Raw genomic sequence first — 72,089 nt, forward strand, 5'->3', positions numbered from 1 at the left:
GGCTTCAGTATTCTTGGACATAAAGGGGGCCTTTGATTCTGTTTCAATAGAGGTTTTGTCAGACAAATTACACTCTCGGGGTCTGCCGCCTCTGTTGAATAATATGTTATATAACTTGCTTTGTGAGAAACAGTTGAACTTTTCTCACGGGGATTCGACAGTAAATCGGGTCTCCTACATGGGCCTCCCCCAGGGCTCATGTTTAAGCCCCCTTTTGTACAACTTCTATGTAAGCGACATCGACAATTGTCTTACACAAAATTGCAGCCTAAGACAACTTGCAGATGACGGAGTGGTGTCTGTCGTAGGATCAAACGAATCCAACCTGCAAGGACCCTTACAAGATACTTTGAACAATTTTTCAACCTGGGCCATTGGGCTAGGGATCGAATTCTCCACGGAGAAAACAGAGATGGTGGTTTTTTCTAGGAAGCATAGACCAGCAAAACCAAAGCTTCAACTTTTGGGTAAACCGATCACTCATGCTATGTCATTCAAGTATCTTGGGGTCTGGTTCGACTCCAAATGTACTTGGGGGGCCCATATTAGGTATCTGAGTAAAAAATGCCAACAAAGAATAAACTTTCTCCGTACAATTACCGGCACCTGGTGGGGAGCCCATCCCGAAGATCTTATAATGTTGTATCGAACAACTATTCTCTCAGTGATGGAGTATGGCAGTTTCTGTTTTCAATCAGCTGCCAAAACACATCTCATTAAACTCGAGCGAATTCAGTATCTTTGTCTCCGTATTGCGTTGGGATGTATGCCCTCAACGCATACCATGAGTCTCGAGGTTATGGCAGGCCTACTCCCACTAAAAGATCGCTTCAATTTATTATCGCTTCGGTTCCTCATCCGGTGTAAGGTTATGAACCCATTGGTGATCGGAAATTTTGAGCAGCTTATCGAGCTAAATTTTCATTCAGGATTCATGAGCTCATATCATGAATTCATCTCCATGCAGGTTGATCCTTCTTCGTATACTCCCAACCGTGTTTGTTTTCCTGACTACATCAATTCCTCTGTACATTTTGATCTGTTCATGAAGGAGAAAATCCATGGAATTCCAGATTATCATCGATCGGGGATCGTTCCTACGATCTTCAATGCAAAGTATGGGCGTGTCAATTGTGATAATATGTACTTTACTGATGGGTCCTCTATGAATGAGTCCACAGGATTTGGAGTGTTCAACGAAATTTTTAGCACCTCCCACAGTCTTCAGAATCCTTGCTCTGTGTATATTGCTGAATTGGCAGCAATACATTGGGCGCTGGACAGCGTCGCCTCACGACCTGTTGAACACTATTACATTGTAACGGATAGTCTTAGCTCTGTCGAAGCTATCCGTTCAGTGAGGGCGGAAAAGCACTCGCCGTACTTCCTTGAGAGAATACGAGAAATTTTGAGTGCTTTAACCAGACGCTGTTATGTCATTACCTTTGTCTGGGTCCCTTCACATTGCTCAATTCCGGGTAACGAGAGGGCTGACTCATTGGCAAAGGTAGGTGCAATTGAAGGCGATATTTATCAGCGTCAAATCGCCTTCAATGAATTTTATTCTTTAGTCCGTAAAAATACCGTCGTTAACTGGCAACGTAAGTGGAACGAAGATGAATTGGGTCGGTGGCTTCACTCGATTATCCCTAAGGTTAGCCTCAAACCATGGTTCAAAAGTCTGGACTTAAGTCGGGACTTTATTCGCACCTTCTCTCGACTCATGTCCAATCACTGTTCGTTAGACGCGCTACTCTTTCGTTTTAATCTTGCCGATGGCAATATCTGTGCTTGTGGCCAAGGTTACCACGACATCGAACACGTTGTTTGGTCGTGCGAGGAGTATCTTGTTGCCAGACTGAATTTAGAAAACTCTCTTCGGGCTAGAGGAAGGCAGCCCAATGTGCCGGTGAGAGATGTGTTGGCTCGGTTAGACCTTGATTACATGTCCCAAATATATGTCTTCCTAAAAGCTATCGATCTTCGTGTGTGATTGTCCTTATATCCTTATATTCTCCTTTTCCTTTTCCTTCGCGAGAAATCAAATCCCTTCTTACTAACAATAGAATAAGGTGAAATGTAAATACATGTTAGATATAAGATAGGCTTAAGAATTGAGTATGATGAATGTGAGTGCGAATGTGAGTGTGAACATTGTCAACATATCCTTATATCCCATCCTTTTCCTGAAACAAAATGTCACCCTTCTAAACTCGAGCAAGCCGCGAGTAATCGGTTCTCTACCTCATTAACATTAGAATTAATAAAAAATGTTTATGTATACTTGTAACTATACAGATAGGAGTTTGGCTCCTTTAAACTTATGTAACTGAGCCTGTAAAAATAAACGATTTAATAAAAAAATGTCTCAGATAGCGTGATTCAATTCGGAGACTATAACCAATCCAATCTGGTTTGGTCAAGCTTACCGCACCACCTTCCGGTCATCGATATTCTGCAATCACGATTCTCACCATCTTGCTCAATTTTGCTGGACGGACTCAGCCTAAATGGCCTTACTCAAATCAATCCCATTGCTAATCAAAACTCCCGTATTCTTGATTTTGCGTTGGTTAATGATAACATCATAAATAGAAGTACCGTTTGCAATGCAGCTGAGCCACTGATCGAGCTCGATCGTATTCATCTCGCCCTGGAACTAACTGTTGAAATGCAACTCCCCACAGTATTCGTGGATGTCATTGATCTACAAACCCTGGACTTCAATCGTGCTGACTACAACCTATTGCGTGAGAGACTTCTTGAGATTGACTGGCAAACCCTCGAAATCACAACCAGTATAGATGACGCAGTTGATTACTTCAACGAAAAAGTAAATCAAGCTATTGCTAATTGTGTTCCTCTTCGTCGACATCCCCCAAAACCACCGTGGTCCAATCATCAATTACGGCAGCTAAAACGAATGAGATCATATGCTCTGCGAACTTATTGTAGTTCCCGCTGTCCAATGTTGAAAGTCGCCTTCACGCAAGCCAGTAATCGTTATCGACTGTACAACCGTTCTCTTTACAAGCGTTACGTGACTCGTACCCAGCGCAACCTTCGTAGGAACCCGAAGCAATTTTGGTCTTTCGTGAATACCAAAAGAAAGGAAAATGGTTTGCCCGTGGAGATGCATCTCGATGACAGGCACACCAGCACGCTGCCGAGAAAATCTAACCTTTTCGCGGAACACTTCCAGACTGCATTCAACAATTCAGTTGCATCGAGTTCTCAAATAATTGCCGCACTTGATGAAACTCCTAGGGATGTAATCGAGCTCAATACTTTTGAAATCTCAGTGCACCGCGTAAAATCAGCCATAGACAAATTGAAGGCTTCCAACTCTGTTGGCCCTGATGGAATTCCGGCCTGTGTATTGAAAAACTGTGCTGACGCTCTTGTATATCCTCTGGCTGTTTTATATAGAGCTTCTCTGGACCAAGGCAATTTTCCCACTTGTTGGAAATTTTCTATCATGTTCCCAGTGCACAGAAAAGGTGATAAGGCTGACATTGGAAGTTACCGTGGTATCACATCACTTTGTGCTACTTCGAAAGTATTCGAGATCATCGTATATGACCAGCTATCAACGCTACATCTCCACTGAACAACACGGATTCTTTCCAAAGCGATCTGTATCAACGAATCTTGTTCAATTCATCACCACATGCTTACGTGGCATGAATTCTGGTGCTCAAATCGACGCTATTTATACGGATCTCAAAGCAGCGTTCGATCATGTTGATCATGGGATATTATTAGCAAGGCTGGCGAAAATTGGAATGTCTCCCGCTTTCGTCACATGGTTCAGATCCTACCTGTGTGATCGCATGCTGTGTGTCAAAATCGGATCTGAATTATCTGAAACATTTTCCAACTCATCCGGAGTACCACAGGACCACTGCTATTCGTATTATACATAAACGAAATCGACATAATCCTTCCACCTGGATGCCGGACATTTTATGTAGACGACGTTAAGATATATATGATTATTAGGAGCCTGCACGATTGTTTGGAACTTCAAAGAATGGTAGATCGTTTTGAAATGTGGTGCACTCACAATTTCATGACAGTCAGCATCTCAAAATGTAGCATCATTTCCTTCCATCGAAAGACCAAACCAATTGTATTTGACTACTCCATCGCAGGACAACCTCTGTCAATAGTAGCTCAAGTACCAGACTTGGGCGTTATACTGGATAGTGGCCTGACATTTCGAATACACTATAGTGACGTTATCTCTAGAGTAAATAGGCAACTTGGGTTCATTTTCAAAATCTCAACAGAGTTCCGGGATCCATTATGCCTACGATCTCTATATTGTTCATTGGTGAGATCTATTTTGGAGGCAAGTGTGGTTGCTTGGTGTCCATACCACGCTCATTGGATTGCCAGGATAGAAGCAGTGCAGCGGAAATTCGTTCGATACGCTCTCCGCTCTCTCCCGTGGATAGATTCGCTTAACTTGCCGCCGTACGAGGATCGGTGCCAGCTCCTCGGTCTTCACACCCTTGAAAAACGACGATCTGTAGCTCAAGCAGTTTTTATGGCGAAAGTGCTGAAAGGAGAAATTGATGCTCCGGATATCCTCGCCGAAATCAATTTCTATGTACCAGAGAGAAGACTGCGACAGCGAAATTTCTTTCAGCTTGGTACACGAAATGTAGAATATGCACAACATGAACCAATTCGATATATGTGCAGTATTTTTAACAATTTTGAGCTATTCGATTTTTACTGGACTACTAAGACGTTTCAACAACGACTTTATTCAAGACGATAACTGTTTGTATTGTTTATTGTGTGAAATTTTGTTCGTAGAGTATAAGAATTGAAATGTTCAATAAGACAAAAAAAGTCAGTTGAAGAAATATTAAAAATAAAATAAAATAAAATAAAAATCTATACCTGTTCCTCAAAAACGTCGATGTCAACGTTTAATGATGTTTCCTCCGTTGGCGCAAAATTAAGTTCACGTTTCGAAGATGGAACTTTGCAGGAACATTTTTTATGTTTTGGTCGTCTCGTCAGAGAATACCGGAACACAGGAGCTGAAATGGAGGAAATCGACATAATTTGTCATTTGTTGTTGACGTTGGGTCCATGATTTTCGACGATTGTAACCGCTCTGAACACAATGCTGGAGGATAACCTCAATCTGTCAAGTGTCGATTGTTAGACGAAGAGGTTAAGCGTCGTGGAAGTGCTACGTGTGTAATAAAGAAGGACACAAACAGGTGGATTATCCTGAAAAGGAAAAGAAAAAACAAAAACCACAACATAGTGCGAAATTTTCGGGAAACCAGCGATAAAGGTGTTAGTTTTGTCGGTGTTAGAGGTGATGTGGAACCGCAGGTAGATAATCATGTCAGGTGGTATCTAGACTCTGGTGCATCGGATCTAGTGAGAGATCGAAAGCTTTTCACAGAGCTTCGGCCACTGAATGTGCCGGTTGAAATAGCCGTGGCCAAGGATGGTGAAACAATTGATGCGAAGCATAGTGGTACGGTGAAGGTCGTGTCGTTGGTGGATGGCAAGCAGATTGATTGTACGATCAATGATGTGTTAGAGCCCCCGCAGACTGCAGACTGACTTGTCGACCGATAGTTCGGTCGGCTTCTTAATCAGTACGGAGAGGTATGCATGTGCGCACATTACACCGATTCAGTTGGGTCGGTTTTTGCACCAGTAGGCCGATCCGACCAAACTGTCGGCTGAAAAAAAGTCTGTAGTGTGGGGGGGTTCTTATACGTTGGCGAACCGGCGGTCATCTGAGGGATAACAATCTCGAAGTGCTAGTTCGGAACGATATGGTGTTCGCGGTCGGCTCGAGGTTAGTATTACAAGTGTTCTCGTAATTGGGATGTTGCTGTCTCCAATGCTCTGTACGTGTGCCCGACACGGGATACTTCCTATTGGGATGCAGCTGACCATTAATCAGCAACGCCCCCTAGTATGTACCCCATATCTAGCGTGGTGCGTCTTCTCGACTCGAGGAATCCAGGATAGAATGGTCACTAGCCGGCGCAATCATCAGCTCGTGTAGAGTTGTCATGAGCGGTACAACCTTTGGCTCTTGTTGAATCATCAGTGGACTGCACAACCTTTGGCCCGTGTATCTGTAAAGAGTGTGGATATGTATTGCCGCGACTAAGTAAAAGTTTATAGATCGGATAGGAGGGATATGAAACAGGGACACAACGAAGGAAACATCATTAAACGTTGACATCGGCGTTTCTGAGGAACAGGTATAGATGAAGCAGAAGATCAGGATCACGGCTACCTAAGATATCCCGGACGGGGATATCCGATTGTCTGCCTTGTGCTCTCAGTGCTCTAGAGAGCTGAGAGCGAGCAGCATGGAACCGGATACACGACCAGACAACATGCTCGATGTCGTGGTAGCCATCGCCACAATCACAAAGATTGTTTGCTGCGAGCCCAATGCGATAGAGATGCGCGTTTAGGTTGTAGTGATTGGACATGAGCCGAGATATCACGCGAATGAAATCACGACCTACATTCAATCCCTTAAACCAAGCACTCGTCGAAACCTTAGGGATAATCGTGTGTAACAAACGACCGAACTCATCTTCACTCCACATGCGCTGCCAACTAACGAGTGTGTCCTGACGAGGAATGTGAAAAAATTCATTATAGGCAATTTGCCTTTCAAAAAGTGTACCTTCTGAAGCGCCCACCTTAGCTAGCGAGTCCGCTTTCTCATTCCCCGGAATCGAGCAATGAGAGGGAACCCATGCTAAGGTAATCTTGAATAAGTGTTAGGACTTCCGTCAAGTTTAAATTTTTAAAAAGACAATGTTGTCGTGTGCGAACCGTATATTGCTGGTAAGCAAACTAGAAAACCTTTTTCGGTCGGTGAGAGTAGGCGTTCCTCCCGTGTTCTAGAGCGAGTGCATACGGATGTGTACGGGCCTGTGTCGCCAATAGGGTTATACGGTATGAAGTATTTCGTGACGTTTGTGGATGATTGGAGATCTAATTGAATCCAAAGACGAGGTGATGGAATATTTTTGGCAGTATGAAGCCCTAGTGACCCCTAGCCCTAGTTGCAACATTGAGGTGTGATTGAGGTGAATATCGCAGTAAAGAATTCGAGCTATTTTGCAAGCAGAAAGAGATTCAGGTTGAGTGGACAGTGCCGTATACTCCTCACCAAAACCGTTCGAGTGAAAGAATGAAACGCACGCTTGTCGAAAAAACCAGGTCGATGCTGGAGGATTGCGCTTCTGGGTCAGGCTGTACAAACGGCGGCATACTTAGTGAATCGAAGTCCAACGAATGCAGTTGATGTTAATAAAACACCTTTTGAAGTTTGGGAATTCAGGAAATCTTATGTATCGGGCTTTTGGGAGCAAAGTGTTTGTACATGTACCCAAAAACCAAAAGAAGAAATTGGATGCAAAAGCGTGGAAGGAGTCTTGGTTGGATACTCGCATAATGGGTACCGTGTCTGGGATCCAAAAAAGAAGCGGATCATTGTTGCTCGTGATGTCGATATTGTTGAAAGTGGTGTGACTGCTGAACGAGAAATTGATAGCGGTACTGCTGATCAGTATTTTCGAGTGAAGAAAACCGGTGAAGATTTCGATAAAGAAGATGAAGTTTTAGAAGAAAATTTAGATCAATCGTCTTCTGAAGATGAGTATTAAGAGCCATCAGCTGAGGAAGAAGAATTTACCGATTTTATCAGAGAAGCTCTGAGGTCGAGAATGCACATGATAGGCCTCGATGTAGTCGAACTGCACCCATGTGGCATAAGGATTTTGACATGGAGTTTGCTGGATTTGCTTTAAGTGCAATGAGTTTTGTCGACAACATACCAAATACTATTGCTGACTTGAAAAAGCGCCATGATTGGACTCTGTGGAAGGTTTCGATTGATGACGAAAGTAAAATATACGTGATTTGTTTTTGAGTTTTAGGTTACATTGACATAATTTTCTTAGTTCAATAACAAAATCCAGATGTCTCACCGATCGTTTACGTTTTGCGTTAGATTGCGTATATTTTACTTCCGGTATTTCCAAGGTAGTTCTCACATGCAGGAACCATGCATTTTTCAACTTGTTTTTGATTGTACTCTCGAATTTCCTTTTTGATTCAACCATTGGCAACATTTATACAGTTTTCACTACTGAAAGAGGTAATGAAATAACATGTTATATATAGAATTAAATTTCTTAAAAACTCATCGCAATCAAATAATCTTTTATGATTATAACATTGTAATTTCTGGAAAGAACTACACACCTTTCATAAGCACACATAGCAAATTTAAAACCATCATCACTTTCACCGTAGCGCCGCCTAGGTGTAGATTTGTACGTTAGATCGCCTATATCGAATGCTGTTGTTATTGGCGATCTAACGTACAAATCTACACCTAGGCGGCGCTGCGGTGAAAGTGATGATGGTTTTAAATTTTGCCATGTGAGCTTATTGAAGGTTTGTAGTTCTTTCCATAAATTACAATGTTATAATCATAAAAGATTATTTAATTGCGATGAGTTCGTAAGAAATTTAATTCTGCGCAATTTTATATATAACATGTTATTTATTTACCTTTTTCGGTAGTGAAAACTATAAAAATGTTGACAATAGTTGAATTAAAGAAGGAAATTCGAGAGCACAATCAAACACAAGTAGTAAAATGCACGATTCCTGCATGTGAGAACTACCTTTCTACCTGGATTCTGTTTTTGAACTAAGAAAATGATGATAAGATAACCTAAAATTGAAAAACAAATCACGTATGTTTTACTTCCGGACTTTCCAAGGTAGTTCTCACATGCAAGAACCATGCATTTTTCTACTTGTTTTTGATGGTGCTCTCGAATTTCCGTCTTTGATTCAACCATTGTCAATATTTATACAATTTTCTCTACTGAAAGAGATAAGAAAATAACATGTTATATATAAAAATGCGCAGAATTAAATTTCTTAAAAACTCATCGCAATCAAATAATTTTTTATGATTATAACATTGTAATTTATGGAAAGAACTACAAACCTTCCATAAGCTCACATGGCAAAATTTAAAACCATCATCACTTTCACCGCAGCGCCGCCTAGGTGTAGATTTGTACGTTAGATCGCCAATTATTAAACGAACCTTTCATGTGAATACACGTTTTTCTTAGTTTGTGAAATCTCGTTTTTCTCTTATTATTATTTCTCTTATTCGAAACCACTTTAAGAATAAATAATAATGCGCTGGACAGGTCCTTTCAGCGGGCCTTTTTTATATTTAGCGTTTTTTGACGTAGAACTACGTCTTTCATTAAGGGTGTCAAATCAGAAAACAGGTCACGTTTTTATGAAATAAAGTTAACGTTAATAACTATTTTTGCCGCGAACGGATTTTGGCGATTTACATACTAAACGAATCGGAAATTCCGTAAGATTTGTTTAATTGCTATACATTAGAATCCCCTTGTTAGTAAATGGTTAAAATTCATGAAAACTTTAAGTGTTTCTATTTCCCCATACATTTGTTCTGTCCATTTGAGTGCTTTCCCGAACAGAGTTATCAATAACGAGCAACTTATCGACGACCGAAATTATGAAAATCGCATTTATCTCCTCTATTGCGGTTGTGGAAATTTCCGTTTTCGGACTCAAAAGGAGTCGCCAGCCCCCGTCCTCGATTGTTCGGCAGAGTTGGCTAGTATTGCTCAAACTTTGAGCTATAATAGAGTGTGGGCATAGTTGATGGCTTTAGAAGGGTGCGTAGGTCTAGTGAACACGTACAAAACCGGAACTGCTTCTTTTTGTTGGAGAAACCGCTGTTTGCGAGTAACCGGCAGCGGGTTAAACGACCCTGAGAAAAGGAAATCATAATTAGAGACTTTCAGAATCAGTCTTGTTAGCTTTCGGGGAAAGCAGTGTTCGTCCATGATCATCCATAGCTGTCGCCGATTGATTGTATCATATGCGGCCTTGAAGTCAACGAAGATATGGTGCGGGACCTGATACTCGCGGCATTTTTGGAGGATCTGTGTAAAAATCTGGTCCGTCGTCGAGCAATTGGGCATGAATCCGGTCTGATAATTTTCCACAAATCTACCTATGATAGACGGCGAAAGATGATCTGAGACAGAATACGAGGCACGATAGTTCCCACAATCCAGCTTGTCGCCTTTTTTATATATGGGGCAGATTACCCCGTCCTGCCACTCCACCTGTAGCTGTTCTGTGTTCCTGATCCTGACTATCAACCGGTGCCACGATTCTCGAGAACGGTAAAGCAGCTCCATCTCCTCATACTCTTTCTCTTCCAGGCGGCCTTTTTTTCCGAAAGAGTTTGCTGCCTTCGCTTCACTCTGTATCGTTCCACGCTTTGTCGAATCGCTCATTGCAGCATGGCTGTGCGTGCTGCATCCTTCTCGGCACTCGTCGTCAAACCATTCGTTCCGTTGTCTTCGTTGTTCATACTCGAGGACGGTCTCTGCTGTGCTGCTAATTGCTGCCTTCAAGGTGTTCCAGCATTCATCGAGTTCGTCTACCCCCGGTAACGCAGCTTCAAGAAACTGGGAGTGTGTTGCATCAACGTTCGGCTTATTTAGTCGTCGTAGGTGGTACAGGTGAGCGCTGGAGTCTTATGTTATTGACGACCGACAATTTAGAATGCAGTTTAACCATCGCCAGGTAGTTGTCTGACGTTGCGCCATCGCGCCATCGCGGTTCTGAGTTTGATTATATCCGAGAAGTCCGATGACGATTTTAATGTCGTGTTTTGGGCAGCGATCATATTCACGCTCTAACTGCGCGTAGAATTCTTCCTTATCTTCATCGGTACTAGCTAGATGGGGGCTGTGGACGTTAATAATGCTGATATTGAAGTAGTGATCTTGCATCCTCAATCTTCACATTCTTTCTTTGATCGGCCATCAGCCAATCACCCGTTTCTGCATCTCCCCCATCACGATGAAAGCTGTACCCAGCTCGTGTGTGTTGTCGTAGCTCTGGTAGATGGTATACCTGATCTATATATATATATATATATATATATATATATATATATATATATATATATATATATATATATATATATATATATAGATCGAACCTTTCCAGCACATCTCCTGCAGCGCTACGATGTTGAAATTGAGGGCTCTCAATATTTCCGAAAGAATTCGGGTACTCGTAAGAAAATTGAGAGACATGCAGTTCCATGTTCCGAGTTTCCAATCTCTAGTCCGTGTTCTTTGCGTGGGTCTAGTGCGATTGTCCTGTCTCGAATTTCTTTGTGAATTTTTCTGTGCATTTGGGAACAGACGCTGTTTTGAGCCGCATCTCAATGGTGAACAGACGCTTGTATAGGCCCCCTCTCCTGTCAGCAAACGACCTAGATCCCACCGTGGTTGGTTACCCGATCTTCACTATGGTTATTCGTTACTCGTAGGTATAGGACTTCTGTACAGGAAGCTAAGGACCATGATTGGGGTATATTTTATGCCTGCAGGTACGCGAAGTACCGATGGTACGCTTAGTCCAGTTATTTACCAACCTCTTATAAAATTACAATCCTATAAAATATCAATCAAAGCATCAAGTCTATCCAAAAACTTATAAAATGCGAAAACACGATTTTCTATGTCATTTATGAATTAAGTCGTATATCGGTATAACGATCATCCTGGTATCGCGATATGCAGCATAATATATTGCTTAAACGATTATGATACATGCGCAATGACAAATGTAAGGTGTCGATATCTGGATACGCCATTAGTTTTTACGAGGCAAACTACTCACTACCATATTAGTTGGCCTGAAACAACTTGAAATTGCTAGAATTTGAATAACAAAAAATTACTTGACGCTATTTCACTACTTGAAGCACCTTGAATCATCCATTTTCTAGAAATTACCATTACAATATAAAATTAACTTCAGACACAATTTGAAAACTATATATTTTGTGAAACAAACTATCAAATAATTGATAAAAAATTTAAGCATTATCGATTGATACAAGCAATCTCTGATCTCCCAGTTTCTCATTTAATACGAATATGAATTTGTGCAATGAATTATGCGTATGTGATTGATATTTTGCTGATTTCCCTCAGACATACAACATGTTTCTGAAGGCCGAGTGTTTAGTTTAAGTTATTGTTTTGACGTAGAACTACGTCTTTCAGAAAGGGTGTCAAATCAGAAATCAGGTAACTTTTTTTTTTGAAATAAAGTTAACGTGAATAACTATTTTCACTGTGAACGAATCCTCATGATTTGCATACCAATCGAATCGGAAATTCTCTAAGATTTGTTTAATATGCTATACATGCCAATTTGCTAATCTCTAAACTGCCTAAATGAAAACTGGAAGAACTTCTTTTTTCCCTATACATTTGTTCTGCCGATTTGTGTACTAACCCTACCCGTATTTCGAATGCTCATAACTCGAACATTTCTTAACAGATCGGAAAGATGTTTGCGTCAATTGATAGGAAATATTTCTACGCGTCTATCACAATTAATGAAATATTATTTTTCATGGGATGAACAATTGAATTACTGTAAAATGTCAAGCGTTATCTAAACGCCCTAACTGCCAAGTTTTGATTGGCCCGATTTATGGTTTTCCCAACACAGACTTCAAAATCGATGTACCTGTGGAAATCCGCTTTGCAAATATACACGCACGTCGGGGGTATTTTTGTTCTCACTGAGTTGTGTTTCCCTAACACGGACTCCAAATATCATGTGCCTAGGGGAATCCGCTTTGCAAATGCATGCAAGTCGGGGGTATTTTTTGGTGTTGAGTACTTTTGCACTCGCTTGTCGTTGTGCAGAGCGGAATGTTCCCTAAAACGTACTTTTAAACTGAGAAGCCTAGGAAAATCGTCATTTCAGATACTAGAAGTGAATGAACTTTCGCATGTGGATTGCATAATTTAATTGCGCAGTTCTACGTCGAAAATATGCGGTCGTGTCCTAGATACAGTCCCTTACCATTTTTGTTTTAGACGATTCTCCAGAGCTCGTTCGCTAATTAAAGTTTTTCAAATCTGTCAAAACATCGTCATCATCACTGTTGATAAAGCATGAGATTTTTTCTCCACCTGCAAAAAAAGTGTCATTTACATAGAATACTTATAAAGGGAAAAGTTAATTTTCTTAATATTTGAAAAGAGTTCACTCCGTTTGCATAACCATTATCACCTTTAATGCTATAGAAACTCGTAAAACGAAGCTCAACGTCGTCAATGCGAATATATAAAGGCCCATTTATACGTTGCTAGTAGCTGACTTGAGAATGAGCAGCTACTGACCCGTTGAACTCGCTTGACAATTGGTTGACTCGCCTTGTCCGTTCACACAGTGTGAGCTGCTGACGCGAAACTAGATACTGCAGCATTGGCTTACCGGGGGTGCCAGATGATTTTTCAAATGTCCATCAAATAGTCAGAAACAGCAATCAGGTCCGAATTTGACAGATGATTGATCCGAATTCGATCCGTATTCGTCTCAGGTTTTCAGTTGCATTTATTCTATTCAGTTGCACAATTTTATCTCGAAATACATGCTGACCGTGTATAAAAATACTTTATGCTGAATTTCTTCGAACTGAAGGTACTATCCGAAAAAGCAGAAAGGCAAAAGGATTTGGGCCAGGTATTGGATGCAAGGAAAAGGAGCAACAAAAACAATATTGAAGGACGTCTACGATGATGATCCTCTGGAGTACAGAGCAGTGTTGAGAAAAAACACCTGAATTAGTGGAAACACTGTTGGATTTCATTGGTCCAAAAAAAAAACGCCAAGATACACTCATGAGGGATGCTATACCTGCAAGAGTGAAATTAAAAAACGACATTGATGTGTCTTGCATCTGGAATATCGTTCAGATTGTTGTCGATATTTTGACGTAGACCTACGTCTTTCATTAAGGGTGCCAAATCAGAAAACCGGTCACGTTTTTATGAAATAAAGTTAACGTTAATAACTATTTTTGCCGCGAACGGATTTTGGCGATTCACATACTAAACGAATCAGAAATTCCGTAAGATTTGTTTAATATGCTATACATTAGAATCCCCTGGTTTGTAAATGGTTAAAATTAATGAAAACTTGAGGCGTTTCCATTTTCCCATACATTTGTTCTGTCCATTTCTGTGCTTTCCCGAACAGACCAGTCAATAACGAGCAACTTATCGACGACCAACGGAGGGGAAATTGTAGGATTCAAAGTCCCCATGAACAAAGGAAAAGTAGAAGAATGAAGGGGAATACTTGCCTAGAGTATAAACAGTGGATCTCGCTGAGGCAAACTTTCATTCGGCATCGGACTGTTGAGCAATCCAGTTCACTTTGCTTTCGCTGCGCTTCGATCTAAGATTTGACCCCACCAGTGGTAATCCAACTTGGATATCGTCGTGTGGTTTTTTCAGTTCGTTTTTGGCGTTATTCGTATCGTGTGTTTTTCTTTCCGCGTCATAAATTGGACGCTTCCCGCAGTGTGTGATGAGCAAGAAGAAGAGGAAGGCTGACTCGAGCACTGCAAAAAGTGAACGCATTGCAAGGGGCAATCAAATTTCGAGGCAAGCGTCATCTCGTGAAGTACGCGATGTTGGTGCAGTGAAAAGCGCTCGCACTGAACCGAGCCTTCGCGAGTGTGACACCGCATCGAACAACAGCGAAGTAGGCAGCAGCAACCAAAATCAAGCTCCCCCCGCTGGTGGTGAAGGCGGTCGCTCTTGACAAACTCATCATCGAATTCGCACCGATGGGTATTACAGCAGAGTACAAGCTGTGTGGCATAATTCAGTCTTTTTCCAAGCAGTTAACATTGTTTGTTTTCCGTCATCATAAGGTTGTGCGTCAAAAAAATATTTGGGGAATACCAAGCATCTTGAATGTCTTGCTGGAATGTTATAAGTTATTTGGGTTCGCGTGCCAGTTGCAAAACTGCCTTCAGCTAGGATTGCATTAGCGCTATGAAGCATTGCTACTGTTTTCGAGGTTGTTATTAACAAAAAAAGTTTATTTCGCTTGTTTAGTCACCGAGAAAGTAAATGTCGTTCTGGAATTTTGTATGTGGTTTCGCTTGCCAGTAGCAAAACTTCCTCCACTAAGGGTGATAGCTGCGCTTCTCTTGAGCATGAGAAAGAAATACAACTTTTTTTCGAGGCCAGTAATATTAACAGAAGCCAAGTATGTAACTTTTGAGAATAGCGCAAAATGATGAGAAGTGTTTTATATTCCTAGTAGTTTCAAGCCACCAATGTATGGCTCTGTATGCATGCTATGGCGAACGCTTGTTTGGCGCTTGGTTTACGTTGTACGAACGATGCCTATAGGTGCGATTCCTTTAAGTCAATACTAAATAACATGTAGCATGATATTTGATACTTGCAAGTGTTGTCATTGTGTTGTTTCCATGCGGTGCCAAAGATATATTGATGTAGTTATGAGATGTGGAATAATGGTGCTGGTGCAACATGTATATAATCGAGTCTAGCCGAGTCTATGTCAATTGCGAAAAAGGCAAAAAAAAAAAAGAAAAGCGTTCGAGGTAAATTTTCATTGCATTGACATGAAATAAATTGCGACTTACGATCAGCTAGTGTATTGTTTTGCGAGGGCAAGAATGAATCATCAATCAATTATCGTCAACAAATTCTACAATGAAAAAACCATTTCAGAGATTATTCTACTAAGCAGTTGTTTCTAAAATTTCACAGCATTATAGAATAATATCCGAAGGTATGAATAAGCGATTTATATAGAATAACAGCGTAGTTCTACGTCAACAATGCGGTCGTATCTTGGACACAACCTCCTATATTTTTTTTAAAATCTCGAAAGCATTCATAGCTAAGATAATTCCGGAAGTATGTGATGCTATAAATGACAACCTAAAAGATTTTTTGACGTAGAACTACGTCTTTCATTAAGGGTGTCAAATCAGAAAACAGGTCACGTTTTTATGAAATAAAGTTAACGTTAATAACTATTTTTGCCGCGAACGGATTTTGGCGATTTACATACTAAACGAATCGGAAATTTCGTAAGATTTGTTTAATATGCCATACAATAGAATCCTTTGGTTTGTAAATGGTTAAAATTCATGAAAACTTTAAGTGTTTCTATTTTCCCATACATTTGTACTGTCCATTTGAGTGCTTTCCCGAACAGAGATATCAATAACGCTGGTGGTGAAGGCGATCGCTCTTGACAAACTCATCAGCGAATTCGCATCGATGGGTGTTACAGCAGAGTACAAGCTGTGTGGCATAATTCAGTCTTTTTCCAAGCAGTTAACATTGTTTATTTTCCGTCTTCATAAGGACTTCGTTGGTGCCTTTGAGAATGCATCAATGCATTAAACTGACGTTATGGCGAAGCAGACGTTAAGGTTGTGCACCACAAATTTATTTGGGAATACCAAGCATCTTGAATGTCTTACTGGTATGTTATAAGTTATTTGGGTTCGCGTGTCAGTCGCAAAACTGCCTTCAACTAGGATTGCATTTGCGCTAATATTGATCATAATGAAGCATTGCTACTGTTTCGAGGTTGTTATTAACAAAAAGAGTTTATTTCTCTTGTTTAGTCATCAAGAAAGTAAATGTTCTGGAATTATTTATGTGATTAAGTTTTGTACTGCAAAACTTCCTCCACTAAGGTTGACAGTTGTGCTTCTCTCGAGCATGAGAAAGTAATGAAACTCTTTTCGAGGCCAGTAATATTAACAGAAGCGTTTCTTTTGAGAATAGCACAAAATGATGAGAAATGTTTATATTTCTAGTAGTTTCAAGCCACCAATGTATGGCTCTGTATGCATGCTATGGTGAACGCTTGTTTGGCGCTTGGTTTACGCTTAGTTTGTACGAACGATATCTAGAGGTGCGATTCCTTTGAGGCAATACTAAATAACATGTAGCATGATATTTGATACTTGCAAGTGTTGTCATTGTTGTTGTTTACATGCAGTGCCAAAGATATATTGATGTAGTTATGAGATATGGAATAATGATGGTGGTGCAACATGTATATAATCGACTGTAGCCGAGTCTATGTCAATTTCGAAAAAGGCCACCGGAATAGCCTTCGAGGTAAATTTTCAATGCATTGACATGGAATAAATTGCGACATACGATTGTTTTGCGAGGGCAAGAATGAATCATCAATCAATTATCGTCAACAGATTCTACAATGAAAAAATCATTTCAGAGATTATTCTACTAAGCAGTTGTTTCTAAAATTTCACAGCATTATAGAATAATATCCGAAGGTATAAACAAGTGACTTATATAAAATAACAGCATAGTTCTACGTCAACAATGCGGTCGTATCCTGGACACAACATCCTATAATTTTTTAAAATTTTATTTAGTTCGCCTTTCTAGCAGCTTCGTATACTAATTTGTGAAATAAAAATGATGGTAGATTTGCAGGTGGAATGAATACGCGTCAAAAATTGAAATAATGAATGAAAATGTACTTTTTAAAATCGAATATGTATTCTGTTTTTTAGAACAATACTTTCTTTGCAAGTTGTGAGTGAATTTTGAATGAAAATTGTGCCTGATAATGGTTCTATATTATAGATTCTCAAGAAAACTATCTCAACAAGAAAGCGTGCCCAGCCAGCGTGCATATCAAAATAACAACGATTTTGTTTAGTTTTTTGTTTTATTTGTTTTTCCAATAATTTTGAAGTCTATAAATACCTTCGCATATTTTCAAATATCTTAAAAATAGAGACATATCTTTACATTTGGCATCCCTGATTCGAACGCTAAATTCTGTTTTTGACGTTTTGAGAGATGCGAGTGCGAGTGAATTCAGTAGGGTTGTGTCCGAGACACGACCGCATAGTTGACGTAGGATTCCGTTAGGCTATTTATTGATTTTGGATATGTTAGAAGAATTACATCGTTAAACTCTTTGATAATGATTTGGTTTAAATAACTCTGTTAGGGAACACATTTCGGTGGGAACAAAAGCTCCCCTACTTTCATGTATTTGCAATGCCGATTTTCCCCAGGCAGCTTGGTTTTGATGACTCTGTTAGGGAACATATTTCGGTAGGAACAAAAGCTCCCCCTACTTTCATGTATTTGCAATGCCGATTTCCCCCAGGCAGCTTTGTTTTGATGCCTCTGTTAGGGAATACATTTCGGAGGGAACAAAAGTTCCCTCACTTTCATGTATTTGCAATGTAGATTTCTCCCAGGCAGCTTGGTTTTGATTTCTCTGTTAGGGACCCGCCGCATGTGTCGTCAATTTCGATCAATCAGGAGTGGGTATTTCCGTTAGGATAGGGGTTGAGATTTTTCAATTGTTCGATAGTTTCATGATATATATTATTTTCTTCAACACAAAAAATTGTTATGGAGTGCCGAAATCGATTGACGCAAAAATTTCATCAATCCATCAAGAAATGACTGAGCAATAAGCATTTGAAATTGGACAATTTTCACGATGTGCTCCATTTTCGATTTTCAATTTATACCCCAATATGTTCCCGAAAGACGTAATCCTACGTCAAAACTTTGAAGTAGCTCGCACGCCGGATTACACATGACACTAACTGGCATGATGTGTTCACACGGTATGAGTAGCTGCACTGCAGTAACTGACTAGACCGACTCGTATGCTTACTCGCACCGTCTGAACCCGGCTTAAGTCGCCTATTATACAGTCAATTAACGATACTTAATTTCATCATTTTCAGTAACGGGTAACTTTTGCAGCGGTAACAAAATTTCTCCATAGATGGTGCTGATCATTCTACTTTTTAGACGTGATACGAAGTGCACATTTTTAAATGGTTTTATACTAGATGTAGACATAGATCTAGTATAGATAATCGTGTTTGTGTATTCAGATCAATATTAGGATAACTTTATGCTAATAGGTGGAAAATAGGGAAAAAAGATTAGACTTTCATGATTACACTGTTTTATGTTCGTTGTGCTAAGTTTAAAATGTTATTGTTTGAAAAAACTTGAAAATTGTGTGTTTTGTTTGTATGTGCGATATGTATACATATATGTGAATCTGAAATTTTATTAAAGTTGGAACATTGGACTGAAAAAAAGTGAAGTCACCGAATGTTGATCTGTATCTCGCAGAATCATTGCCATCCAGGAAAATATTGAAACAATCAGTGAATATCACCTGATTGAATAATCATGGGGAACAATGCCACTTCTACAAATAAAAAAGTTGACGCTGCTGAAAGTGTCAGAGAATTTTTGGATCAAGCGAAGGAGGATTTCGAAGAAAAATGGAAAAGAAACCCTACGAACACGGCAGCATTGGATGATTTCGAACGCATAAAAACTCTAGGAACTGGATCATTTGGGCGAGTTATGATAGTGCAACACAAGTCGACTAAAGATTATTACGCTATGAAAATATTAGATAAGCAAAAAGTTGTAAAACTCAAACAAGTCGAACATACACTCAACGAAAAAAGAATTCTACAAGCAATTTCATTTCCATTTCTGGTTAGCTTAAAATTTCATTTTAAAGATAACTCCAATCTGTACATGGTTTTGGAGTATGTTCCTGGAGGAGAAATGTTCTCACACTTACGCAAGGTCGGAAGATTCTCGGAGCCCCATTCAAGGTTTTATGCAGCGCAAATAGTTCTGGCATTTGAGTACTTACATTACCTAGATTTGATTTATCGTGATTTAAAGCCAGAAAATTTATTGATTGATTCTCAAGGATACTTGAAAGTAACTGATTTCGGCTTCGCAAAACGTGTCAAGGGAAGAACATGGACACTTTGTGGAACACCTGAATACTTGGCCCCGGAAATTATCCTAAGTAAAGGATATAATAAAGCAGTCGATTGGTGGGCCCTAGGTGTTTTGGTCTACGAGATGGCTGCTGGATACCCTCCATTTTTCGCCGATCAACCAATACAAATTTATGAGAAGATAGTATCCGGTAAAGTACGTTTCCCTTCCCACTTTGGATCGGAACTGAAAGATCTTCTAAGAAATCTTCTCCAAGTAGATCTTACAAAACGCTACGGTAATCTGAAGGCAGGCGTAAATGATATTAAGGGGCACAGATGGTTTGCATCAACAGATTGGATTGCTGTATTCCAAAAGAAGATAGAGGCACCATTCATACCTCGATGTAAAGGCCCGGGAGATACCAGTAACTTCGATGATTACGAGGAGGAAGCTTTAAGGATCTCTAGCACAGAAAAATGTGCGAAAGAATTTGCGGAGTTTTAATATGTATCAAATGTTCGTAAAACTGCAATCATTGAATTATTTTACCTGAATAAGATGTACGTCATAAAAAATTTCAACAATAAAATTCGATATGGCTAATCAGACCAAAATATCATCATGAATACTGATTGCTGCGTTCTAGTGCAAGCCAATGCTGGCATGAGTATTGTAATGAAACTATATCCATTACGCTGCTGTTGTCATGGTAAAATGTGAGTATCACTGTCTCTTATACTTCATATCATTGCATTAAATGTTAACTAAGAAACAAGGATTAAACCGCTTCATATTTAAAATAGGAAACTATTATTTTACAATATCTCGCACAGTATATGTGCCAATATGCTAGATGGGAAGATTCTGTATTAAATCTGTTACACCTGAATCGGATAATTCTTAAAATATTTTCATTTGTAATTGGTATTAAAAAGCTTTGTTTTTTCAAAGAATTTTTGAATATTTATTTTTCTTTGTTTCCTTGTTATTATTTTGAACCAGTTGTAAATGCAAGGAAGTATTAGTGAAAATCGTAATATAAAATTGTGTTCGAAGTAGTCGCTTTTGATTATGCCAAAAATTTTATGAAATGCAAAAATGAACTAACAAACAAGTGCATATGTCTTGTGCAGTACTCGTTCGCTAACTGGGCTGCAGATCCATCCCAATTATAAAATACTATTTGCACACCGACACTGAGAGCCTTCGAAACATCAACTTCATAACGGTGAAATAATGAAACTTCGTTTGTTTCTATGAACGTGGGGGAGTGAAAATGGCACATGGAAATATCACTTTTATCCGTCTTTTTGACATGATTACACAAATATTCACTCCACGCTATCACATTAGCCTCATATTCAGCGGGAGCTCTACAAAATGTACGTTTTTAATTGATAAATTTCTTCCTGAAAATAGCATTTTCATATAGATGCGGTGGGCAATCAAAGATAAACACAACCACTGACGTCACTATATGCGAAATAGTTATGGCAGCGCATGCTATGTCGCTCGAAACTCGACCATCTTCATTACCTTTTTTCCATGACATTGCTCTATTATTGATACATAAATGGGCTGATGCCTGGTTAACGCACGCCCAGTTGGCCCAGTTAGCTAATGACTACTGCAAATACAGTTTATACTCATAATATTAATCTTAATTTTTGTTAGATCATTCAAATCACTGTAAGAAAAATAGCAGCATTTTAGATTGATGTGAGGTTCAACCAACAGCTTCCTTAATCAATAGAGGCGAATGAACTGAAAAGTTTAAAGCCTCTTAAAAACAAGGAAGCGAAGCTTCCTTAACTTTCCTATACTCGCGCATAGGTTTGACAGACCGAGCATCAATGAGGTGGCTGAATCAAATGGCTATTGAAGCTGGAGGAAGTTAAAGAAAAATATTTTTTTGGAGTTTTTCCACTCAACTTCATTGTTTTCTCTGAATAAATACCAATAACGTCTGAAAATATACATTGGCAATAACACAGAGACGCGCACAGTCCAAAGTACCCAAATTACGATTTTCGGGCGAATATAGGAGTGTTAATCTATACTTTGTAGTAACCTCTGCCCACAGTTCTCTGACATAGTTGCAAAATGAAACGAGACCAGAAAACATTCACAGAATTGAACATCCCTGTTTATAACCGTTATACTGTCCAGCACACACACCCACACCCAAAATAAGGCAGATCAGTTGTGAATACAGAGGATTTAATTGCGTTCAGTAGAACGACAGACAGCATCCAGAAATATACGTGCGTGAAGATCGAATTTCATCGAATATACAATTTTAAAATTTGAGAGCGTAGTTTTGAAAATCCCAAAAAGGAAACCCTACCGTTGAGACAGTGTTTATTCTCGATACGCGATTCAGCCTCAAACCTCTGAAAGCGAACATTTTGGTGTCGTGACCAGGATGTATGGCTGAATCCAGAGGTCATTACCCTATGAACAACGAATGTTGAAGGGGTCATTATCATATGGACAACGATTGGTGAAGGGGTCATTATCCTATTTCAAAGCCGCAGCCATACAGTACTGAGGTCAATTATTGTTGGATAATAGAAGCTTGGATGAACAAATGCCATAAATCGAAGACATTTCTTTGATGCAAAATATTTGAGTTAATACAAGGTCTAATTATTACAGGCCACAGGTGAGTGGCTTTCCTACAACTTACCACAAATTTAGCGGTGCTACTTGGATCTTTTTTGTTTTTTTGCTGCTTTTACGAGATTTGGCGATCACCACAAAATTATATTCAACTGACAACTATTGACAAGGAATATTCACGACTTGACTACACTTCTGGATAAAACCGATTGCTACCACACACGAGAAATAGTTACATTTTACATTGATTATACAAGGCTTGTTACAAACAGGCCTCAGGTGAGTGCCTGTCCAAATAATTCTACTGTATCAATTTGTGCTACCTGGTACTTTTATGTTTATTTTATGATCATCGACGATTCGGGATTATTACTGCATCTACTGGCTGTGAGAGAGGACTATATCGTAATAATTTAGCTGGACTCAATAACGATTCGCATATTCGGGAAGGACTATTTCCATACTACTTTTCAAGGCCTATTTTGGACAGGCCTCAGGTGAGCACCTGTCCAATACTACAATTTTAATTTGCGGTACTTCCTGGTCCCTTTTGTCTCTTTTCGGTTATTTTGGAGCAACTGCATTGCTGGTCTGGTAGTGGTGTTAATGATGGCTGAACGAAAAGTTAACGACAAAATTAAAAGGAGGGAACGTATATTCGTATCTCTAAAACGACACGAGCAGTTTTTGGAGGGATATGATCCGAATTCACAGAGCGGACAAATCGAGATGAGGATTGAAAAACTTGATAAAAAATTCGAAGAATTCGAAAAAGTTCAGGAAGAGATAGCGATGTTGGATGAAAAAGGTGATGTTGAGGAGGACAGTTATTCTGCTGGAGTGGATTTTGAAAATCATTATTATGAGCTACGAGCAGCACTATCAGCAAAGATATCTCTATCGGTTCAGACTACCGCAAATCTTGACAACACGATTGCCAGAAATACAAGCGCTTTGGGTATTCATACCGGGGTGCGTCTACCTCAGATTACACTACCGGAGTTCGACGGTGACTATCGAGTGTGGCTTTCGTTTAAGTCGATATTCGTTTCCATGATACACGAATCGGCAGAACTCTGCGACGTACAAAAATTTCACTACCTGAAAACAGCACTGAAAGGGGAGGCGGCAAAGCTTATAGAATCTCTCACGATCACGAATAAAAACTACTCAATTGCTTGGGAAACAGTAACGAAGCGATAATCAAACGAATATCTTCTCAAAAAGCGACATATTCACGCGCTCATGGAATATCCAAGACTGAAGGAGGAATCGGCTGCAGCAATTCACGGATTGGTAGACGAATTCGAACAGAGAATGAAGATACTAAAGCAGTTGGGTGAAAAAACTGAGCATTGGGGAGCACTTATTGTACATTGGGTTTGTTCCAAGTTGGACGGTCATACTCTACAACTTTGGGAAGACCACGCGGCTTCTATAAAAGAACCTGGTTTCTCATCATTAATGGATTTTCTAGAGAAAAGGACTCGAATATTGGACGCCATATCATCAAATTGTACCGAAAGCAAAAATCATCCCACAAGATCGAACATAAAACGTACCAATATTGTTTCATATAGTGCCACAAATGCTGTGAATGATGTACCAGCATGTCAATGTTGCGGCGATGCTCATTATACTTCACGTTGTACTAAATTCCAGACGATGAATCTATCTGAAAGAATGAATATAGTAAACAACAAGCGCTTGTGTAGTAATTGCTTTCGATCAGGGCATTGGGCTCGAGACTGCAACTCTAAATTTAATTGTAGAACGTGTGGAAAAAGGCACAATGCGTTGATTCATCCCGGATATCCACTGGGGCACAGCGATAGCATGAATTCCACAGTAAATAAAAGCAACAATATACGAGGCATGAAAACAAATTTGGCAACTGGAGGTACAGGAAGTACATTTGCTGATCAAACGGAAGCAATGGATGAATCGACAGTTAGTTCATTTAGTATTGGGACCAAATCTGGACCATCGAACATTTTTCTTTCAACGGTGGTATTGATTGTGCAGGATAGAGATGGTAACAAACATTTGGCAAGAGCATTGCTCGATAATGGATCTCAGGTGAATATTATGAGCGAAAGGATGTGTCAGATGCTGAAGTTGAAACGACGTGCGATAAATGTTCCAATTTATGGAATTGGCCAGGTTGAATCCCGAGCAAGACATGCAGTTAACGCTACAATAAGTTCTCGAGTGACAGATTACACAATGGGAATGGATTTTTTTAATATTGCCACGGGTTACTTCTAAGTTGCCTTCAGTTACCGTGCCAATTATTCACTGGAGAATTCCTGAACAATTGAAGCTAGCTGATCCTGACTTTAACACATGCAAACGGGTCGACTTGATAATTGGTGCGGAATACTTCTATGATTTTTTGAATGAAAACGGACTAAAACGGATTAATATGGGATCAGGACTTCCCACTTTGGTTGAAACAAAACTTGGTTGGATCGTAACGGGTAAAACGAGTACTCAAAACAGGACATCTGTTCACTGTTATGCCGCGACAACTCCGGATAATCTAGAGAGTCTGATTGGAAAAATTTTGGAAAACAGAGAGCTATAATGATCAACCGCCTTGGTCTAAGCAGGAACAAGACTGCGAAGAATCTTTTGTTAAAACTCACTCGCGTGCTGACGATGGTCGCTACATAGTAAGACTACCCAAACATGTTCATTTCGGAAATATGCTGGGTGAATTAAAAATAATGGCATTGGAAAGGTTCAGAAAACTGGAAAGACGCTTGCAACGGGACATATTATTAAAAAAGGAATACCATGCATTCATGGCTGAATATATTAGGCTTGGTCACATGAAAAAAGTTACAGAAGAGAATTTACCATCAGAAGCTAGGGGATCCACGGATAAAAAAGCATATTATTTGCCTCACCACCCCGTCATTAAAAATTCAAGCACTACAACTAAGTTACGGGTCGTATTTGATGGATCGGCTTCCACCGATAGCGGATACTCGCTGAATGATATTCTTTTGAAAGGTCCTGTAATACAAGATGAGCTTCTCAGTCTATTACTACGGTTCCGTAAACATAAAGTCGCCCTCGTTGCGGACGTGGAAAAAATGTATAGACAAATCCGTCTACACGATGATGATACGCATCTGCAAAGAATTTTTTGGCGGTTTTCCGAGTCAGATCCAATAGGTACATACGAATTGCTCACGGTGACTTATGGCTTGACTCCTTCATCGTTCCTCGCCACAAGAACACTGAAGCAACTGGCATACAAGTAAAGACACTTGGTGTTACATGGGATCCAAGATCTGATCAGTTGAGTTTTGCCTTCGATATAGTCAATAACGTGAAGGATTGGACAAGGCGAAGTATCCTCTCTACCATCGCGAAACTGTTTGATCCTCTCGGTTTAATTTCTCCGGTAATTGTGAAGGAAAAAATAATAATGCAGAAACTATCTTTACTGCAATCTGGCTGGGATGATGCTGTTCCCTCTCAATTGGATAATGAATGGAAAGAATTTATCAGCAACTTGAATCTGCTATCAGAAGTGCAAATAGAATCGCCTTTAGTCTGGAATGGACAGGAATACAGTTTCACTGTTTTGCGGATGCATCTGAGTTAGCGTATGGAGCGTGTCTCTATGTAAGAGCGACCGATACAGTCGGCAATGTGCGCATCGAGCTACTTTCGTCAAAATCTCGTGTTGCACCATTAAAAAGATAAACACTCCCTCGCCTAGAGCTTTGTGCTGCAGATACAGCTGCCCACTTATATTCAAAAGTTGTAAACTCATTGAAAATGAATGAATATCAATCGTTTTTCTGGTCCGACTCAACAATTGTTGTGCACTGGCTGAAGGCACCTCCTAACACTTGGCAAACCTTCATTGCGAATCGTGTTTCTAGGATACAAACGCTCACTTATGGTCATAGTTGGCAACATATAGCAGGGAACCAAAACCCTGCTGACTTATAATATCTATATTATTAATATCTGTGAAGGAATTTCTCCAGAGTCAATTATGGAGAAACGGACCGACATGGCTAAAGCAATCCATTGATACGTGGCCAAAGGAAAGCAAGGAATTTGTTCATTCCGACCTGGATCTAGAAACCCGAAAGACTGTTCATATGGGGACCATAATTTCTGAAACGAATGACTTGTTCTTCCTACGCTCGGCTCTCAAACCTTTACCGCGCATTGTAGCTTATTGCCTCCGTTTCGCACATAACTGTCGCCAACCTCATGAAGCTCGTCGATCCCCATTCTTAGAAGCGAATGAAATTAACGCTGGAAAACTGGCTTTGGTGCGCCTTGTACAACTAGAATGTTTTCCAGAGGATATTAAAAATTTACGAAAGCATCATCAGGTATCGAACAAATCTCCACTGAAACTTCTCAATCCCTTTGTAGATCAAAATGGGGTCATAAGAGTGGGTGGACGCCTGCGTCAGTCAGACGTACATTTTGCAACAAAGCATCCATCAGTACTTCCAAGTAACCATCCATTTACTCGCATGCTCATTGATTACTTTCATCATCAAACCATTCATGGTAGTCGGCAGTTAACACTTTCAGTCATGAGACAGGAATTCTGGCCGTTACATGGCAAAAAGACAGTCAATTCTGTGTTACAAAAATGCTATCGCTGCTTTCGTGTGAGTCCAACAACAATTCAGCAACCAATGGGCCAGCTACCAAGTGCCCGTGTGTGTCCAAGCAAACCGTTCGTCATAACTGGGATTGATTATTGCGGTCTGTTTTATCTAAAATCACCCTATCGTCGTGCTGCCGCCCCGAAAGTTTACGTTGCAGTGTTTATATGTTTTACCACGAAGGCCATACATTTGGAAATTGTCAGCAATTTATCGACCGTCGGGTTTATTTCAGCCCTGCGTAGATTCATTGGTAATCACGGAGTTCCATCTGAAATTCATTCAGATAATGCCAAGAAATTTTCCGGAGCCAAGCATGAGTTATATGGTTTATATAAGACGCTGAATGATAAAAAATAGTTCGCTATGATTGGAAACGAGCTAGCGCAACAAGGTATTTCATGGCATTTTATACCCCCACGGGCTCCTAACTTTGGAGGCTTGTGGGAAGCTGCAGTGCGCACTGTTAAAAGTGCCCTCAAAAAGGAAATCGGCTCGTATCACCTATCCTTTGAAGATTTCTCTACTCTTCTCGTTCAGATTACAGCAGCAATCAATTCAAGGCCATTAGTTCCGCTTTCGGATGACCCTCTAGATGTTGATGTGCTGACTCCAGCCCATTTTCTTATTGGCTCTACCATGACGGCACTCCCCGAAACCGATCTGCGCGCCATCCCTACGAATCGACTAACCCACTACCAGCAAAGGCAGCAATTATTCCAGCGATATTGGCAGAGATGGAGTAAGGAATACCTCACCGAGATGCAAATGATTAACAAACACCGGCAACACATTTCCATTAATGTTGGAGATTTGGCTGTTCTACGTGAAGATAATCAACCACCCCTATATTGGCCTTTGGCAAGAATTACTAAGGTGCATCCAGGAAATGATGGAGTCGTCAGAGTGGTTACTGTAAGAACCAAAAACGGTATCTACAAGCGTCCTGTGTGCCGAATATGTCCATTGCCATCGAATTGTGATCTATTACAAAACAGACCAGGAATTTAGTTAACTAGTTTTAATAGTTTAGAACATAAGCATATTTAGTTGAAGCTAGTTCAAGTGGGCCGGTAATGTTGGCATTTATATGTAGACATTAGTAATCTTCGATGACCAAATATGGCTCAAATTGAACATCGCTGTTTATAACCGTTATACTGTCCAGCACACACACCCACACCCAAAATTAGGCAGATCAGTTGTGAATACAGAGGATTTAATTGCGTTCAGTAGAACGACAGAACGCATCCAGAAATATACGTGCGTGAAGATCGAATTTCATCGAATATACAGTTTTAAAATTTGAGAGCGTAGTTTTGAAAATCCCAAAAAGGAAACCCTACCGTTGAGACAGTGTTTATTCTCGATACGCGATTCAGCCTCGAACCTCTGAAAGCGAACAAATGGAGTTGATTTCGGGCCAGTTAACTGTCAAACTAGGACCAGCTGCTCGTTGATCAATTCTTTGCCATGAATCGCCAAGAATATTTGAAAATTCACTTCTAAATCTGGGTCATGCGGATAGATTTAAAAAGGTTGTCAAAAAAAAAAACCGATAGAAATGTCAAAACAATTCTATTATATCAACGATTTTATTATTATATCAACGATTTTATTACTAACCTCGAGCCGACCGTGAGTAATCGGTTACATATTACTAACATAGATAATAAGAAAAACTGTCAAAATATTGAACTCCGGCCTCCTGAAAAAAAAACGATTTTATTAAAAAAACGGTACATATCGTGGCAGTTGGGTATAATAATTCAAACCGCCAAAGAATAGAAATGTTGCGACCTTCTCGTCTTCGTCTCGCAGTTGCGTGTAGCAGGAATCTAATTCCACAAGGTACAATATTTCTGCAGAAGAATAATCTTTCTTGAGTAAAATTCTGGTTTGGTCCAGAACGTGAATAAACAAATTTGCATCACGAAAACGTTTGTTCATTCGTGCATGGGGAAAAGGTTGTACGATTTTTTTTTCAAGCAATGAAAATTAAATTTGTTTGACTCCGTATGACCTGGTACTATATGATGTGTACTCTCGAACTAGTTTTCATGACAAAGAATAACATGGATATATAATTTATTGCAAAACATGTAACGATTTCATGATACATTGACTAAGTGGTTCTCCATTTTCAATCATCTTAGATAGTAAGGTAAATGATTTTGGTTTGTCCAGTCGAAAATATGATCATGGTTTGTCCATTTTTTTGAATGCTCTAGTTCAGCACACCTATATCAAATCAGGTATTCTAATGTTTCAAAACATTTAAATTAAATTGTCTTTTTCACGATTTACAGTAGTTTAATAGTATACTAGCTGACCCGGCAAACGTCGTCCCGCCCACAATTTGTTTTTTGTTATCAATACCTTCAAACATTTACGTTGCCTTACTATGAGCAAGCTCATGGGTCCAATCGCAGAACTGTTCATTGATTGATCTTCTAATCGACCCTGGTGAATCTTCCTTTTACTATAAAATTCCTAGTATTTCTAATAAAGTATTTTTCTGTGTTTTTTTAGTATTTTTCTGTGTACTCTGGACATGTTTCTCCGTTACAATGAATAAATGTTTTATACAGAAAATATGATACAATAAAGACAGCCCTAAATCGGACAATTCCTTCCTCGAGTTCTGCTCTTATCAACACATTCGGCAATATATTTTTATTTGTATAGATAGAATAAGATATAGGAGTATGAAAAGCACATTAAAATCCATTTCCAGTTTCGAACAAAGATCAATTTCGCTAGCGCAAACATCAAATGGACTCACAGCACTTGTCACTATTAATTTTCTGGATTTTCCCTTTTTGCTTCAGAGTTTTCCGAAAATTTTCAATTGTCATGTTGAACTCACATCCCAAATTGTGCTTGATTAGTTCTCGAGTTATGCAGAAGTTTGTGTTTCGTTTGTATGGCAACCCCCTTAGAGAGGGGGGAGAAGTGTATTCACCATAGAAACGTTTCGTGCTCCGTAAAACCTTCACATGCCAAATTTGGCTCCATTTGCTTGATTAGTTTTTGAATTATGCAGAAATTCGTCTTTCACTTGTATGGCAGCTACCCCTTGGAGAGGGTGGTGGAGTGTCTAACCACCGTAAAAACATTTATTGCACCATTAAACCTCCACATGCCAAATTTGGCATTCATATGTAGTGTGAAGTACTGCTTTCTCATGTTCAATCTAAGGTGAAAAGATACAAAAGTCTATGTCATCGGCTAGATCTACAACAAATAAATTGTTGTTTCATTCCCGCCCGCTTGATGTGATTATGAAACAAAATATGATGCTGCTGTCAACACGTTAAGCCCCTCATTGGTCCCTGAGATTGACACTGAATTTTCGCCTTTTTTGCGCCGATCTCACCGGGACAGTAGAATTTTCGTTCGGAGAGTGTCGGCATTATGGGTTTTGGACATGATTCTCACGTTACCTGACCAATGGTGTTCATAACCTTACAGATCGATAGTCCAATAATTTCAGTTTTGTTATAACATAGTTTTATTGCTGAAATATTCCTTTTTTTGTTTGCGTCTGGTTTTTAGTACTTTATTGCGTTATTCACGATTTTCGTTCCGCGGACAGTCGGAGTTCTACTGTAGTTAATACCTATGTTGCTTGTGTATTTAATGTTTCTACGTTTGTTACTAGATGTATTCTATAAAAAGTGCGTAGAATTTTAGAGTATTTTTCTCAGTTACATTCTCAGGTTTTTCAAAAATAAAACTACGCATTCGCGATAAGATTTCGATAAACAATAATAGCGATAAATAATAGAACATATAGATTTATCTCGGTTACCTTCTCAGGTTTCCCAAAGATAACTCTTCACCGTCGTGATTGGATTAGGGTAGAAAGTACATAACATAGATAATAGAATATAAAGTCGGTCCAATTCATTCTACAGGTTTTCCTTCTCAGGAGATACCTAAAGATAATTTCTGCCACGTGTTATAACACGAGATTTTAGAGTTTTCGTTTCGTCGAGTGGTTGACAGTTTGCATTCACATAATCACATCACTTACCTCAGTGCATCCTGATTATTATCTCTCTATCTCTATCTAACAACAATCCCTTCCATGATATCCGCTAGGGAACCACGAAATAGAGGCGACCCTTCTGGCCTTCAGGCGGCGAATATCATACTAACATTCCTGATCAAGAGTTAACATCCTCCTGCAACGCAGCAGATTCCATCTCTTTAGACCAAGCAACCATAAAACCATCTGGGAGAAATCGAAAGGAGGAAAAGAGAGGACGGTGAGCCTTTTCGTCGATGGAATCCATTGGGAAAGGAGGAGATGGAAAAGAGGAAAAAACCGGAGAGGAATCGGAGAGGAGCCATTAAAAAATCACTAAATGTCGTTACAAGAAATTTTATGTATTAAATATCGTTTGGAATCAGTGTCATTGTCAAATTAAATTAAAGTCCATTGTCATTAAAATTATTGTACGTGTTGTGAATTTTAATTTGACAACAATCCTAATCGAGTGTTGGGAGTTCCACTATTCAATCGCATCGAAGGATTTCGAAGGGATATTCCCCAACATTTTGGTCCAGCCGAACCGGATCTGGGATCTTTGGTACATCGTATGGACGGATTTTCTTCATCATAAGGCCGGTACTGCGTAAATATCAAGCTGCCACAGGAATATCGAATCAATACACCAAAGGAACTATCGCTGCCATCGTTTAATTTGAATGAGGACGTAGCCCAATAAAGAAATCCATTCATCCCGTAACTGAGCCAATTGGTCTGGAAACATAGAAGTAGGAGTTAACACAATTTGGAGCCATATTTGCTTCGTCAGGTCAGTAATATTGAATAGTATATGCCTGGCGAAGCTAGGTTTCACTACACATACTACATCTGAGTTATTTGTTTCATAACTTACATAACATCGAGAGGATTCATCATGCCTAATACGACCACTACCACGAAAACATCACCGTCTCTGAAACGGCTGTTACTAAGTCTGAAAGATGCACATTCGACGATCAACGACATTTGGAAGTTTGTTTCCGAGTTCAAGGGTGATACAGCAACGAGCCAAGCGGAGGTGCGTTTAGAAACTCTAAACTGTGCGTGGGAAAAGTTCTCTGAAACACTCCTTGACATTAAGTGTCACGATGAATTTGACGACGAGGATGATTTTTACGAACAAGAAAAAACAGATTCCAGAGACCGTTTTTATCATGCCAAGGCTTTTCTGATGGAAATTCTAAAGAAGGAACGGGAGCAATCAATGTCAACTCAAAGTATTCGAGTGAACGATAGTATGCTGCATGGGACGTTCGACCATGTACGTCTATCGCAAATCAGACTGCAAAACTTTGACGGTAATATAGACAAATGGTTAAGCTTCAGAGATCTCTACGTATCACTCATACACTGCAAGTCGGATCTGCCTGATGTGGAGAAATTTCACTACCTCAAAGGCTGCTTGCAGGGAGAACCGAAAGCTCTTGTCGACCCACTACAACTTACAGGGGCGAATTACACGATTGCATGGGAAATGTTACTAAGCAGATATAATAACTCCAAACTGTTGAAAAAACGCCAGATTCAATCTTTATTTAAACTACCAATAATCACAAAGGAATCCGCAAGTGAATTGCATGTACTTCTCGATAACTTCGAGAGAGTGGTAAAAACGCTCGACCAAATCGTAAACCCAGAGGATTATAGGGATCTTCTGCTGATTAATATCCTCACTACACGTCTGGATCCAACGACACGCCGGGGGTGGGAAGAAATTTCCGCGAGTAAGGAACAGGAATCATTGGCCGATCTCACCGATTTTTTACACTGTAGAGTTCAAATGTTAGATTCCCTACCATCGAGAACAGGAGAGAACAAAGCTAGTGGCACGTTTAATCCACCACTAAGACATCACCCGTCCTTCACCAAACCAAGCTACAGCACAGTACAAACAAGTACAACCCGGTGTTTATCGTGCGAAGCTTATCATTCCCTCTATCAATGTGATGTTTTCCAGCGAATGACAGTATCAGATAGAGATTCGTTTTTTAAAGGTCATTCGCTTTGACTGAAACTGTTTTAGAGCGGGTCATCATGCAAAGTTGTGCCTATCACGGAACTCCTGTCGTAAATGTGGCGGCAGACATCACACACTAGTATGGTTCAGAGGGGAAACCGAGAGTGCTACGACTTCCAATTCAGCCTCTTCTGTGGATTCTCCAGCAGTTTCGATTGCTTCGTCATCACAAGTGGCTAACACTGCAGCTACTAATGCATTGGCATCAGGTGTTAATCATCGATACGCATCACAAATTCTCTTGGCAACAGCTATTGTTATTGTTATCGACGATGATGGTAATCGTTACCCTGTTCGGGCTCTATTGGATTCAGGCTCGGAGAGTAATTTTATCTCCGAGCGAATTAGCCAGAAACTCAAGGTACATAGACATCGGGCGGATATATCAGTACTCGGTATAGCAGAATCCACTACCAACGTCAAACAAACCATAGATGCTACGGTTAAATCGCGTATCATGGACTTTTCCGTAACAATGACCTTTTTAGTATTGACCAAGGTTACCGTAAAGTTGCCAACAACAAATGTGAACACGAAAGGATGGAATTTACCAGAAGGAATACAGTTAGCTGACCCTTCGTTCTGTATATCCCAGGCCGTAGATATGATTCTGGGTGTTGAAGCATTCTTCAGTTTTTTTGAATCCGGTCGCAAAATATATTTGGGTGAACAAATGCCGATTTTGGTTGAGTCCGTATTTGGATGGATAATTTCTGGAGGCGTACCCCATACCAGCAATTCATTGCACGTTAACTGCAACACTTCAGCAATGGAAAAACTCGATCATTTGTTAACCCGGTTTTGGGCGTGTGAGGAAATCGATACCCCTATCAAGTATTCATCAGAAGAAGCGCATTGCGAATCTTTATTTACGAAATCTGTTCAGCGGGGTGAGGATGGACGATATACCGTGTCTCTTCCCAAGAAGGAGGATACGTTGATGCAACTAGAAAATTCGGGAAATATTGCACTACGACGACTGTTATTGACTGAACGAAGATTGGCAAATGATACGTATCTGAGAGAACAATATATGACTTTCATGAAAGAATATTTGAATTTAGGACACATGCAAAAGATCGACGAAACAATTTCAATTCCAATTAATAGATGTTACATACCCCACCATCCAGTATTTAAGAAGGAGAGTACCACTACAAAGGTTCGGGTAGTTTTCGATGCATCATGTCAGACATCTTCGGGAATAGCTTTAAACGATACGTTACTGGTTGGACCAGTTATTCAAGAGGACCTTCGCTCCATCATTTTCCGTTGCCGAACGAGACAAATCATGTTAGTAGCTGATGTCGAAAAGATGTTTCGACAGATTAACGTTACCTCTACTGATAGACCACTTCAATCTATTCTATGGCGATTTTCACCTACCGATGAGGTTACAGCATATGAATTGAACACGGTGACATATGGGACAAAGCCCGCACCATTTCTTGCAAGGAGAACACTTCAACAATTGTCTATAGATGAAGGGAAGCGATTTCCATTGGCAACGAAGAGTATATGTGAAGATACCTATATGGATGATGTGATCACGGGAACCGAAGAAATAGAAGAAGCATTGAATTTACAAAATCAATTGAACAAGATGATGACGGCAGGTGGTTTTAATCTAAGAAAGTGGGCATCGAACGATGCTAGAGTTTTGAAAGGTATACCGAACGAAAATCTAGCAATCCAAGATACTGCAGAAATAAATCTCGATCCCGATCCATCGATAAAAACTTTAGGACTGGTTTGGATGCCAAGATCTGATACATTCAGATTCAACTTCAACATACCTACCGATAACAATGAAGAACCCTTATCGAAACGTCGAGTGCTCTCTATAATTGCTACGTTATTCGATCCATTGGGACTTATAGGCGCTACAATAACAACAGCAAAGGTGTTTATGCAACTTTTATGGACATTGCAAGACGAACGAGGACAAAAAATTGGTTGGGATCAGCGATTACCTTTGACGGTGGGTGAGAATTGGCGGACATTTCAAGCTCAATTGCCGTTACTCAATGAAATACGAATTGAACGTTGCGTCATTATACCAAAATCGACTCTAGTAGAAATTCACTGTTTCTCAGATGCATGCGAGAAAGCGTATGGCGGTTGTCTGTATGTGCGTAGCCAGGACAGACTAGGAAATATCTGGGTACGATTGTTGGCATCAAAATCTCGAGTGGCACCCCTTAAATGTCAGACTATCCCGAGGTTGGAGCTTGCCGGAGCGCTTTTAGTTGCTCAGTTATTTGAAAAGGTCAAGAAGGCATTAAAATTGAAGGCTGATTCCTATTTTTGGACAGATTCAACATGCGTGCTACGTTGGATTCAGACTACTCCAAATACTTGGACAACCTTTGTAGCAAATAGGGTGTCCAAGATCCAAACCCTGACACAAGAAGGTACATGGAGACACGTTCCAGGCAACCACAACCCAGCTGATCTCATCTCAAGAGGAATACTTCCAAAGGACATCATACAAAACCGGTTTTGGTGGAATGGGCCTGAATGGCTAGAAATGGAACAGGAAAAATGGCCTATGTCTCCAGGAAAGCTAACTGAGTGTGATGATGTTGAGAGAAGACGTACAGCGGTGGAAAATACGGTCTCCAAATCGAACGAATTTAACGTATGGTTTATATCAAAATTTTCATCCTATACTGACTTGATACGCAAAACAGTTATATGGCTTCGTTTAATGGAATTTTTGAAAGGGCATAGAGGTTTTGGATTTATTAGCACGAAGGAATTAAATCAGGCAGAAAATATTTGGATTCGTCGAATTCAACAAGAAACCTTTCCAGATGAGTGGAAGACATTAGATAGCGGAGGAGCAGTGGGAAGTCGATCACCACTACGGTGGTTTAATCCCTACATTTCGAGCGACAAACTTCTTAAGGTTGGCGGTAGGTTGAAGAATTCCAATGAAACGGAGAACACTAAACATCCAGTAGTATTACCGGGTCGCCACTTATTCACACGGCTGATATTACAACAATACCATGATCGTCTCCTACATGCTGGGCCGCAGTTGATGTTGAGCACAGTAAGACTTCAATACTGGCCCCTTGGAGGAAGGAGTGTAGCCAGGGAGATAGTACATAAGTGCATGAGATGTGCTCGAGCAAAACCGACTATGGTGCAGCAGTTCATGGGGGAATTACCTGCCGCGCGAGTTAGAATATCTCGTCCATTCTCTCAATCGGGTGTTGACTATTTTGGTCCCATTTTTATTCGCTCCGGCCCACGACGCCCAGCTCAGAAGGCATACGTAGCTGTGTTTGTTTGCCTTTGTACAAAAGCTGTTCATATGGAACTAGTCACGGACTTATCGACAGATCGATTTATACAAGCTTTGAGACGATTTGTAGCTCGGCGTGGGAAATGTGCTAACTTATATTCAGATAATGGGATGAATTTTGTTGGTGCCCGAAATAAGCTTAAGGATTTAATGCGCACGTTGAAGGATAAACGACATCATGATAGGATATCTCAGGTATGCAGTGGCATTTCATCCCTCCTGGTGCACCTCATTTCGGAGGACTGTGGGAAGCGGCGGTGCGGTCCGCGAAACATCACTTAATAAGAATCATCGGTGAGAATCCAGTCTCGCCCGAGGACATGAATACCTTGCTCGCACAGATTGAGGCATGTCTAAATTCCCGGCCACTTACTCCCATTTCCGACGATCCGAATGATTTGGAACCTTTAACGCCAGCTCATTTTTTGGTAGGAGAATCGTTGCACTCTATCCCAGAACAAAATTTTCAGTTTATTCCTACAAACCGACTGAAGCAGTGGCAACTAATTCAGCGTAGATTACAGGATTTTTGGTCTCGATGGCGCAAGGAGTACCTGTGTCAACTGCAAGCCCGAATGAAACGATGGCGCCCTGCTGTATGTATCGATATCGGCAAATTAGTGGTAATTCAAGACGATAATTTACCACCTATGCGTTGGAGGTTGGGAAGAATCACGGAAGTTTATCCAGGCAACGATGGTATTGTACGAGTAGTAACTGTAAGAACTGCAAATGGAATTCTCAAACGCCCAGTGGAGAAGGTATGCATTCTGCCACTTCAGGAACCCACCTCAACGGATGAGTCAAACTAGGAGTGAATATCAACCAATTGTGTCTCAGTGTTTCGAAAGGTTTTTTTTCAGAAATTCAACATTATTTCTGGGTGGGTGAGGATGATCAAGAGTTAACATCCTCCTGCAACGCAGCAGATTCCATCTCTTTAGACCAAGCAACCATAAAACCATCTGGGAGAAATCGAAAGGAGGAAAAGAGAGGACGGTGAGCCTTTTCGTCGATGGAATCCATTGGGAAAGGAGGAGATGGAAAAGAGGAAAAAACCGGAGAGGAATCGGAGAGGAGCCATTAAAAAATCGCTAAATGTCGTTACAAGAAATTTTATGTATTAAATATCGTTTGGAATCAGTGTCATTGTCAAATTAAATTAAAGTCCATTGTCATTAAAATTATTGTACGTGTTGTGAATTTTAATTTGACAACAATCCTAATCGAATGTTGGGAGTTCCACTATTCAATCGCATCGAAGGATTTCGAAGGGATATTCCCCAACAATTCTGTTCCTTCCCCTGGTGACTGTAAGGACGTGAGCGGCGTCGGTATAGACCATTTAAAGCCCGAATCACCGAAAATTGCACAACGAGAATGATTTGCTAGTTCCGAGCGTCATTCTGTGTGTTCTTTGTGCAATTTGGTTTGTTCTTGTTAATCACGAAAAGCAACTACGAATTGTACAGTATACCCAAGCTTAAGCTCAAAGACATTGCCTCGCTCTGACTGCATACTATCAGAGGTTTTCGTTGATTATTCATAACAATGTCGATACATTATTCCTGATGTATGTGTGATTTTCCAAATTCAAATTCAAATTTCCAAATCATACATAAATGTGGGGCGTGGCTTACGAAATGCTTAATCTAATCAATAACTCTTTTTTTTTGTTTTGCGACTTAGACCAAATGTGACTATTCGTAGAATAACATATGTTACGGCTGTGGAATAATAATTTTCAAAAACCTCATATCATTTGGAAACCTAACATTTCGCGTGGTTCAGCATTTCGATTGTAGTTTATGTTTCAATTATTATTACTCATTAAACGCCCATGATAATAATATTTATCCTAACCATCAGGCGTCGTGGTGGCACGAGTCCGGCGATACATTCTGTTCAGGAATTCTGTGATGTTACTGTCGGATCGGATCCGCTATATGTAATTCGCATACACATTCCAAACGGATAATATAAAACCGCCTTTAAAACTGATCCAATACATCACGTTTCTCTGCTTATTCTGCCAAACGTTGCCGCCGACGTTTCACGACGGTTCGCGTTTCAGCGGATCTTTGATAATTTCATTTCTTCGTTAACTGCAATTGCAACAACAATGTTTATAAGAGACATCAAACAATCCTTTATCGTCATATATTTTGGGTTCAGTTTAGATATTTATGTAGAAAATTTTGATTATCTTTCAGGTAAGCTCGGAAGTGTCGTACCCACGTATAGAGACAACCTACACATTTTGGTACGTATTACTGAATTAACATGTTTACACAATCACAAAGATTATAATAAATAATATCGACTTTTTTATATTATAGCAGTACGCTATTGAACTCTATTTGTTACAATCGAGCACCATCAATCTAGGAAATTTTCGTGCCATGTACCTTGTCGACTTTCGTTCTTCTGTACACCGCCGTATACGATGTCTGTTCAAAAATTATCGCGACTTTCAAATTTACGCGGGTTACGTATATTAGATTCTAGATTTTTTTATGCCATTATGTTCGTACTCATGTCTCTCACTTATGCTGACAAGTACGGCTATTTTGAATGCTCAGTTAATTTTTGACGACTGCTTTTCTCACGTGAAACGTGTTTTGGTTCATCTGCGATTTTTGCCTATTATCTATCTCTAGAGATATTCCTTTGTAGTGCTGAAGCAAAATCGGCTATGCCTCATCCTTGCGTTACGAGCGTCGTCTATAGACGACATCCGCGCTACGACCTGTGTGTACGAGTGTCGTCTAGAGACGGTATCCACGCGATGAGCTGTGTGTATGAGCGTCATCTTTAGACGACATGTGAGTGATACTGCACATCGATCACACCAGCGCGTTGTGCATACTTTCCGGCGCAGTGCTCCGTACAGCGGTAGCACTCCGGCGGAGCACACTGCCGTATTGAAAGGGTTAATGGAATGAGATGGAGTGGACCTCTATTTACAACAACTGCTTTAAAAGTATTTGAAAGTCGCGATACTTTTTGAACAGACCTCGTATTGTTCTGAGCATCCGGCGTTCAAAAACACCAAGTGCTCTGTGACCATCTGTATCATGGCTCATTGATTTGTACATGGTACACTTCGTTCGGGGTCGGAGTTTACTGGACTTTAGATAGCCCTATTCTGTATTTCGATCGATTAGAAATATTTCGAACGACTTGATAAAATTCCATCCTGTATTCCGTTCGAGTTGTTTTTGCATTTCGTTCGATCTATTTCTCTTCAAACATTAGATGAATACGAAATTAGAACTTGATCGAAATAACGGCTTCGAACAAAATGGGAATCCGTCGGGATACAGAATATGTCTGAGAGATTTGTGGAGCCCATAGTTGACACAATTTCCGTTGACTATGTATGAGTCTTCGAATTTCACGGCTGTTGTTGATGTCAGTCCTACCAGCATGTATTTGGTTAGAGGCATTGATCCCAATGGAGATGTCTAAATTTTTCGTTTATTCGAGTATCGATTAATCGAGAGATCATTCTAAAATATTCGATTCATTCGTATAATTGTCTTTCAGTTCAAACTTCAGTTACTAGTTCAAAAGAAGTATATTTATAGAATCATTGACCACTGGTATATATTCCTTGACACTCTGAATTTGAATACTACCAGTTTTGTACAGGAACTCAGAACACGCCCTTAAATTCCGCTTTTGACTCCTGCAGACGCTGAATTCTCCTCCCCAGTCTCCTCCACTACCAGGGAAATATTTTTATGTTTAACCGTGAATTGTTTAGCGTATTCGATGAATTTCGATAAAACATTATGGACGGGTCAACAAATTTTGCACTGTTTTTTTTCTCTTTTTCATTATTCGTGATTAGTGTGATAATTATTCGATGTATTCATATTTTGAGTCTTCATAATTCGATACAAAATTACTCGATTAAAATTGCAGATATTCGATTATTTGAATTAATCGAACCATTAACTGACGTCTCTAACCCCATGCCCAATCAGACCTGCTTTGTGTTTCAGTCGGATATATAGTAATCATTCGATAACTGAACCTGCTTTGTAACTGGGCGAACGTTAACTGGGGCTTGGCTCAGTTAAAATGTAGAATTATGTAAACAATTGACGCCATTTTCGATTTGAAGATTTGTTGTGAGGGACATTCGAATGTAATTTAAGATGTTATAAAAATTCACATTACTTTTGCATGACAAATGGATTAACTGACATAAAAATAATTTCCCCAAATTATTTTTCATACCTGTGGTCGCACTCAATGAAAAAAATCCAGTGGAAACCTTTTGTTTATCCAATTTCACGATGAACGCGAAGTTCCCCTCGATTTTATTTGACACAGTGTCGTAGCGTGACCGGGTGACACCCGGGGTCGGTTACTAGGGTGTCATCCTTCAATAATGCTAGGTTTTCGGTTTTGAATGAAAAATAAAAACTTATCTAAACAAAGACGTATTTATTATAATATTAAATAGGAGGCGATCTGGCGTATTGGTAACATCCATGCCTCTCACGAGTTCAATTCTCACTCCCGACATTCTTCCAAAAATGGAAGTAAAAGTGACGAACCAGCCAAATTGAGTTGAAAATCACTATAATACAGATAAAAAAAAAAATAATATTATTAAATAGGCCAAACAAGAAATTATAAAGTCTTCACGCGGTCACTGGGATTGACTGTCAGTCACGGACAGTTTCAAAATAAGAAAATAAATACAATATGGTTTATTTATGGATGTCGAAATGTGACTCGAATAAATCTCATCAAATAAATATCTTTAGGAGCTGAGACCGGTATTGATATTGTACAAGTGCTTCCCGTGCGCTTTCACTCTTTTGTTGCGAGCTCAATGCAATAACATTAACGGTACGGGACTCAACGTATTTAACATGTCTGACCCATTGTTGACCGCAAATTTCCGATTGATTTCAACTCTGATAAGCCTCTACAAAAAAATGCCACGAAAACGGACACGGTTTGAAAGATTTGGAACCGATTTCTGAAAGTCCCACTTCATGATGAACTGTAACACATCCCATGCAATTTCATTTATGACATCATTATAATTCATTCCAGCGGCCTTCAAAGGTCTACGGAGTCTGGGTATCTCTAGCAAAAGCTGCCGACTTTTTGAGCTCGCTGTCAGGTGTAGCATGTGTCGAACTTGAATTGTTTCAAAAATTTCGGCTTCTTCTTCAGATGATCTCGACCGTTCTTGTAATTCCCGACGAAAATGACCAATGCACTCCAACTTTCCCTCTTCCATCGTTAGACCGGGCCCAGAAGATCTTTCGCCTGGTGTGCTTATCTTATGGGGAATTCTCCTTTCAGTAGCAAATTTTGAATCCTAAGATTTTAATAAAACCTTCTTAATGGCCATTTCGGCTAGACTGTTTTTACCCCTTGGGTGCATTCACAAGCAAACGATTTTGTATGTCCGTTCATCACGGCAGCAAAAGAGAAACGGACAGAGATTGGCCCGCCGACGCATCATTCATCATGCATCAACCGCAAACCAATCGAGACTAAAATGAAATTTCAAGAAGCTATCGCTATTTATAATGATTCAAATAGTTTACTTTCGAAGCAGTTTTGAACTATTGAAACAAGTTTCTATGACCAATAAGTAAAAAACCTCTCTCGTAGATCTTTTATCTTCCGAAAAATGTTATTTTCATACCACTTCGTTCATCCGGTAGAGAGATATTAACGCTCGAACCCTTGTACTTCGAACGTAAAGGGCGATCACGAAATTACGAATTCTTTCCAAATACCTGGAATTTCCTGACCTGTTGCACCGGCGGTTGGGAAAAATGTTGAACATTCACAATTCAACCGTCTCCAGAGTGTTGGAGCGGTTCCAGGAGCGGTTGACGTTGGACCACGGCAAAGGAGCTGGAAGAAAACCGGGACCGGAGAACAAAAAGACGGAGGAAAAGGTGAAGCGGATGATTAAAGCAAATTCGAACGTCTCAAGCCGTGATTTGGCTAAAAAGATCGGCATGTCACAGAGCTACGTCCAGAATGCAAAGAAGAGAGCTGGACTACATACATACAAGGTACAGAACTTCCCAAACCGCGATGAGCGGCAACAATCGACGGCTAAAACTCGGGCACGGAAGCTCTACGTGAAGATGCTGACAAAATATGGCTGCTGTGAGATGGACGACGAAACGTATATAAAAGCCGATTTTAAGCAAATTCCGGGGTTAGAGTTTTTCACTGGCAAGAGCAAGTTCGATGTGGACGACAAATTTAAGAAGAAGAAAATGTCGAAGTTCGCCTCCAAATATCTCGTTTGGCAGGCCATCTGCTCTGGACTGAGGAGTGAGCCTTTCGTGACAAAGGGCACAGTAAATGGCGAGATCTACAAATCTGAGTGCCTCGAGAAGTGCCTTTTGCCGTTCTTGCAGCAGCACGACGAAGCTCCGCTATTTTGGCCAGATTTGGCATCATGCCACTATTCTGTCCTGGAGTGGTATGAGGCCAATTCTGTCCTTTTTGTTCCAAAGGACATGAACCCGCCAAACTGTCCGGAGCTGCGCCCAGTGGAGCAGTACTGGGCAATAATGAAGCGGGAACTTCGGAAGAGCAAGAAGACAGTCAAATACGAGAAGGACATGTTAAGAAAATGGAAAAAAACTGAGAAACTGGTACTGGATGACACTGTAAAGACTTTGATGGAGGGCATCAAGCGAAAATGTGTTCAATTTTACACTCAAGGCTCCATCGATTAACTATTCTTTTGATTTTTGAAGTAAATATATGTATAAAACTACCCTAAAATTTTGGTTTGATTCTAAACATTATAAGAAAATTGGCATGACATTTTCGGTGTCGCAATAATTTCGTGTTCGCCCTTCAACCCCCTCGTTTTCGAGACATTGGATTTACATCCCAGAACAGAAATGAAAGATGTAGTATGACAAAATAATGAATATAAAAATGCCAAAAAAAGATTCTATAACATGGACTTTTCCATAGTGACTTGTTTTGTTAGATAATACCATAAGTAAAAACAGTATTCATCCATTCAAAATCATGATTTTTGTTTAATATAATGTACATGTCATAGTCATGGGTGTCACCCCCCTAAGGGTGACACCGGGGCAAATCGAAAACTTGTTTACTGATGCAAAAATGTAGTTACACCATTAATAAACATCTCCATTGTTTACCCACCGTGAACTCAAACCAACGAATTTAGACAGTTACCAGGTATGCTATAAAGGTTCTCGCTTTAGTATTAGTAAATATCGTGCAAAATAGCGTGCAGTTTAGGAGGAATTCTGAACAAAATTTTAGTTCTGTTTGTTTTCGAGTTCAATTTTGTGAAAAAAACATACAGACAAATGGGTTTCTATCAAACAAAATTCACTGATTTGTCAGTGTTTCTGAACACAACACTGCACGCTATTTTATATGTGTGAATAATGTTCGTGTACGATACAATAAAATCTACCTCACCTGTAGTATGTGTCAAACCACGTTGAACTCTAACATCGATACATGCATATGTGATACATGATGGAAACGAATTCATTTTGGGGGGATTCACTTCAATATGCAATGAAGTCCATTTGACGGGAAAGAAAAAAATGAGACAGTCGGGTCGTAGAGTGAAATACCAACTAAACGCTCGAATGACTGTTGAGTCATGTTGACGGAGTAATTGCTGGAAGAGGCCAAAACTCATTTCCAATTGAATACGGAAGCAATTTTCTTCATAGTCCTATCACTATTCTCAATTGAATATGACCCATGCCATCCGGCAGTTGCGATGTATGTTAAATTATCCCCAGAATTTAAAGACCCATTTTGCCTCCGGCCTCTATACTGCATTCTGGTTCGATCGATTTTGGAATCCAATTCTCTAGCGTGATGCCAATATCAGTCAACTTGGACCGTGAGATGCCTATCTCACAATATCACTCCGACGTATTTCGTGGCGACATCCGATGAACCTTCCCCAATACGAAAATCGATGTAATTTATGAGGCTTCAGAGACATGAGCAGAGAAGGAGCTTATGCTGAGTTTGTTACAAAAAAAATCAACGGAGAAGTTGACTTTCTAACAATTAACGGATTCCGTCGAGTTCATTTTTTTTAAATCAATAATGAATCTAGCCAATTTTTGATACCCTGCTCTGAAGTATAGCGTATTCCACTCAAAGCGTTCTTCAACGATCGAAACAAATGATAGTCGGAAGGGACAAGGTATGGGCTACAAGGAACCAGAATTCTTCATCCACTATTTTCCAAATAGTTTTTGACACGAAAAGCAACATGAGGCCGTGGGTTGTTATCGACTCGTATCTGGTCGCACAATCTGAACGTTTTTCGGCAATAGTTCGTTTTAAATGGCTCAATTGTTGCCTGTAGAAGTCTCTATTGATCGTTTGACCAGATCACAACCTTTTTTCCAAAATATATATTTTTATTAAGGCCCATATGGCGTTAGCCTCACGGGGCCGGGAGCTCAATATTTCGACAATTTTTTGCCTTATGGCTATGTTAGTAATACAGCGCGGACTCGATTATATACAGTTTTTGATTTCTTTTCACTGTATATAATCGAATCCTGTATATAATCGAGTCAAAAAATTTTTTTGTGTCATTCGTTTTTTTTTGCATGTATTTTTTGTTTTTTGAATATTAAAGAGGAATTTGGGTTTTGATTCAACCCCTTAAAGTCAGAAAACACCTTTCTCACATGAAAAAAATAAAATCTATCCGGATTCTTTCAGAAGGTGATAGACGATCATATTTGATGAAAAAAACCTTCTACGCATATGTTCGAATTTCAACAATGACAGAGTTATAGAACTTTTTGACGTAGAACTACGTCTTTAATTAAGGCTGTCAAATCAGAAAACAGGTCACGTTTTTGTGAAATAAAGTTAACGTTAATAACTATTTTTGCCGCGAACGGATTTTGGCGATTTACATATCAAACGAATCGGAAATTCCCTAAGATTTGTTTGATATGCTATACATTACAATCCCATGGTGTGTAAATGATTAAAATTCATGAAAACTATAAGTGTTTTCATTTTCCCATACATTTGTTCTGTCCATTTGTGTGATTTCCCGGACAGAGCTATCAATAACGAGCAACGATGGGGAAATCGTAAGACTTAAAGTCTCCGTGAACAAAGGAAAAGAAGAAGAACGAAGGGGAATATTTGCCCAGAGTATAAACAGTGGATCTCGCTGAGGCAAACTTTCATTCTTCGTGAGGACACCGACTGAACAACATCATTGCTGGGTGAGCTAGACGGTGAGGAGTGGAGGAGTAATACGAGGAAAAAGTAAACTTTTCCAAGGGCCTTTTTGAAGGTTAGAGACGAATGAACTAAAGAAGTTTTAAGTCTCACATGTCGCAGCTCCGGATTAAGCTGTGGACGCGATTACTGACTCGCTGATGTCTCTAGCATTTCAATAATTGCATCAAACTGATGCCATTGCATTAAGGTTCTGAGCTACACAACTGTGTGGGGAATCATCAAGCTAGGCTATCGTCAGCTCACCAAGAAAATAAATGTTCTGGAATTTTGTCTGTGATTTGGTTTCGCATGACGGTAGCAAAACTCTTAATTAAGATTTTTTGTCTGTATAGGTATTAAACATATGGTAATCAGTACCCTAGCGGTATCACATAAAGTTTACGTCCTATTCTCATGCCTACCAAGTTTTTGTGCATAATTTCATGAAAATCGATCGAGTCGTTTCGGAGGAGTTCGACCACGAACATCGTTACACGAGATTTTCATATATATATATATATATATATATATATATATATATATATATATATATATATATATATATATATATATATATATATATATATATATATATATATATATAGAGAGAGAGAGAGAGAGAGAGAAAAATAAACTATCGTTGGCTCCAAATGAATGTTTTGCAGAGTTCGTTTTCTCGAGATCGAATTCGAAGTCGAAAACAGCCACAATTGAATCATTTGAAGTAAGTGAATTATATTAAAGCATAAGAAGGCTTTTGAAGACGACGAAAGGTGTTTTATTGCATCAGGAGAATTATTGTTTTATCATTTTTGCAATGAATCTGAAATAATTGCTTCGATTAAAAAAGTCGCTGTCAAGAAAAACAGTTATACGTAGAACAGAAGCTAAAAGTTAAAATTTGGATAAGATGCTGATAGAAAGTATTGATGATTTCCGGTTGCATTCTTACAACTCGACGAATCAACTGATACCACAAAGTTATGCGATGTGTTCGCAGGATATTCCTAATTTTTAACAAATTTTCATCAATGAAGGAACAAACGACATATACAACTCGTTCATGCACTCATAAGTCGATTACAACTTATGGAGCTCGGTTGGAAATCGTAATGGATTTGTGAATCATTGCCAAATTGATGATAATATTCCAAATTTTATCAACTACCATTGTATCCATCAGCAATACTGTGCGCAAAAATATTGGAATCGTTCAATGTAGTTAGTTAAAATAGTTAACTACGTATAAAAGCAGTTTGCAGAAACGCAAAATCAGGGCAAGGGAATTGTGGATCAAATTCAAATATCGGAGAATTGTTGTTACACCCCAAGGTGCCATGTTTTTTTTACAAAGAATTAATGGCAACTGCCAATAAATCATATTCTCAATAAGTGGATATGATTTATTGGCACTGAACTGAAAACACTCTTAAAAGCACAATTTAGGAGACGAGGTTTAAAGCAATTCGAAAATATTGCGACTAAATCAGCAGATTAAAGCACATGAATACGATCGTTATGCAGATTAAATTTCCTTGTTACTAAATGATATCGACAGGAGATTTAAAGATATTTCAAAAATAATATAATCTATATATATATAAAAATGAATTTCTGTCTGTCTGTCTGATTCTTATGGACTACCGAACTGATCAACATGAAAATTTGTATGTAGGGGTTTTGAGGCCGTGGAAGGTTTTCGTGACAGTTTGGGCCCCTCCCACCTCCCTGGGGGGGGGGGGGGAGCTGCCATACAAATGAAATACAAATTTCTGTATAACTCGAGGATTAATCAAGCAAATGAAACCAAATTAGGCATATTGAGGTTTTAGGATGCAATATATGTTTCTATGGTGGTTAGACTCTCCACCCCCTCTCTAAGGGGGGCTGCCATACAAACGAAACACAAACTTCCGCATAACTCGAGAACTAATCAAGCACAATTTGGGATGTGAGTTTGACATGACAATTGAAAATTTTCGGAAAATTCTGAAGGAAAAAGGGAAAATTCGGAAAATTAAATTCCCATATGTTCTACAATTACATAGTGATAAGTGCTGTTAGTCCATTTGATGTTTGCGCTAGCGAAATTGATCTTTGTTCAAAACTGGAAATGTGATGAAACGCACTCCTATATCTTCTTCTATCTATACCAATAAAAAAAGTATCGCCGAATGTGTAGATAAGAGCAGAACTCGAGGAAGGAATTGTCCGATTTAGGGTTGTATTTATTCTATAAAAAATTTATTCCATATAACGGAGATACATGTTATTTGCAAGTGGTTGAAAAATCTTGAACGAGAATTGTGTCTGGAAATAATCTGATATTATAATGATGAGTTTTGTTAGAAATACTAGAATTTTTTTTTTATCTTCGCTTACTTTACGTCGGCCTATTTCCGCCACTTTAGTGCCAATCACCGACACCAGGGAGGCGACTCCACCTGTTCCTACCTATCAGACACAACAACTCATGAGCCGGGCCAACTTCTTTTACTTCCCTTCCGAAGGAAGACGTAACCAGAGATTTTTCGCCTCAGAAAATCCCAACTACGCCAGCTGGGATTGAACCCAGGCCGATCGGATTGTGAGGCTGTTACGCTAACCACACAACCACTGGCGCCGTCGACTACTAGAAATTTTATGGTAAAAGGTAAATTCACCGGGGTCGATTAGAAGATCAATCAATGAACAGTTCTGCGATTGGACCCATGAGCTTGCTCATAGTATGAAAACGTAAATGTTTGAAAGTACTGTTAACAAAAAACCATTCCATTCAATGATGGAATCAACATAGAAGAAATGTCAATTAAATTAAATAGCATTGATTGGAAATGAAATCTTCAATTTTTATGAAGATATATTTTCAAAATCAAGAGAGATGAAGCTCTTGATTTCAAAAGTATTTCTATTGCTTACTGTACTTATTGGAATTTACTTTGCAAGGAAATGTGATGTTCATAAATTTTTTCGGATATACTTATACCCGAAAAAAATATTTTCTATGAATACAATCGAAACAAAACATCGCTCTTCTTTGACAGATTACTGTTTGGCAGCCTGTTGCAAATAAATTTGAGTGTATTTCAACAACATGTCTAAAATATACAATCTAATGTTTCCAGTGCTTTATCAGATACAGAACAAACATTCAGAATAAAATGTGTTTAAAATAAAATTGTTCGCAATTTAAAAAACACATAAAAAATGAAAGAGCGTATTGTTTTTGCAAAAAAAATATAGGAGGTTGTGTCCAAGATACGACCGCAATGTTGACGTAGAACTACGCTGTTATTTTATATAAGTCGCTTGTTTATACCTTCGGATATTTTTCTATAATGCTGTGAAATTTTAGAAACAACTGCCTTAGAATAATATCTGAAATGGTTTTTTCATTGTAGAATCAGTTGACGATAATTGATTGATGATTTATTCTCGCCCTCGCAAAACAATACACTAGCTAATCGTATGTCGCAATTTATTTCATGTCAATGCATTGAAAATTTACCTCGAACGCTATTCCGGTGGCCTTTTTCGCAATTGACATGGACTCGGCTACAGTCGATTATATACATGTTGCACCAACACCATTATTCCACATCTTATAACTTCATCAATATATCTTTGGCACCGCCTGGAAACAACAACAATGACAACAGTTGTATGTATCAAATATCATGCTACATGTTACTTAGTATTGCCTCAAAGGAATCGCACCTATAGGCATCGTTCGTACAACGTAAACCAAGCTCCAAACAAACGTTCGCCATAGCATGCATACAGAGCCATACATTGGTGGCTTGAAATTACTTGAAACTACTATAAACACTTCTCATCATTTTGCGCTATTCTCAAAAGAAACGCTTTTGCTGTTAATTACTGGCCTCGAAAAAAGTTGCACTACTTTCTCATGCTCGAGAGAAGCGCACCTATTACCCTTAGTGGAGGAAGTTTTGCTACTGGCTATACAAAATACATACAAAATTCCAGAACGACATTTACTTTCTTGGTCACTTGGTCTTGGTCACGAAATAAACTCTTTTTGTTAATATCAACAACCTCGAAAAACAGTAGCATTGCTTCATTATGATCAATTGCTTGCCTCAAAATTTTATTGCCCCTGGCAATGCGTTCGTTTTTTGCAGGGCTCGAGCCTGCCTTCCTCTTCTTCTTGCTCATCACACACTACGCGAAGCGTCCAATTTATGACCGCGGAAAGAAAAACAAACGATACGAATAACGCGAAAAACGAACAGAAAAACCAAAAGTTGGATTACCACTGGTGGGGTCCAATCTTAGATCGAACTTAACTGGATTGCTCAACAGTCCGATGCTGAATGAAAGTTTGCCCCATCGAGATCTACTGTTTATACTCTAGGCAAGTATTCCCCTTCATTCTTCTACTTTTCCTTTATTCACGGAGACTTTAAATCCTACGATTTCCCCTTCGTTGGTCGTCGATAAGTTGCCCGTTATTCGGGAAAGCACACAAATGGACAGAACGAATGTATGGAAAAATGGAAACGCCTAAAGTTTCCATCCATTTTAACCATTTACAAACCAGGGAATTCTAATGTATAGCATATTGAACAAATCTTAGGGAATTTGCGATTCGTTCAGTATGTAAATCGCCAAAATCCGTTCGCTGCAAAAATTGTTATTAACGTTAACGTTAAACGTGACCTGTTTTCTGATTTGGCACCCTTAATGAAATACGTAGTTCTACGTCAAAAAATCATTATTATCGCTCCCCAAAACAACGGTGACTTCAAAAAACATATTGTATTGGTAGGAAGGGATGGTGAGAAGTTTGGCCATCCCTGCTATAGCGGATATAGCAACAGATTTTTCATTTATAACGAGAGACTGCCTAACGCTTATGAGCATGGATCAATTGGATCAGGATCATGGATCAGATGTTGATACAGAGGAACTTGTATAAGAGGTGGAAGTGTTTAAGACGCAGATGAAGGACCGCAGTTTCAGCCAGCTTAAATTGATTGAAAATTATCTGCGTTCTAAAATAAGCCAAGGCCGACTCAATGGCTTGGCAATTCATTCTAACGAGAAAGAACCGTAAGACTTTTGATGTTATTTTGGACCATTTTGTTTCAGCTAAAGCACGCAAGCCAAAGATTTGGCTAGAGAATAAGCGAAGCTGGTAATGATATTTTTAGTCTTTTAAATACGAATAAACTGCTCAAAGTGAACATTGGTATAAGTGAGTAGTTTTTTTTATATTTATACAAAATATCACAATCTCAAAACTATTAAAAAATTCGAAAAAAGTGGAATTTTTGGGGCGTCTTTTTCATCGTTTGCCGGGGGCGCTGTCTACCATACCATCACTACGCCGCTGTCAGCACATGTAGAGTTGTCTTGAGCGGTACAATCTTCGGCTTGTATGTATCAGTTGTATGTATCAAATATCATGCTACATGTTACTTAGTATTGCCTCAAAGGAATCGCACCTATAGGCATCGTTCGTACAACGTAAACCAAGCTCCAAACAAACGTTCGCCATAGCATGCATACAGAGCCATACATTGGTGGCTTGAAATTACTTGAAACTACTATAAACACTTCTCATCATTTTGCGCTATTCTCAAAAGAAACGCTTTTGCTGTTAATTACTGGCCTCGAAAAAAGTTGCACTACTTTCTCATGCTCGAGAGAAGCGCACCTATTACCCTTAGTGGAGGAAGTTTTGCTACTGGCTATACAAAATACATACAAAATTCCAGAACGACATTTACTTTCTTGGTCACTTGGTCTTGGTCACGAAATAAACTCTTTTTGTTAATATCAACAACCTCGAAAAACAGTAGCATTGCTTCATTATGATCAATTGCTTGCCTCAAAATTTTATTGCCCCTGGCAATGCGTTCGTTTTTTGCAGGGCTCGAGCCTGCCTTCCTCTTCTTCTTGCTCATCACACACTACGCGAAGCGTCCAATTTATGACCGCGGAAAGAAAAACAAACGATACGAATAACGCGAAAAACGAACAGAAAAACCAAAAGTTGGATTACCACTGGTGGGGTCCAATCTTAGATCGAACTTAACTGGATTGCTCAACAGTCCGATGCTGAATGAAAGTTTGCCCCATCGAGATCTACTGTTTATACTCTAGGCAAGTATTCCCCTTCATTCTTCTACTTTTCCTTTATTCACGGAGACTTTAAATCCTACGATTTCCCCTTCGTTGGTCGTCGATAAGTTGCCCGTTATTCGGGAAAGCACACAAATGGACAGAACGAATGTATGGAAAAATGGAAACGCCTAAAGTTTCCATCCATTTTAACCATTTACAAACCAGGGAATTCTAATGTATAGCATATTGAACAAATCTTAGGGAATTTGCGATTCGTTCAGTATGTAAATCGCCAAAATCCGTTCGCTGCAAAAATTGTTATTAACGTTAACGTTAAACGTGACCTGTTTTCTGATTTGGCACCCTTAATGAAATACGTAGTTCTACGTCAAAAAATCATTATTATCGCTCCCCAAAACAACGGTGACTTCAAAAAACATATTGTATTGGTAGGAAGGGATGGTGAGAAGTTTGGCCATCCCTGCTATAGCGGATATAGCAACAGATTTTTCATTTATAACGAGAGACTGCCTAACGCTTATGAGCATGGATCAATTGGATCAGGATCATGGATCAGATGTTGATACAGAGGAACTTGTATAAGAGGTGGAAGTGTTTAAGACGCAGATGAAGGACCGCAGTTTCAGCCAGCTTAAATTGATTGAAAATTATCTGCGTTCTAAAATAAGCCAAGGCCGACTCAATGGCTTGGCAATTCATTCTAACGAGAAAGAACCGTAAGACTTTTGATGTTATTTTGGACCATTTTGTTTCAGCTAAAGCACGCAAGCCAAAGATTTGGCTAGAGAATAAGCGAAGCTGGTAATGATATTTTTAGTCTTTTAAATACGAATAAACTGCTCAAAGTGAACATTGGTATAAGTGAGTAGTTTTTTTTTATATTTATACAAAATATCACAATCTCAAAACTATTAAAAAATTCGAAAAAAGTGGAATTTTTGGGGCGTCTTTTTCATCGTTTGCCGGGGGCGCTGTCTACCATACCATCACTACGCCGCTGTCAGCACATGTAGAGTTGTCTTGAGCGGTACAATCTTCGGCTCTAGTTGAATGATCATTTTTCGTCCCCAGTAAAGATTCAAAGATTCGAAGACTTTCTTACGTGTCGCTCAAGCAACTTTTCGGATATGCAAAATCGTCGCTTCCAATTCGAACGGAACATAATTTCCTTGCTATTGGATGTATCCAGCGGCCTTGAGTCGTTCAGAAACAGCTTGTCGAGTTACTTGCCCGAGTTATGATTCTGCAAGCAAATAGGTTTGACACGAATCTTGATCGAGTAAGAATGATATCTCTCATTCTTCGTTCTCAAACTTTCTTGGTTGACCCGAACGCTTTGACGTCCGCACGTTTTGTAAAAAAATATTCGCTTGGCGCCGGCAGCGCTAGTTCGAATTACTTGGTTTGTCGTCGCCCGTTCTTGACATTATCGAGAAATTATGAATTGTTAAGTTTTACTAATCTCATCGTTAGTTTTCAAAAGTCTTTAACCCTGTTCCCCTACTTTCATGAAATTTCGAAGATATACATACGTAAATATTACAAACCGGTCCTTATTCCTCCCGCTATATGTCCATGCGGGTAATCATCGAAAAAATGTTCTACTTTTCGGTCTGTTTTGATTTTAGTGAAAACATTGAAAAACATTCGGCCGATTGATTCGAAAAACAATATTTTAAAATGCAAGATTAAATCCAGTTTCTTGGAGAAACATGAGTTTCGAAAGATATAATTGAAGTTCTTTTTACTATGTCCGTATTTCCCCACCTCCCCTGCTCATAAAAATACAAAACTTGTTGGCGTGTGTAAGTTATTGTTATCTGAACAAAACCCCAATTGAATGTAAACGATACTAAAGTGCTGTCGCCGGCCACTGAGAAACTACCACTGTGGTGTCGCCGGACGCCAAAGTGTTAACACTAAAATAACCACTTTGAAAACGTGCAAGCCCTACATACCCTACAAAATTTATCCGATAGTGTAGAGTCACCAAAAACTTTTAGAATCATTCGATGCGTTTCTACTGGACTTTTCTTTCAATGGAAACAGAAAATTTGTCGCAAATGGTGGTTGACAGTTGTCGACAATTCATGATTCAGCAAAAATCTACTGTCGTAGTCGACTATTTATAGCATTTTAAGCCATCTTGTGGAAACGGAACGTTGATTGTATATCAATAACTTCAAGAAACAAAAACATTCATTTTAATTCCGAATTTATACAGCGTATTGATGAATGAGTAAATTCCACGATAGAGCAACATTTTTTTTTACTATCTACCTTTTTTTCTCTTATATTTTTTTGCTGCTGAACTAAATCAAATTTTTCTAACACATTTAAGGGGGTATTCTAGTGTAGAGACACGAATTTCGGACGTTTTTTCGAGCTCCAAAAAAATAAAACAAAGTATATTTTTACTATACATTATATCATTATTTGTTCATCTATCTTTTAACAATAAAACAAAAATTGAACGGTGAAAAAATATTTATAATTAGAATAGTTAAGAGCTGATGAAGTGAGAGGGTTCAAAAAAAAGTTGTACCATGGCGTACACGATTCCAGCCCTCCTGGTTATCTGAAACAAAAAAATTCATCAGAATCTGAATCAGTAAAGCTGCCGCTATCGCATGAATCTCGGACAAGTCAGAAACATATTTTTTGACAAAATGGAGACCGCTTGAAAAACAAAATGCGGTTTAACCGTTTCTTTTTACGTTTACCGATTTTCTGAAAATAGTAAAATTTAAAAAAAATATTTTTTTAAGGTTCATGCGATAGAGAGATGCTTGCAGATTGTATCCATATAAATTCGACATGAATCGGTTCAGTTGAACTCGAGATATCGTGTACGCCAGTTCGAGAAAACTAGTTTCGAGAATAACGCGTTTAAAGTTCATTGTTATGGTCGTACCAGGTTAGATACCGCACCACTAAAATGGCTCTAACTCGACAAATAATAAGATTTTCGATAAGTCCTCTCTAGGGTTTATTCTTGAATGCTTGGTGGAAGGTGGAAGCTAGCCATTGTAGTAGTACAGATAAACCCATGTGTAAAAATGGGGTAATAGTGTTTGTGAGAGAAGAACAAAGCACATGTAAATAGATCAATTCACTTATCAGACTGTGTGGCGCTTCATTGACACGAGTCTTTGAATACATTTGAAAAAAAATAACAATTCAATACTGAATATAAATGTATGAACGATATGTTCCGATGAACAATTGCAAATACAAATATATATATAGAAGGTGCATTTGCATATGAAGTAAAATTCTGATTATACGCGAGCGTAACATGAGCAAATTTATAACACATGCGAATTGGGGCTCTTTTGATATTAACGCATAGTAACTCGATGCTGATAATTCATTAATATTTTCCTTCATTGGTCGTATTGTTTTCACATATTCACGTTGGAGAGCCTTAACCCTTCTCTTCGTTGGCCGAGACATTTTAATTGAATGTAATACTTTTCCGTTTATTGTTTTTGAAAGTATAGGCAGCAGTGGCAGTGTTCCGAGCTCTGCAATACAATTTTCTTACCCAATGTTAAAGTTGCTAAAAGTTACATTATAGACCCATTAAACGTAAAAATGATGATTGTATTGATATCAACACAATTTTATTCTATTGATTTTCACGACATGAAACGCTATGACTCAGGAATAACATTTTATTGAGTGGTTTTGATAGCAGTTTCGATGATGTTGTCTGGCATCAGTGTCGAAAAAATAACGATGCTTTCATCAATACAAACAAAACCATTGCCGAAGATTGAAAAATGAAAATTTAACTTTCAGAGCACTTGCTAAAGTTTTCCGACGTTTTTCAATATACAGTGCGACAGCAGATGAAAATATCCCGTTACACAGTACCACTTTTACAAACTGAACGCTTCTAGTTCAGAATAAATCATCGCGCAATTTAATTTGCCGCAAGTTTTTTGGAGCCGAGCATTCACGATTCATTTTTCCGTATTTGTCTGTCTTCTTTCCAAGTCTTTTCTATCAAATAACGATTATTGTGGGCCATGAATGGTGGAACTCAGTTGTCTCGATTTCCAGAGAATTTGCAAATGGATTCATAATGAGTTTTTATGCCAACATTTTGACCTAAAAAGTACAGTATACAGTCCAGCAACGTTGAAAATATTCTAGAGCAGCTGAACGGTTTCTCGTAATAAATTGAACCCCAGATGTTCGGGAAATTTAAAAGACGAAGCGAAAGATGAAAAACAAAATTAAAGAAATTGAATTAGTATAGGATACGATAGTATAAAGTTCAATACAAAGCTGTTCTTTATTGCTGGTACGGTTTGACTGAAATAAATTATTTCCTCTCGCGTATACAGTATAAAATACATTGGGGCTAACTAATTTTCCTCTTGGGTCATAACACAACTCGAAACTAGCTAAAATTCGGCTACAATATGTAGAATTTCTGCCGGATTCGGGTAGTTTGACAAAAACCCGAACACCTGGGTTCTATGGACTTGTATAAAGAGTGCATTGCACTTGTTTGAAACTTGTTTGAATATCTTCATTCTGCTGCTTCCAGTATCATGATTTTTGCAAATGTGCTGATACTTCTGAATATACATTAATCTATTTTTTTTTCTCTTTCAGACATGAATCCTGATGAACATTTCCATCTTAATAGGACTGTACTCATACGCATAACATATGCTTCTGGAATCACTTTTTTACAATGGGAAATTTAGCTATATATAGTATATGACTTAATGTCGAAATATATAACATAAACCACAAATAAAGGCATATAACAACTCTGTCAAATTTTCATTTTATGTGTTGTTATATTATTTCAATATTATACCAGTTTATAAAAAAAATCTAAACTAAATATCAATCTCATGGGATTTGCCCATTTAGCGTTATATCATTAATGATAACCAATAACGTACTACTTTATTTACTTACTAATAGTGATCATTTAAATGTTGTTCTGTGTAGCTATATGCTGTTCTGTTTATAATCATTGTTGTATATACTTTATCCATAGTAAATCTCTGCTGATGAAATATCGCCACATATTAGGATGTTGCAATTATTGTAGAAAGAAACTTCAAACATTGAATACATCATACGGTGCTGAATGGGAAGAAGATTCGAAATTTTTTTAATGCTCTGTATACTGATAATTATTCATCCTTTTTTTTATTACAGACACTTTCGTATGAAGATATCGAAGAATATGTAATCAAAAAAAAAGAAATCCACATTAAAATAAAAATATGCTTGAGTTTGTCTAATTTATTTCGTGCTTCTAGCTGTTCGGTATTTCAAGAAAATCACGCTGATTTGTGTATTATGGTATAGAAGTGAAATTTTACTACAAATTTGATTTGTTCATCCAAACAGTTTGCATTATCCTTGCTTGTATTCCGTCGATGCGCTTCCAACACATTAGAGGAACCAACCTTCCTGACTCAATAACAAATGGGCCGCACCACAACGAAGAAGGGTTTCTGTCTCAGACAATTCGAATGACGACGTGGACTGTATCTGAACATTGATCGTCTGAGGCGCCGACACATCGATGATAATTAAAATAGTCATTAAAGAGCAATTGTCAACACACGGCAAGGGTATGGGCTTTCCTGCTTGCTGCTTAATATCGCTTTGGAAGGTGTTATCAGAAGAGCGGGGATAGACACGAGTGGTACGATTTTTCGGAAGTCAGTCCAGCTTTACGGTTTCGCAGACGACATTGACATTGTGACACGGAACTTTGAGACGATGAAGGAGGCTTACATCAGACTGAAGACTGAGACCAATAGGGTAGGACTTGCCATCAATTCGTCGAAGATGAAATACATGCGAAGAAAAGACTCCAAGGAGACAAATGTCTCTCACCAAGAACTCAGATTGGCGGTGACGAAATCGAAGTGGTAGACGAGTTCGTGTACTTTGGCTCACTGGTGACCGCCGATAATTACAACAGCAGAGAGATACAAAGACGCATTATGGCTTATGGCAAATCGTGCTTACGTGCATCTATAAAACACTGATAAGACCGATAGTCATCTACGACCACGAGATGTGGGTTGTGCTTGCGGAGGACCAGTGTGTTCGAACGGAAGGTATTGCGCACCATCTACCGCGGACTGCAGATGGATGACGGAATGTGGAGAAGGCGAACAAACCGGTTGTGTTCCATTCACCCGAAACACGTTTACCCGAAGCACATTTACCCGAATGTAACAAATACCCGAATGCAACATATACCCGAATGTGACAAATACCCGAATGTAACAAACACCCGAATGCGACATTTACCCGAATGTTATATTTACCCAAATGAAAAATTGAAAATTTCGACAAGCGGCGGCCTCGCAAGCAAACCATACGGCTGCCATACAAATTAAACAGAAATTTCTACATTACTGGGGAATTAATCAAGCAAATGAAGCGAAATTTGGCATGTGGAGGTTTTGGGGTGCAATAAATGTTTCTATGGTGGTTAGACTCTTCACCCCCTCTCTAAAAGGGGGCTGCCATACAAATGAAACACAATTTTCTGCATTACTCGAGAATTAATCAAGCTAATGAAACCAAATTTGGCATGTGGAGGTTTTAGGGCGCAACAAATATTTTTACGGTGGTTAGATATTCCTCCCTCCTCTCTGAAGGGGAGCTGCCATACAAATGAAACACAAATTTCTGCATTACTCGAGAATTAATCAAGCTAATGAAACCAAATTTGGCATGTGGAGGCTGCTACTGCTCCTGCTGCTGCTGCTATTGAAGCAGACCGATGCGACACCTAGCTCGATTATCGGCTGCTCTGGTTAGCTCCGTTGTTCGCTGCTGCCACTGCTGCTGGTATTTCTTCCTGATGTTGCTCGTATCACGTCCGTTGTAAGAATGCCTGCTGCGGTAACGGTAACGGTATTGAATTAAATAGACTTTAAACTCTGAGAGTTCATTCGTCTCTAGGGACCTGCTGCGCGGAAGCGCTCGTGCTTTTATAGCCTGGCTCATATTTTCTTACATATGATTGGTCTACAGTTCTCATGGCATGCTTCTCATGTTTCTTTATTGTTATTGTTATTATTATTTCATCACTCTATTCTGTACTCTACAATCCATCTCACCCCTACTCTTCCATAAATAAAATATTATTATATATTAATTTATTGAATTTTTTTCTGTTAGTTTAAGGAAATGCAACTGTAATATGCAAACGATTTCAGATCATTCCAAGTTTTCCAGCATAAGCCATATCATTGCACTCATATATCTCATTTTAAGATATTCCTAAATGCGTGTAAGAGCAAATTGTCGTTCCGTATTATGCATGTGAAAATATTTTTCTACGAAAATTAAAGTAAAGAAAATATTTTTTTACGAAAATTATCAATTCGTATTGTTCAATTTAAAAATTAAAATTAGATTTTTTTTTTCCTTCACCTTGTGGGTTGATATATGGGTTTATATAGTAATGGAAGATATGAGAGTTCGTTGGTTCATCTGTAAATCCATTCCCACTTTCGAACAAAGATTATTTTCGTTAGCGCAAACATCGAATGGCTGACAACGCTTATCACGATGTAATTGTAAAACATATGTGAATTCAATTTTCCATTTTTCTTTAGAGTTTTATGAAGGCAGACAGTGACGAATACAATAAATAAAAATAAAAACGGCTCAAATTGGAGGATTCCTTCCTCGGGTTTTACGATTAGCAACCCATTTGACGATTCATTTTTATTTATATGGATTCCTTGACCTCGTTTCCTAGTTTCGATGTGCTAAAACTCTAATTCTTTCATAACTGGAATCTTTTAAAACATATCTGACCACAGCCTCCATTTCCTTATCCAGTTCATTATTTCAATGTTTCGGCGCAGAAGCACAAGCTGAACCAGCGTGATGCTGCTTTCAGATGTTGACTAATCATCATAATTCCCATCATTATACACAGAATTTTACTAATGCACTTCTAATAGAGCGATTTTCCATCGGATCATCCTAGTGTGGACGTAGTTTCGTCGGAGTTCCATCTGCAGCGATAATGAGCTCTAACGATGACTCGCTTGTCAAAGTAAGTATATCTGTCCGTCTTCTTGAAACTCCGTCCATTTTCATCGGAGCTCAACTTCAAATAAATTAACTTAAAATACTCATAGAAATTCGTCCATCTCCACCGATTTTTTTTCATCTTCTTGGAACTCCGCCTATTTCCATCGGAGTCCAACATCAAATAAATTAACTTACTTTTCGGGAGCTAAAGGTCCGTTCAATTTTCACCATTGTTGCGACCGCTAATATTATCCATTGTGACCAATGCATAGGCTTCAAATATGAAGTCTCAGTCCAGAAGTTTCTTTGCTAGCTACAGCGGGGAAAACTATTTAAAACCCTTTCTGCAGCTAGCTAATACGTGGGTGCCAATCACGTAATGTGGTGTTCCACGGTGCTCTTCCACACTGCGACACTCTCCCGGCTCAATGGAAGCGCGTTCTAAAGCTATCAGCGGAGAGAGAGTACCATGTGCAATGTTCAGCTCGTGATGTTACTGCTGCTGCTACCGAAGTAGACCGAGGCGAGGCAAAGCTCGATTGTTGGTTGTCCGGAAGAACTTCGATGTCTGCTACTACTGCTACTCCTGCAGCTGCTGCTGCTATTGAAGCAGACCGATGCGACACCTAGTTCGATTATCGGGTTAGCTCCGTTGTTCGCTGCTGCCACTGCTGCTGGTATTTCTTCCTGATGTTGCTCGTATCTCGTCCGTTGTAAGAATGCCTGCTGCGTTCGTTCGTTACGTTCTTGTTTTTGAAGGGACTTTAACCCAAAGGTCATTCGTCCCTGAATGCCTGCTGCGCGGAAGCGCTCGCGCTTTTATAGCCTGGCTCGTCTTTTCTTACATATGATTGGTCTATAGTTCTCATGGCATGCCCGATTATCGGGTTAGCTCCGTTATTCGTTGCTGCCACTGCTGCTGGTATTTCTTCCTGATGTTGCTCGTATCACGTCCGTTGTAAGAATGCCTGCTGCGTTCGTTCGTTACGTTCTTGTGTTTGAAGGGACTTTAACCCATAGGTCATTCGTCCCTGAATGCCTGCTGCGCGGAATTGTTACATTCGGGTAAATGTCGCATTCGGGCAAGTGTCAGTTCGGGTAGATGTTACATTCGGGTGAGTGGGATTCGGGTGAATGTCTTTCGGGTAACACTGCACTGTTTGAGAACGAACTGATTGAGTAAACTGTTTGAGAACGAAGTGTTTGCGGACGAACTGTTTGCGAACGAACGAGTGCAACTGAACTGATTTGCGCTGGACGGAATGGATAAATATAACTAGAAGGCTTGTAAGAAAAATAAAACGATATTTACGAGCAAAATGCATGTAACGCACGGTTTATCTTGTTCTTGTATACTCAATTTTGGGTTAAAAAATAAATTATATTTTCGTAGTATGGGAGGTGGCCGTAGGTCGAACCGACAAATAAACGAACTGACTAGTTTGTCGGTTGGTATATAACTGATTTTATTGAAATTCATACATTGGCAGATAGTCATGGTTGGGGTTGCCAGTCGCTTTTATTCTTCTACACTCCTCCTCGACGGGTGAACCCCAGCTAATTCTCGGAACCTCGTAAGTTTAGTGTTTGCCAACGGTTTTGTCAGCAGTCACCGTGCTGTCGGTAGGGCAATACTTCAAAGAAATCTTGCCTTCCTCGTTCATCTGGCGAACAAAATGGTATTTCGTGTCGATGTGCTTTGATCGGTTGTTGATTTTACCCACTTCCAGCTGTTTAATGCACGACTGGTTGTCCTCGAGAATTCGAATCGGCTTAGATACGACAACGGAGAAATCTTCTAGCAACCGGTCAATCCATTGGATTTCCTTGCAGCACTCCGCAAGCGCCACAAACTCAGTTTCGGTGCTGCTCAAAGCAACACATGTCTGCTTCCGAGATGCTCAGTGGATCGGACCACCACCGAACATGACCAAAAATCCGGAGTTGGATTTTCGCGTCTTCACATCGCCAGCCCAATCAGCGTCGACGAAGACTTCCATTGCTGTTTGTCCTGATTCCAGGGAAAGCTCGTGGTCCTGGGTGAACTTAAGATACCGAAGAATTCGTTTCGCCTCTATCCAATCTGCTTGCGATGGATTGCTGACGGAATGGCCAAGAATTGATACGCTGACTGCAATATCCGGCCTAGTGTTTACTGCCACATATAACAAACTACCAATCAAACTCGGATATTGATGATTGTTCGTTAGTCGCTTCTCCTCTTTTGTTGAAGGTGGCCAGGGTCCAAAGGAATCTTTGCTGATTTCGCTTCGGTCAACCCGAAACGCTCCAACCACTTCTGAATGTATGCTAGTTGGTTGAGAGAAAACCCTTCTTCGTCGCGTCGCACTTGGATGCCCAGAAAATGGCGAATATCTCCCAGCGATGTCACCGTGAAGTTCAGAGCAGTGATTAGCCCGCTGTACTCCTCCTCTGTGTTGCAAGCGTCCACGTAGATAACCAAATACATGAACTGTTTGCCGCGTCGTCTCACGTATAGGCATGGATCGTTCTCCGACTGCGTGAAACTGAGATGCTTCAACACTCCATCCAGTTTCTTGTTCCATACGTGTCCTGCTTGTTTGAGGCCATATATGCTTTTCTGCAGCAAACATACTGTATCCTTACCACCAGTTTCATAACCCGGCGGTTGCTGCATAAAAATCGTCTCGTTTAGATCACCGTGAAGATACGCCGTTTTCACATCAACGTGTTTCACCAGCATACCTCGTGCGCTGGCTATCGTCATAAGTGCTCGGAATGTAGTTTGTCGCACCACCGGAGCGAACACCTCGTCGAAATCCGTACCGTACTTCTGGGAAAAGCCTTGCGCAACTAGACGCGCTTTATACCGCACGACATTGCCATCCTCACCGAGTTTGCGCTTGAATGTCCATTTACTGCCAACTGCTTTGCGGCTTGTGGGCAGTTTAGCTAGTTTCCAAGTACCATGTTCCGTCAACGATCGTATTTCTTCGTCCATTGCCGCACGCCAATGTTCCGCCTCTGGCCCGTTGATTGCTTCATCGAACGTTCTTGGGTCCGTCGCGAACTTGCGTGCCATCCCAGTGGTTTCCAGGTAACGAACTGGTACCTGTCCATTGATGCTTCGAGTCAAACGCCGGATTGGCGTTACTCCAGCTTCGATATCGTTTTCTTGATCGTTGTCGTCTTCGATGTCACAGGTTGAATCATATGAACTGTCGGACTCGTACTCCTTAACCGTCACGTCATCATCAGGTTCTTCGTTCCCCGCAGCAGCTTCATGGCGCGGCGATAATACGGACTCATATTCGACGATACACGACGATGGTGATGGTGTTTGAACCTCGTTCTCAAAGTCTTCCATCTCTATGAAGCGAACGTCACGGCTGATTATGACCTTCTTGGTTGTTTTATCGATGGACCGTGAAGGAAGTAGATTCTGTAGATGCACGGCCGTGTTGACTGCTTCCGCCTAAAACTCGTTCTTCGTTCGATAATATCCGCCGCCTCCAATTTCTTTTTCAGGAAATAAACAACGGTATATCGGCTGAAACCGTCGATCATCGTAAGAAAATATCGTTCACCACCTGGCGATACCGTGTTCATTGGACCGCAGATATCGGTGAGCACTATATACAGAATCCTTTCCGATTGGCGTTCAGTTTTTCTCGGAAACGGTTGTCGGGTAAGCTTGACTTCAGCACAGCACTCACACGTTGTGAATACAGCACACTTCTGTATGGTCACACCTGTCGCCAAATTTTCACGCACAGCTTGCTGGATTGCATCGGTGTCGCGATGACCTAACTTCCGATGCCAATGATGAATACAATTTATTTTGTGATCTGACACGATCATTCCACGCTCTTTTGCGGCTCTCAACTGGTACAGCCCATCGATTTTCTTTGCTACGGCTGCTACGACTACGTCACGTTGAATCACGCAACCACGGTTTTCAGAAAAAACAACCTCCGCTCCCTTGGCAACCAGTCGTCCGACTGACAACAGATTCGATGCTAAATCTGGAACATAGTAAACATTCGATAGGGTTACCTCTTGCTGTTTTCCTTGTTCGTCATGGCAAAATAAGCGACCGTTTCCGATGCCTTTCACCAACCTTTGATTTCCATCGGCCAGCGTGATGAAAATCCCCGAGCTTGGCTTCAGTTCGTCGAAAAATACACGGTTACAGCACATGTGCACCGTTGCTCCAGAATCGACGATCCAGACATTCGATTCACTTTTGTTGCTGGTTGTCATGAACGCAAACGACGTTGCCATGCCAACTTTCGTTTTCGAAACCTGATTTTTCTTTGATTTCGGGACACGTTTTCTTTCACCGTTTCCAGCTTTTGCTGCTGAACATTCTCGTTTTACGTGACCGGGCTTCTGGCAGTTATGACACACGATCCTTTTGTCACCACCAGCATGGAGAATAGATTCCCGCGATTGAATTTTTCCGCTCGTTTCTGCGCTTCATCTAATAGTTTTCGCTTGACTAGCTCGATGGTTAGCTCCTCGTCGGAACGGCTTTCCAACGCGGTAGTGAGGGGATCAAACGAGACGGGCATACTCTTTAAAATCATCGCTACCTTAAGGCTGGGTTCGAGATCCTGTCCTGCGTTTGCCAGACTTGCGAAAAGTTGCTCCATCCGGAAAAGATGGCCTTCCATGTCCCCATCGTCATTGTACTCGGCTTTGCACAGCTTTTTCAAATACAATATGCGGGTGGACATCGTCGTTTTTTGATGATGTTCTTTCAGCTCGCTCCAGGTCTCCTTGGCGGTCCTGCAGTTCCGGATCAACGGGTGTTGACTGTCGTCGACAAGCAAAACGATGGTGGCCCGTGCTTTGGCATCTCCTTCCGTCCACGCTTCCATCGGAGGTTCTGGGGCGGCCTCCGTAACGTACTTCCAGAGATTTTCGCGAACCAATAGCATTTCCACCTTGAATTGCCAACAGTCGTATCCGCCGCTCTTCAGCTTCTCCAGTCCGAATTTGTTTCCGTTCATATCGGGGACTTAAAAATCTTGATTGAAAAGATGATGTAATCTTCTAGAATTTTCTTCACCTGGGCCCATAACCTATGGGAGGTGGCCGTAGGTCGAACCGACAAATAAATGAACTGACTAGTTTGTCGGTTGGAATATAAGGCCATCTACACACTATGCAACCTAGGTTGGAAACCAACTTAAAGAATGTCGCAGAAAAGTTGAGAGCATGTGTAATCAAATGGTGGTCCGCACACTGGGCAACCATTTGATTACACATGGGTTGACTCAACCTGTTGGAAGCAACCTAGCATGTCGAGTCGCGCGATTTGTGTCGGCAACCTTTTCGTCCAATTGCTATTGACATTTCGATTTCTGCGTTCGTTGAGTTTCAATCATGGATGCCAGGTGGTTTATGGTACGAAAAAATGTATCCAAATGTCTTCACAATAATATTGAAGGAAACTAAAATGCATTACTTAATTTTGAACAATGCTTGATAGGTTATTCAAGGTTTCTAATAATTAATATATAAGTTTAAAGTTATATTATTGAACAAATATAAAGATGGCGTCAGATATATATTTTTTTACCACCCCATCAATATGGGTATCAAATGAAAGGGATTGACTAGTAGAACACAGTTATTCATGAAAAATGCAAATCCAAAATGGGGGATTACATATTTTCTCAGAAGCCCATCAATTTGATTATCGAATGAAAGGGCTTGACTAATAGAACTCAGTTAAGGCCCATTTATACGTTGCTAGTAGCTGACTTGACAATGAGCAGCTACTGACCCGGTGGACTCGCTTGACAATTGGTTGACTCGCCTTGTCCGTTCACATAGTGTGAGCTGCTGGCGAGAAACTAGATACTACGGCACGGGTTTACCTGGGATGCCAGGCGATTTTTCAAATGTCCATCAAATAGTCAGAAACAGCAATCAGGTCCGAATTTGTCAAATGATTGGTCCGAAATCGACTTCTTTATTGGTAGTTTTCATCTTAGGTTTTCAGTTGAATGTATCATTACACAATTTTATAGAGATTACAGAGCAGTGTTGAGAATAACACCTGAACAAGTGGAAAAACTGTTGAATTTAATTGCTCCACAAATACAACGCCAAGATACACTCATGAAGGATGCTGTACCTGCAAGAGTGATAATATAAATGACATTGATATGCCTTTCTTCTGGAATATTGTTCAGATTGTTGTCGATATTTTTTAGAATCTCGAAAGCATCCATAGCTAAGATAATTCCGGAAGTATGTGATGCTTTAAATGATAGTCTAGAAGACTTTTTAAAATTTTATTCACACGCGTCAAAAATTAAAATAATGAATGAAAATGTACTTTTTTAAATCGAATATGTATTCTGTTTCTTAGAACCTTACTTTTTTTCGCAAGTTGTGAGTGAATTTTGAATGAAAATTGTGCCTGATAATGATTCTATATTAGACATTCTCCAGAAAACTATCTCAAAAAGAAAGCGTGCCCCGCCAGCGTGCAAAACAGAATAACAATGATTTCGTTAAGAAACTATGAGGGTTTTATTTGTTTTTCAAATAATTTTCAAGTCTATAAATATCTTCGCATATTTTCAAATATCTTAAAAATAGAGACATTTCTTTACATTTGGCATCCCTGATTCGAACGCTAAATTCTGTTTTTGACGTTTTGAAGCATGCGAGTGCGAGTAAATTCAAAAAACTTTGAAGTAGCTCGCACGCCGGATCACACATGACAATAACTGGCATGATGTGTTCACACGGTGTGAGTAGCTGCACTGCAGTAACTGACTAGACCGACTCGTATGCTTGCTCGCACCGTCTGAACCCGGCTTTATTCATGAAAAAATCGAATCCAAGATGGCGGCCGCTACAAAATAACCGATTACATATTTTCTCAGAACCCCATCAATATGAATATCAAATGAAAGGGCTTGACTGGTAGAACACAGTTATTTATGAAAAATGCAAATCCTAAATGGCCACCACCACAAAATGGCGCCATATTGTTTTTCAAAGCCCCATCCAAATGGCTATCGAATGAAAGTGCTCGACTGGTCCAAATCCAAGATGGCCGCAGTTGCCAAATAAACAATTACTTTTTAATGATTTCATTCAGCTTTACCTGTTTGTATGTATGTTTGAGTGTTTGTAGGGTTATCCCACATTAATTGAAATTTGAACCCGGGACACGTTTTCCTCCACCGTTTCCAGCTTTTGCTGCTGGACATTCTCGTTTTACGTGACCGGGCTTCTGGCAGTTATGACACACGATCCTTTTGTCACCACCAGCATGGAGAATAGATTCCCGCGATTGAATTTTTCCGCTCGTTTCTGCGCTTCATCTAATAGTTTTCGCTTGACTAGCTCGATGGTTAGCTTCTCGTCGGAACGGCTTTCCAACGCGGTAGTGAGGGTATCAAACGAGTCGGGCATACTCTTTAAAATCATCGCTACCTTAAGGCTGGGTTCAAGATCCTGTCCTGCGTTTGCCAGACTTGCGAAAAGTTGCCCCATCCGGAAAAGATGGCCTTCCATGTCCCCATCGTCATTGTATTCGGTTTGCACAGCTTTTTCAAATACGATACGCGGGTGGACATCGTCGTTTTTTGATGATGTTTTTCAACTCGCTCCAGGTCTCCTTGGCGGTTCTGCAGTTCCGGATCAACGGGTGTTGACTGTCGTCGACAAGCAAAACGATGGTGGCCTGTGCTTTGGCTCTCCTTTCGTCCACGCTTCCATCGGGGCGGCCTCCGTAACGTACTTCCAGAGATTTTCGCGAACCAATAGCATTTCCACCTTGAATTGCCAACAGTCGTATCCGCCGCTCTTCAGCTTCTCTAGTCCGAATTTGTTTCCGTTCATATCGGGGACTTAAAAATCTTGATTGAAAAGATGATGTAATCTTCTAGAATTTTCTTCACCTGGGCCCATAACCTATGGGAGGTGGCCGTAGGTCGAACCGACAAATAAATGAACTGACTAGTTTGTCGGTTGGAATATAAGGCCATCTACACACTATGCAACCTAGGTTGGAAACCAACTTAACGAATGTCGCAGAAAAGTTGAGAGCATGTGTAATCAAATGGTGGTCCGCACACTGGGCAACCATTTGATTACACATGGGTTGACTCAACCTGTTGGAAGCAACCTAGCATGTCGAGTCGCGCGATTTGTGTCGGCAACCTTTTCGTCCAATTGCTGTTGACATTTCGATTTCTGCGTTCGTTGAGTTTCAATCATGGATGCCAGGCGGTTTATGGTACGAAAAAAATGTATCCAAATGTCTTCACAATAATATTGAGGGAAACTAAAATGCATTACTTAATTTTGAATAATGATTGATAGGTTATTGAAGGTTTCTAATAATTATTATATAAGTTTAAAGTTATATTATTGAACAAATATAAAGATGGCGTCAGATATATATTTTTTTACCACCCTATCAATATGGGTATCAAATGAAAGGGATTGACAAGTACAACACAGTTATTCATGAAAAATGCAAATCCAAAATGGGGGATTACATATTTTCTCAGAAGCCCATCAATTTTAATATCAAATGAAAGGGCTTGACTAGTAGAACTCAGTTATTCATGAAAAATGTAAATCCAAGATGGCGGCCGCTACAAAATGGCAGATTACATATTTTCTCAGAACCCCATCAATATGAATATCAAATGAAAGGGCTTGACTGGTAGAACACAGTTATTTATGAAAAATGCAAATTCAAAATTTTTTTTCAAAGCCCCATCCAAATGGGTATCGAACGAAAGTGCTCGACTGGTCCAAATCCAAGATGGCCGCAGTTGCCAAATAAACAATTACTTTTTAATGATTTCATTCAGCTTTACCTGTTTGTATGTATGTTTGAGTGTTTGTAGAGTTATCCCACATTAATTGAAATTTGAACCAGTTCCTGATCACTGATTGATCTGAACTTTGGAACATACCTGTAATTCTACTGTCATTATAAAACTGCGTATTCCATGATCTTGAAAAATTCAATTTGGCCTCTAAAAATGGCTGAATGGATTGAATTGGAGAATACACTACATTATACATTATGAATAACATAAATTGGAAAAGGTCACTGCCACAAAATGGTTGATTATATATCTTTTGCAATTTTCTCAATATTGGTATCAAATGAAATGATTTGACTAATAGAATACTGTACACCATCAAAATATTCCGAAGAAAGCTGGGTAAGAGATAAAAATTAAAAAAAAGTTGACTGGTTATATTGTAGAGAAGTATACTAATGATATAGATAATTTATTAAAAATGATAGAAAATAGTTAGGCAGTAAGCAGCAGCTAGTAGTTAGCACATCCGTTAATTCATTAATCTAGCGCAATGATGAGGTATATATACATATATAAGTTATCGCCAGGCCCATATAATCAAACCAGCAACCATACCCACGGCATAAGACGTGCTGTGACTGTAAACAACGGAACCGGATCGCAGCAGAGACCAACCGCGGAGGCATCAAACTACGCCGATTCAACATCTCTCCAAGTAATAATGATTTCCAACTCGTATTGTACCAAAAGAAATTGAATAAAGAGGCAGATAAAATTAGTGAGCCGACGAGAACAGTCGTGTTTTCCTTTTTAGCTTTAGCTTAGTTTAGTTAGTCTTTTTTTAAAAACTCCACTTCCTCACATGGGAAGTTAAGTGGCGCAGTCGGTAGGATTGGTTAGCGCCCCGTGTTGAGTGTTTAGTGAAAGTGTTCCCTGAGTGCATATCAGATACAAAACGCAGCAGCTGACACATCACGGAGCTAACGACCTGCTTCTACATAAAAAGAACCCAAAGGATATGGGACCATTTCTTTTTCTAAGGTAAGAATTTTATTTTATTCTACTAAATAAATAAGAAAAATAAAAGTGAAATAAAACAATACATACCAATCACTCAATTACGATTTAACTATCTATCAAGTGCCAAAATAATTAAAGAGTTTATTCTATTAAATAAATAGGAGATATAAGTGAAATAAAATACTTTCAAAAGAACAATAAGTACACCGTAAAATAGCGATTTGATTATTTACTTTTATCAAGTGCGGAATTAATTAAAGTAAAAATGGATGCGCATATTGCAGAATTGCAACAAGCCATCATGGACCGAGATGATCAAATTCAACAGCTTCAGCTTGAGATACAAGGCGCCGTTGAAGCAGTACGCGCTGCTCAACATGCCGCCCCACAAATTGTTGCTCCGCAAGCAGCACAAATTATTCAACATCAACCTGTACGGTAGAAGACTCGAAGGGGGTTTCCAACTCTTTATAGCAAACGCTGGTTTGATATGCTGTTAGCTTTTAGCTAGAAAATAATATATTTAGTTTAATTTTTAACAAAATATTGAATTAACCTACAAATTTGGTAAACTGATAGCGATTGAAGTTGTGAGTCGTCGGATTCTACGCTGCAGTATTTAGGACTATATTTAGGTTAAGATATTATTAGTTCAATATATATATAAGATAGATTTAAGCAAATTGACTCACTTTTAGTGTAGTTAGATTACAATTATGGATAGGAATAGGTACTAAGTCCACTAGTTTAAGTGCAATTACTTTATGTAATGATAGAACAAAATATTGATACAATCGAGAATACACGTTGGATTTCTATTGAGTTGTTTTTGTTTTGCCTCTGGTATAAACCAATATCGATTGTTATAAAAGACCGCCATCAATTTCGTGAAGTTCAGGACGATGGTTCATTTCGCGTTACGTACGCACAGCGCTGTTGCAACAGGGGGTCCGTCGTAACATTCCCCCACCCGTAAACCTTGGTGGTCTTCTGGAACTCCGGATGTCTTTGAACCAGGTTTACCACTGTCCACGACGTCCAAAACGGCAAGTTTTACTGCTGGTCGTCGAAGAACTCCCGTTGCAGTGTGTACGAGCGCCTGACGTACTCTCCCGTCCTTGCCGGGAAACACCTGCTCGATGCGTCCTCTTGACTACTGGCTCCTCGTGGATCCACTGACCACCAACACTAAGTCGCCAACGGCCAGATCCCTCACTTCTTCAAACCATTTACACCTGCGGGTGATTACAGGCAAGTACTCCTTGAGCCAACGCCGCCAAAATTCTTCAGTGATGAATTGCGCTAAGTTCCAGCTACTCCTCAATACAGTGCGGCTGTCCACGGGAGCCGTAGGGTGAATTTTCACTCCAGTAGAACCGCCCAGCAAAAAGTGGTTAGGAGTCAAAGCCTCCTGATCAGCTGTTTCCAGTGGCACGAAAGTGAGCGGTCTACTATTGATCATAGCCTCAGCTTATAGGATGACTGTCTCCAAGGTGGTTTGCGGGTCGCATCCAGTACAGCCCCTGTTGCCACCTTGACTGACCGAACTAATCTCTCCCAAACACCCCCCATATGGGGCGCAGCAGGAGGGATGAATTTCCAGCTTGTTTCGGCGCTCGTGAATGTTGATGCGAGGGCGTCATTTCGTTTTTCAATTTCCTTCTTGAGCTCTTTGCTGGCACCCTGGAAGCATGTCCCGTTGTCCGAGTAGAATTCTCGTGGGGGACCGCGGCGAGCCACAAAACGACGAACGACCATGATACAGGATACCGTACTGAGAGAATGCACCACTTCCATGTGCACTGCTCTAACTGTCAGGCATGTGAACAGTGCAATCCACCGTTTTGCGAGACTTCGGCCAACTCTTACGAAAACCGGTCCGAAGTAGTCGAGCCCAACGAATGAAAAAGGACGGACGAAGGATGTAAGACGCACCGCTGGTAGAGAAGCCATTGGTGGAGGATTCGGAGCAGCTTTGAAGATACGACACGGAACACAATTCTTTGCAATCTTCTCCACTATCGATCTAAGCTTCGGAATCTCAAATCGTTGACGGATCTCGTTCACGACTGTTTCCCGATTTGCATGGTTAAAGCGACGGTGATACCAGTCAATTATCAGAAATGTTATTGGGTGATTTCTCGGCAAGATTGCGGGAAATTTAGCTTCTTTTGGTATGTAAGGAGCCATACCGATTCTGCCACGCATCCTCAAGATCCCACGATCGTCCATAAATGGCCATGTCTTGTAAATAGAACTGGATCTGGACACTGTACAGTGTCGTTTCTCTGGAGGTCCCTGTGACTTAGCGAGAATTGACAATTCTTCCGCGAATACCTCCTTTTGAGCGACCTTCCACAGTAGTTCCTCAGCTCGCTTCAGTTCGTCCTGAGTGAGAACTCCCAGTTGCAGACTCTCGTGTCTTTTCCTTCGACGAC

At 39.8% G+C, this 72,089-nt stretch overlaps 3 protein-coding genes across 4 annotated transcripts in view; 2 read left to right on the forward strand and 1 right to left on the reverse strand.

The window, feature by feature from the left end:
* Positions 1-18,818: 18,818 nt before the first annotated feature.
* LOC129776264 (uncharacterized) lies at positions 18,819-56,844 on the forward strand. 2 transcript variants are annotated; one of them, XR_008743071.1, is made up of 3 exons: positions 18,819-20,455; positions 38,614-38,663; positions 56,414-56,844. XR_008743071.1 is itself a non-coding variant. In XM_055781812.1 (2 exons), the coding sequence occupies exon 2, from the start codon at positions 31,945-31,947 to the stop codon at positions 33,076-33,078; it is 1,134 nt and encodes a 377-aa protein (XP_055637787.1). In that variant the 5' UTR covers positions 20,246-20,455; positions 31,121-31,944; the 3' UTR covers positions 33,079-33,101. The 2 variants fall into 2 exon arrangements, 1 of the variants encoding a protein (XP_055637787.1); XM_055781812.1 differs by lacking the exons at positions 38,614-38,663; positions 56,414-56,844 and adding an exon at positions 31,121-33,101 and having other exon boundaries at positions 20,246-20,455.
* On the forward strand, positions 20,755-30,641 carry LOC129776265 (uncharacterized). Its single transcript, XM_055781813.1, has 2 exons — positions 20,755-22,404; positions 22,484-30,641. Exon 2 carries the CDS (start codon positions 23,607-23,609, stop codon positions 24,627-24,629), a length of 1,023 nt encoding a protein of 340 aa, XP_055637788.1. The 5' UTR covers positions 20,755-22,404; positions 22,484-23,606; the 3' UTR covers positions 24,630-30,641.
* Positions 56,845-71,109: 14,265 nt separating the features above from the next.
* The window catches only part of LOC129773807 (uncharacterized), a 2,045-nt gene continuing 1,065 nt past the window's right edge, over positions 71,110-72,089 (reverse strand). Inside the window, exon 3 of the mRNA XM_055777459.1 lies at positions 71,110-72,089. This exon is cut by the window's right edge and continues 297 nt beyond it. Coding sequence (XP_055633434.1) covers positions 71,110-72,089 — 980 coding nt within the window.

This window comes from Toxorhynchites rutilus, chromosome 3 (assembly GCF_029784135.1).
Source record: "Toxorhynchites rutilus septentrionalis strain SRP chromosome 3, ASM2978413v1, whole genome shotgun sequence".
NCBI lineage: Eukaryota > Metazoa > Arthropoda > Insecta > Diptera > Culicidae > Toxorhynchites > Toxorhynchites rutilus.

Coding starts and splice junctions, on each gene's coding strand:
- LOC129776264 (XM_055781812.1), top strand. CDS start 31,945: ATGCCTAATACGACCACTACCACGAAAACATCACCGTCTCTGAAACGG.
- LOC129776265 (XM_055781813.1), top strand. CDS start 23,607: ATGGAATATCCAAGACTGAAGGAGGAATCGGCTGCAGCAATTCACGGA.